The 66,721-nt window shown below is 40.9% G+C and overlaps 1 protein-coding gene across 3 annotated transcripts; it reads left to right on the top strand.

Moving 5' to 3' along the window:
* The first annotated feature begins 3,886 nt into the window (after positions 1 to 3,886).
* On the top strand, positions 3,887 to 59,464 carry PIGU (phosphatidylinositol glycan anchor biosynthesis class U). Of its 3 annotated transcripts, none has more exons than XM_061631625.1 (12): positions 3,887 to 4,100; positions 6,810 to 6,874; positions 12,729 to 12,788; positions 16,563 to 16,625; positions 18,124 to 18,233; positions 21,114 to 21,214; positions 23,511 to 23,608; positions 36,296 to 36,450; positions 46,546 to 46,689; positions 49,987 to 50,111; positions 52,677 to 52,819; positions 58,960 to 59,464. In XM_061631625.1, exons 1-12 carry the CDS (start codon positions 3,971 to 3,973, stop codon positions 59,071 to 59,073), a joined length of 1,308 nt encoding a protein of 435 aa, XP_061487609.1. In that variant the 5' UTR covers positions 3,887 to 3,970; the 3' UTR covers positions 59,074 to 59,464. The 3 variants fall into 3 exon arrangements, with proteins under 3 accessions (XP_061487609.1, XP_061487610.1, XP_061487611.1); XM_061631626.1 differs by lacking the exon at positions 3,887 to 4,100 and adding an exon at positions 4,124 to 4,252; XM_061631627.1 differs by lacking the exon at positions 3,887 to 4,100 and adding an exon at positions 4,445 to 4,636.
* Positions 59,465 to 66,721: the final 7,257 nt, after the last annotated feature.

Below are 66,721 nucleotides of genomic sequence, written 5' to 3' on the forward strand. Positions count from 1 at the left end.
CGTGTGTGGGTGATAAGATCCAACCAAGCAAGGCCTTAATAATGACAAAATAGAAATGTGTGTTTGATGCTTGCCTTGTTAGGTTATTAGGATTTCCTAGGAGCTCTTTGATCCTAAGACTGAAGATAAGTTATCCTTTTGTGGTCACAAGCGTAGTACAGCAGAAGCTGCCCAAACTGACATACACAATCCTGTGGCTTAGGCATGAGAAGCATGAAGCATTGCTAGGGGAAACCTTTCCAAGTCTATGCTTGACCCCCCCATGTATAGTTTGTACACATAATGAGTGTGGTGAGGTGAATGAGTGTGGTGTAGTAGTTACAGTGTCAGACTTGGGAGACAAAGGTTCAAATCCCCACTTGACCATGAAGCTTACTGAATGACCTTGGGCCAATCATTCTCTCTCAGCCTAGCCCAGCTCACAGAGTTGTTGTGAGGATAAAATGGGGAGGGGGGAGAACTGTGTTTGTATGCCACCTTGTGCTCCTGGGAGGAAAAGTGGGATGTAATAATAACAATAAAAATAACCTGCTTTGGTTTGGAGTATAAGCCTCTCCTCCTCCTTAGCACAAGATGAGATCAAATATGGTGCAATGAACAAAGTCTTGGACCTGGACTAGGCAGACCTAGGTTTAAATGTTTGCTGTGCCAAGAAACTTATTCGGTCAGTCATTATGTCACAATCTAGCCTACCTCAGGAGGTTGTTGTGAGAATAAAAATGGGCAGAGCTCTTTGAGGACAGGATTGACTATAAATTTGATCAATAAGTAAGCATATATATTGGGTGGGCTATGCCAATGGGTGTGATTAATAGAGTTAATCTCTATTTTTCCTAGGCTTCATTTTTTCTATAACTTTAACACATGCTGTAGAATTCCTTTTCTCTGTTTTTTGTTTGTTTGATCTGCTTGACCCAAGGCTCAGGTTCGGCTAAACACTGTCTGTCTGTGCCCCTGTCTTTGTTTGCCTTAAGTTATATTTGAGGAAGTTTACCTTTGTTTGTCACGTTTTAGGTACATTTCCACAATATGAGTAGCCTTGTTTCACACTACTCCCCCTACTGACTGATGATCAGATTGTTAGTCTTTTAATAAAACTCAGATGCAGTTTTAGACCAGGGAATTACACAGGAAATGTTTCTTTGGATCAGTAGCATCCTTTTCTTATTTTCAAGACAAAGTGATTCTGTCGTTCTTTGTTCAGGAAGGAGATGTTCCTAAGTTATGTCCTCTAGATATAAATTGCTAAATTAGCATTAAATGTGTTACATTCACGACAAAAAGACCAATTTCTTATCTGTAAAAATGTGTTGAGATTGAAATATTAAATCACATTGCATTGAGCTTTCTCCCCTCACACGAACTGCAGAACAACTAAATGTAGAAGCTTAGTTCAGTGCCAAAGCGACTGAGGTTCCTAAATTTACCAGAGGAAGTTTCTAGGAAAGGAATTAATAAAGTTCTGAATATTTAATTTTAATATTTTTCTGCAACAAGTTTACAGAAAAAGTAATCTTCCCAGATGGATGCAGCTTCTGTCTGTGGCCCTGCAGAATGAGAATATATCATGACGCCACCTGCAGTAAAAGCAGAAACACTACATTAGTCTCTGCTTGTTATTTCTAGTAGTATTTCTATTTATAGTAGTTGTTTTGTTTTAGTATACTTATGTCCCACCATTCATCCGTCATTAAACATAAGGGGACAAAAATGGGGTTTCCAGCAGGCAGTCTCCCATCCAGACCCTGACCAGACCCTGAATTGCTTAGCTTCCACAAGGTGCCTGTACCTGCTTTATGATGGCAGGTGTGTGTGGGGTGATGGCAGTGGCAAATGTGTAGGCATGCAACTCTCTCAGTCCCAAGGAAACACAACAAAAGCACCCTTTCCTTAGAATATCCACACTGTGTCTTATAGTTTGTTCTGAGCCATCCTTGCCCGCCATGTGGACTGACCACCCAGCCTTTCCCAAACTTTGGTTCCCCAGATGTTGCTGGACAACAGTTCCCATAATTCCTACTATTTGCCATGCTGGTTGGGGCTGATGGGAGTTGTAGTCCAGCAACATGAGGACCAAAAGCTTGGGAAAAGCTGACTACAGAGGTCAGAAGTGCAGCTTCTGATTCTCAGCTTTGGTGAAGCTGATACCAATTATATCAAGACTGAGAAGTTACTTTTCATATAGAACGCACACAGAGTCTGCAAACAAGTTATGGTTAAACATTCACTCCTTTTGAGACTCATGTAGTTTATCCCGAAACAAAGAAGTCAAGTGCAAAATTAGCTGATTGTAGTGTGTTTGTATATATTTATTCCTAGAGAGGTAGCTATGCTAATCTGTTGCAGGAAGTCTCAAGAAAGAGTCTTGTGGCACCTTAAAGGTTAACAAATTTTATTATACCATAAGCTTTCATTTCACTTAATGCATCTGATGAAATGGACTCTAGTTCACGAAAGCTTATTGCTGCTTGTGAATTACTTGCAGTTGTCTGTTCTGAGCTGTGGTTTAGCATTGTCTCCAGAGAAATGAAATGAAAGAACTCACGGAGGCATACATGTGGTTCCCAGGCAGTCTTCCATCCAGGTACTGACCAGACCCAGACCTGCTTTGCTTCAGCAAGGTGGTGGTGGCCTCATGTGCCTGCAGACCATAGCCTGGGACCATGGCTTAAGCTTCAATCCAAAACACAACCCCCAGGGAGCCTCACCCAAGAAGAGAAGCCCCGACAGAGCTCAGGACTGTGAGCAGTGCCTGCCCAGCTACCACTTCACCGCCCAGGAGCTCCACGCCGTCCTTTACAGGTCCATGCCAGGCGTGAGGCAGCAGCGCACCACCTGGGGAATCGGACATTCTCCCTGCAGCCTGGGCAGGTGGACCAGCTCACCACCAACAAGGGCCATGTAGAGGTGAAGAGAGACAACTTGGTCGATGACATTATGCACTTCCGAGAAAAGAAGGAATGTCTCTCCTAAGACCACATCTGTTGTGGTAACTATGTGCATCAGTGGAAAACAAAGAAAACATTGATTTTGATGCAATTTTTTTTTACTTTGTTCTTGTCGCATTGTATTTTTACTGGTATATTTTTTACTGGTTATTTCTTATGTAATTTCTTTTCTTTCTTTTTGTAGTATGTTTTAATGTGTTGTTCACTTTGGGGGCCTTTTGGCCCAAAACTAAACTTATACTGTAGTAAAATCAAGTTAGGCTGCAATACACGACTACCTGGAGTAAGTCCCATTGAACCCAGTGGAGCTTACTTCTGAGTAGACATGTATTGGATTGTAGCCTTAGTCTTTATGTCACAAAGCCTTTTACTGACTGGACTTGCAGGCCAATCCTTTGCATGTCTACTCAGGTAAGCCTCATCAAGTTCAATGTGGCTTACTTCCAGTTAACTGGTATAGGACTGTAGCCTGACAGGGCAATCTTATACATGTCTGCACAGAAGTAAGTCTCACACAGTTCAATGGAGCTTACTTGCAGTTAAATGTACATAACCCGGTACATTGGACTGCAGCATTAGGTATGAAGAAGTCTTATAATAAGAGTTCTTGAAAGGAACTGGAAATAGGAGGGCGAAAACTGCCCTGGGGAGGCGACATTAAAATAGAGTTACCAACGTATAATCTGCTTCATGAGACGACTGAAATAAAGAAGCATCCTGGTTCTGTAGAAATAGTCGGATCTGAAATTACAGGCTCTCATTATTACCAGGAGCTACAGTATTGGTATTACTACTGATTACAGCAACACCCTCTCCAAACAGAAACGCAACGCTTCCTGCGGTTAGCCTGGCTTTATTTTGTCCTTCTTCCCTCACCGTCATCCTCAGGAAGTAAAGGCAGCTTCAGCCGACGGGACTCTGGGAGTTGTAGTCTTCTTGCCCTAGACTGCACCGTAGACTCCCAGGTCTACAGACTAGCCTAGGAACTACTGCTGGCTTTAGGCCGGTGTCTTGCCGTTAAAATGGCGGCTCTCTTGGTACTGGTGCTTTTGGTGGCCGTGACAGTTCGGGCCGTGCTGTATCGCTCCAGCCTGGCCGGGCTCATCTCCGAGAGGGTAGAAGTGTCGTCCCCTTTAAATGCCTGGAAGCGAGGTAAGGCCTGCGGGAGCGAGCTAAGGTTAGAAGGGTTGGTGGGTGTTGCAGGAGTACACCGGCTAACTCCTGAAGGAGTCACCTCACCCACAGTCCTCTTTATAGGCTTGCCTCCGGTGGCTGGCCCTGGGACTTGTAGTAATCAGATTGGGGTCTGTTCTTACATTTGAATGATGCTTGAGCACGTTTCGGGTGTGAGGGAATGTTTCAGAAAATATAATCGTGGGAGAGAGGTTTATGTAAATTTTGGGATTGCCAAGTATTTCCCCCGGAAAGGGTTCCTGTGGTACTAACGGCTGCACGACTTTCACAAATTGAAAGGGTGAAACTTTTCTTGGCGTTCAGAAACTATAATGGGGGGGAAAACCTTACCTATTGAATATTTGCCTGTTATGCTAGTTTCAGAGGTGCAGGAGTTTTGCAAAAATAAATAAAAACACAGTCAAGCCTGATTTATATTTGAACAGTTATTGTCAGAAGAAAAGGGGCTGTGTGGTAAAAAGACTAATAGGAAGGGGTCCCTTTGGCAGCAGAAGGTAACTTTTAGCCGCTATGTACTGTTGTCAAGAGTTAACCATTACAGCAATAAAAACTTTTTATCTTATTTCTGCCCCATTGTCCCATTAACAAATTCCATTTAATCTGCATAGAATATTCAAGGAGTGTTTACCAGTTGCTATTATCAAAACAATTGATTGCTAAAAATATTTATTTTATTTATTTATTTGTTAAATTTTTATACCGCCCCACTAGCATAGCTCTCTGGGCGGTGTACAACAAATATGACTGTTCTTTGCAAAACTTTTGTTGTCAAAGAAATAATAATACCATTTCTGTGTAAAATTTTGTTGAAATGGAAATGGAAAACCTCTGGCAGGATTGGCATAGGAAGCATGTCATCGTAAACCTAGTACAGTATTGCATACCAATTATATGAAGTGTATATATAATTTTTTAAAAAAGTTATAATGTGCAAAAATTTCAAAGTATATAATAAAAGGGATATAGGTAAGATGAGCTAACTTATGTGGTTTTCTTCTTTTTTAACTTGGATCTCCATTTTTAACTTTACAAATCAAAGTGCGCATTCGGGATTTGTTCGCAGTTAAGGCATAATAACTGAACTGTGTTAAGTAATGCTGAATATACATTCTTGCTTAAGAACATAAGCAGTGCCTTTCTGTATCAATCCAACATTCTTTGAGGAAACCCAGCAAACAGAAGGTGCTATATAGTCCTTTGAAAATTGGCCAATGGACAGGGTTTATTTCTGCCTACTCACTTTGTGTCTGCCCCTAAATGCATCTTACTTGCTAGTAACATCCACAACTGTGTTTAGTTTTGGGTGCTGCACTTTAAGGAGGATGTAGGTAAATTGGTTCAAAGTACGGAAACAAAGATAACCAGGGCTATGGAAAATAAGTCCTATGAGAAAAGGTTAAAGGGACCGTGTGTACATAGCACGGGAAAAAAAGACTTTGGGGGGGGGATGATACCTGAAAGGATGTCAAACATAACAGGGCACAGATTTGTTCTGTGCTACCCTAGAGGACAGGATGTATGGGGAAGGGCTATGGCTCAGAGCAACTGTTTTTTGCATGCAGAAGGTCCCAACTTTAATCACTGGCATCTCTGGGTATGGCTGAGAGAGAACCCTATCTGAAACCCTGGAGAGCTGCTCCCAGTTAGCGCAGACTGTACTGAGCTAGATGGACCAGTGGTCTGACTTGGTATAAGGCAGCTTCCTATGACTAGATCTTAAGGGTTTAAGTTTTACAGGAGGGTAAGTTTTGGCTGAACATTAGGACAAATTTTCTTTTGGTCAAAGCAGTTTATCAGTGGAACCAACTATGTAGGCTAGTGGGCTGTTCCACACTGAAGATCTTCAAGAGGCTTGGCAGCTGTCTGTTGGGGATACCTCTGGACTTCCTGCACTGAGCAGTGGGTTGGAACAGATAGCCTACAAAATTCCCTTCAACTCTGCAATAATAAAAATTATTATTAAATTATTGGGGTCTAGCGATGTATTTGCACAAAACTCAGTGACCAATGTACAAATCTTAAATCTTACTCATGTTGCATACAGATTCTTGAAGTCAAGCCACTAATCACATCTGGTCCTGCTTAAAATATTCCATGATGCTGCCTTGGCGTTGGAACACAACTTCATATATGGGGCACAACACTGATCCTCATGATTTTGAGGCAGGCCCTATATATATATCATTCTTTAAAACAAATAACAATTATATGTAGATTATGTTGGATCAGAGACATTCTGATACAGAACACAAAAATCCAGGTCTTCCAAGATGAATTTGCTGAACCCATCCCAAATTACTCTGACACAGTTGTGTAAAAATAATGTGAAGATCATGAGTCTTTATGGGTCAGATACAGGTTTTATTGCCATTTTGACCCCACAAGCTGCTGGTTCTGTGATTTTTTTTAATACTATCAATTGATAAATTCAAAATGAAATGTGATATGCATGTAAAATCATCAGGATACATGAAAGTACCTACCCCAAATAGGGGGTTTTGTGCCAGTGTGGTACATTTGATTTTTTGTTGTTTAGTATAGTCATCAGGAGAAAATATAGGATAGCTATAAGGAGTGAATCTGTGTTTGAAAATAGAGAGGATTTACCCATGTAGATCCAGTCTTGGACGTTGTTATTTTGTCTGTTTTGCATATTTTCTCTTACAGTGGTCGAGGGGCTAGCCTTACTTGATTTGGGCGTGTCTCCATATTCTGGAGATGTCTTTCACGAAGTAAGTATGCAGTGTTTCACTTTTATAAAATATGTTTAATGCTGTTTACCTCTTTAAAATGCCTTTTACCTTGGATAGACAAGAGGGCACAATCATTTACCATTTGAGGGTGCAGAGTCTCATGTGTGAGGACTTCGTAACGCTCAAGAGAATCCTGTTACTCCTTTCTTACTTTTAGTATGTGCACAAAAATATTTGATGGAATGCAATTGGCTAATTTTACATATTCGCATCATGCTAACTGATTATTCCCATGATTTGTCATTCTGGGGAGTACTGGCTTAGTATCTTATGGATATTGCTCTTGTATTGTTTTTGTTTTTAGCTTTGGTATGTTTTAATTGCTGTAAAGAAGACTCCGTGGGACTTTTTTTTTTAGAAAAAGGTATCTAATAAATTTAATAAATCTATAATAAATCTAAAACCAGGGTGCTTTTTTGTGTGACAGTATTCACCCGTACAGAGTACCGGCACCTCTTTTTCTGCTGCCCATGGCAGCCATTTAGTGCTAACACCCACAACACTTTTATTCAGATATGAGTGCTGGCACCTCATTTTTTTACCAGAAAAGCACTGCCTAAACCTATAGGTGTGCATGCAGTCAGTGCAATAGGTTGGTGTAGGGAATGGGAGGTTGATATGCATCTTGCACATCCCCATCCAGTTCTTCCTTACTGTGTTGTGGAAGTTACACAGTCTCTGAATCTCAAGTAACTGATTCTCTTATTCTAGTTCTCAAGTAACTGATTTTTTTATTCTCTTGTTTTCCACTTTGTAAGTTTATTTTTAAATGAAAAAATCACTATAAAATATTCATGAAAATAAATGAATTGATACAATTCCACAGTGCGGTGAGGGAGGGTTGGATGGATAGATAGTGATACAGGAAGCTCACACAAACCTGTTCAGCATTGGCCCAAGACGTGGAGAACCAGTGTGGCGTAATGGTTAGAGTGCTGGAGACCAGGATTCAAATCCCCACTCAGCCATGAAGTTCCCTGGATGACCATGGGCCAGTCACTGTCTCTCAGCCTAACCTACCTCACAGGGTTGTTGTGAGGATAAAATGGAGAGAGAGGAAGAAGCGTGCATGCCACCTTGAGCTCCTTGGAGGATAGGTGGGATATAAAAGTAGTAGTAGTAATAAATAATAATAAGTAATAAATAGTACTGGTTTTCTTTCCCACCCTTCACCATAAAGTTACAACATAATAAAAATACAATATTTTGTGTGTTATGTGCCTTCAAGTCGATTACGACTTGTGGTGACCCTATTAATCAGCGACCGCCAATAACATCTGTTGTAAACCACCTGTTCAGATCTTATAAGTTCGGGTCTGTGGCTTCCTTTATGGAATCAATCCATCTCTTGTTTGGTCTTCCTCTTTTTTACTCCCTTCTGTTTTTCCCAGCATTATTGCCTTTTCTAGTGAATCATGTCTTCTCGTTATGTGTCCAAAGTATGATAACCTCAGTTTCATCCTTTTAGTTTCTAGTGATAGTTGTGGTTTAATTTGTTCTAACACCCAGTTATATGTCTTTTTCGAGGTCCATGGTATCCACAAAACTTTCCTCCAACAACACATTTCAATGAGTTGATTCTTTTCTTATTAACTTTTTTCACCTTCCAACTTTCACATCCATACATAGAGATTGGGAATACCATGGTCTGAATGATCCTGACTTTGGTGTTCAGTGATCCATCTTTGCATTTGAGGATTTTTTCTAGTTCTCTCATAGCTACCCTCGCCAGTCCTAGCCTTCTTCAGATTTCTTGACTATTGTCTCTATTTTGGTTAATGACTGTGCCAAGGTATTGATAATCCTTGACAAGTTCAATGTCCTCATTGTCATCTTTAAAGTTACATAAATCTTCTGTTGTCATTACTTTAGTCTTCTGGACGTTCAGCTGTAGTCCTGCTTTTGTGCTTTCCTCTTTAACTTTCATCAGCATTTGTTTCAGATCATTACTAGTTTCTGCTAGTAGTATGGTACCACCTGTATATCTTAAATTATTGATATTTTTCCTCCAATTTTGACACATCCTTCATCTTGATCCAAACCCGCTTTCCGTATGATGTGTTCTGCATATAGATTAAACAAGTAGGGTGATAACATATCCCCTGTCTCACACCTTTCCTATTGGGAACCAATTTCTCTGTTTCTGTCCTTATAGTAGCCTCTTGTCCAGAGTATAGGTTGCGCATCAGGACAATCAGATGCTGTGGCACCCCCATTTCTTTTAAAGCATTCCATAGTTTTTTGTGATCTACACCATTAAAGGCTTTGCTGTAATCTACAAAACACAGGTTGATTTTCTTCTGAAATTCCTTGGTCCATTACATTATCCAACGTATGTTTGCAATATGATCTCTGGTACCTCTTCCTTTTCCAAATCCAGCTTGGACATCTGGCATTTCTCGCTCCATATATGGTAAGAGCCTTTGCTGTAGAATCTTGAGCGTTACTTTACTTGCATGGGATATTAAGGCAATAATTTGATCATTACTGCATTCCCTGGGATCCCCTTTTTTTGGAATTGGGATGTATATTGAACGGTAGGGCCATTGTTTTCTTTTCCATATTTGTTGACAACTCTATTGGTATGCCATCTGTTCCTGGTGATTTGTTTCTTCCAAGTATTTTAAGAGCAGCTTCCAACTAGCATTCTAAAATTTCCGGTTCTTCTTCATACGATTCCTCTGTGACTGAATCTGTCATTCTTTTTATATAATTCTTCAGTGTATTGCTTCCATCTTCCTTTTATTTTATCTCGGTCACTCAGTGTGTTAATACAATATTAAAACAAGTTAAAGCAATTTACAGTCAGAAGAATAGGGTGGATCCTAAAGATTTAGCACAGGAAAAGTGGTATATAAATGTAATTAATAATAATAAAAAAATAAATTTGCTTCCTGAGACAAATATCAATATGGTGCCCCCTCCCATCCATTTGCTCAAATTGACCAGTCTGACAAATGAATCTTATTTCAACACTGGTGATGAGATGGTGTTTTCCACTGCACTCGAGGGCAGTAGTCTGGCTTAGGAGCGCAGGGCAGGCCATATGGCACATGTAGCTCTGTCCCCCTATGTCTTGTTGCTGCTCTTTCTCTCCCCCATCTTGTTTCCTGTGGCATCCGTCACACTCTGCCTAATGATAGGGCTGGCCCTGGTCCTGTCCCTCTGATTGCCTCAGTACAAGGAAGGAACATGCCCAGTTTTTTTAAAATGAACTGCTTTCCATGTTTATAAATGCTATATAAAGTTTTTTTTGGGGGGGGCAATCCTATATGTCCATTATAAACTTGTTGCTTATTAACTTGAAGAAGGCAATAGCTGGCCCAGCTGAACATAAGCTTTGGAACATGGCTGGAAACTTTAAAACCATTGATGTAATACTTGGTTGTTTTTATTTCATAAGGTAAAATTGAAATTAGGGTAGCAACTAAAGCACAATCTTATGCTTGATGGAGGGTGGGGGGGGAGAGCTTTCTAGCTTGGTCCCATTTGCCACTAAAACACATTACTCCCTGTGGAAATAGCTACTGTGCCTATTGGGAGGCAGGAGAGGTTCTCATCCCCAACACTTTCAGAGTGTGATGAATGCTTGCTTGCCCCTTCACTACACAAATCATCTTGCTTGTTTGTTGTGGAGTGAGGGGGGGACAAAAGAGGGGCACAGACATCAAAACAGTTTTTCCTCCTCCCCACCTTCCCAACCGCTTATAAGTCCAACTTGTACTATTAAATACAAATACATGCCACTTCACCAAAGAGCAGGCTGTGGGACTGTTCAAGGATCCTTAAGAACAGCAGGCCCCTTCCTTATCCTAATAAGTATGATGTATATACCCTTGTGGGGCACTAACAAAGCAAACAGGAATCCAGGAGCAATCATGAATGCCATCAGACCCAACATCACTTATGGGTGCTACAGCGAACTAGTTGGATTAGAGGCCTAGCACAGCTGTGTCCTTCTTGTGACCCATCATAATTGCACAGCTAATAGAATATGTATTGTATGGAAGCAGGGATGTAATCGTCCTGGGTCTCATAGGGGGTGTCTTAGGACCCTTACTTTTTTGGGAGCTGGGTCCCAGCAGCATCCTATGAGCCAATCAGTTTGAAAGGGAGATGTTTTGACCATTGAGAAGAGTCATCTAACATGTTTCCTTGTCCTTTCCTGATTATTGGAGCCAATCAGAGTGAAAGGAGGTGAGTCAGCCACTGAGAAGATTCTTCTCAGTAGCTAACAAACTCCCTTTTCCTGCTGTTTGGTTCCTAGGGATATCTGTTGTTGTGAAAGAAGGCATTAACAAGGATCTAATTCTCAACCCTGCCGCAAAAAGGGGGGGAGGGGGAAGATGTGTGGTTTTGTTTCAGTCCAAAGCCAGGAGTAAGGGAGGATAAAAAGAGAAAAAAATAAATGGGGGGGGGAGAGAAAGTGTGTGTGTGTGTGTGTGTGTGTGTGTGTGTGTATGTGATGGTGTTTCAGCTTTAATGATGTTATATATGTATGTGTCATGCATGGTAAGGTGAAATCAAATGAATATGCCTCAGAATGTGTGTGTGGTGCAGGCAACCCCATAGGTTAGAATTAGGAGTTTCCATGCTTACGTTTCCTCTTGAAACTCCTAAGGTCTGCCCAAATACAGTTATTCTGAGTCTTAGTATGGCAGCCAAGAAGGGCAACTGAGCAAATGAAGTTCTTACCTTACAGCATGATGATGAAAATCTGCCTAAATGAGCTTTTTCTAATAGTCTAGGAATGTGTGGAAGGAGGAGGGGTGTCACAGGCAGATAGGAGAAAGGGGTGGAAAAACCCTTCCTACTTTCTAGAAGGTGGCAAAGTTCAAAAGTTTACAAATTCCTGTGCAAAATGAGTGCCTGGGCTGCTTAAAGAGTTAGAAGGGAAAGTAGATAGGTAGAGCAGATAGGGGAAGCTTATGCACCCACTAGTTTTTTTAAAGTTTGTATTTTTCTTTATTGCTTTAGGGCTTTCTGAGTCAGTTATGCAGGCCCCAATGAGTGTCACTTGTAAGCAAGCATTTATTAGTTCCTTCTTTAAAAGGCCAAGGCAAGTTGTGGAGAGAGAGAATTCTGTAAGTGCAGAAGAGACAGTGATTCCTGATGATAGCATCCCATCTACATCATCAGACAATTTGGTAGCAGCAGGAGATAAACATCTAGACACTGAATTCAGTAATTCAGGCAATATTTCTGACAATGAGAAAGGACAGTCGAGTGGTGACAGTGATAGGGAAGCAGAAAGCAGTATTTAAGCCTGGCAGGATTATTTTATAATCTTAGAAGGTTTTATAATCTTAGAAGGGGCATAGTTGTGAGGAGTGTGGCTGTGAAGGGGCCCTGCACTTCTGAATTTGCCAGTACATTACTGTACAGAAGCAAGATTATTTTGTTTTCCCCTTGAAATTGAAGGCTTACTTAAAAGCACCCCTAACCCATTGAGTAGCTTGGTAAAAACTGGCTGTGAAAACATTCTGTTTGGCAAGCACATAAATACAGATCCTTGAGTACAGCAGCACACATTGAGCATATCAATCTGTGGACTGAGATCTTTGTCTTTTCCAGTAAAATAATTTCCTCCAGCTAGTACATCTGTCTTAGCTGAATTTAGTGAATGACAACTGAATTACTAGCTCTGATTTAGCAGTTGTACCATACTCTGAAAAGACAATGTAACACCATTACACAAAGCTAAAGTGTAGACTTTGTGTATGTCATCTAGGAATTATTATTTTTTTTAAAAAAAATCCATACTGTGAGTTGCTTTGATATGAAAGCAGTTTGCCTAGGTTAACTGTATTTCTCTCTCTGTTCTTTTCCTTAGACTCCACTAATAATATACCTCTTTCATTTCCTGATTGATTATGCTGAGCTGGTGTTTATGGTAAGTGTTGCTTTTATTTTAATCCACAACAGAATCACATCTCTCTTTCAGAGCTTATTCTTTGTTTTCTTGAGTATACAGAGGACATTTTCCTAAAAAATGTAGTGACAGGAGGTGATTATGTGATGTGATTTTTTTCAGGCACCCAGTATCTGCTGTAAAGCGTTTTGTTGCTCACAAACAAAAAGGCTTCCATTCATGGAATTTTCAGTTAGCAAATGGTGTACGTGAGCCATTTTCACAATACATTTTTTTGTCTGCATTCAGCATGAAAATTGCTTTCAGTGCCATTAGGAGGTAGATTCCTAAGAAATCTGTATTAGGTTACAATTCTAAGCTCGCTTATGAGTAAGTGTAACTTATTATCCCATTGTGAACATGTTTAGGATCACACTATTACTTTGTATGTGAATATTTTATAGAAAAGATAGAAACAAAATCCCTGGTTAATTGTGCAACATCAGCATTATTTATCCGCTTCAGAAGCACCTATCCATACTGAACCGTTTGGGTGGGCAGATAATTTTAGAGGACTCAATGCTGCTTTTGAGTACTCATTCAAGGAGTTTGTTTCAGAAACTGTGATGTAGTGTCATGACATTTCTTATAATTTTTTTCTCTAAAAAACCCTTGAGGCTTGTATTTAACGTAGCGCTAAGGTGAACTTTTCATCAGTGCAAGGATTTCTCTTCGTGCAAAGGAATGTTCTCCCTGTCTCCTCCCCTGTCCGTGCCCCTAAATCTGTTCTGGAGTTTTCCCTAACCCTCTGGAGCAGATTTCAGGATTGCACGGGGAAGGTAGGAATCCTGTTGCATTGAGTGCTAATCATAGCACTAGCGCAAGAATATAGTTGAATATCATTATCTTTACATGTAGCATATTTTGAAACATGTTAAATCTGTACGTATCATCTTTTTCCTTTTTTACAGTTTGATTATCATGGAATGCTTGCTTGCCAAGGAAAGTAGGGTCGTTAGTTTAAATGGAATATGAGATATTATAAATTCCAGTTTTATTTATTTTCCTGTTTTTGTTTAGTGACAGTGATGAATCCAAAAATTATAATTTCCTGTTACGGATTCCTTACCAAAAGCAACTGCAGAGTTCTCATGACTTCACTAGGAGCCTTCCAGTGCGAGAATACTGGAGTTAAAATAGTGATTGTGTGCCAAATAAAATAAGAGTGCATTTACACTAGTGTGACTAGGTTCAGTTCACTTTACGGCATCCTAATCTTGGCCCACTTTAGATTATACTTTCATTTACCTGTTTCCTATGCACACTGGCAGAGTAAGATCACACCTTCCTGTTCCACATCTGACATCTCTAGGACGTCCACATGTTGTTGTCATGTTTGAATACAATGTATATGCATAAAACTCAATGCATGGTTGATTTAGGAATGGACTCTGCGTACATGCATTACATTTTACATGTGTACACCTTATTCAAACATGTGAATGTTGGAGGAAGGGCAGACATGTCTCATGTGCTGAGCCGGAAGGCATAATTTTGTTCTTCCTTCGCAGGTAGGCAACAGATAAGGAACAGTATAGTGTCGGACTGGTCCTTTAAGAATGGGTAAACGTATGTTAAGACACAGAGATGACCTGGTTATGATTGTAATTAATATTTAATGTGGTTGTGTAAATTACTTAGCTGATGGCTACGTCTGAGTATATTGAACTTCCTTTTTGGACTTTGTGTATGGGACTTTTAACTAGTGCTGCAGAAGAAGCCCATAGTCAAATCAAAGTGCTAAAAGAAATAGCGAATGTCTGTCTTTACACAGAAAATTCAAAATCTGTATGATGCAATGTTGCATTCACAACTAGAATGCTTACTCATTATACAGCCATGAGAGTGGCTGTATACTATAGCCAGCATGGATTTTTTGCATTCCGCAATGTTAAATTGAAAATACACCCCATTTTATTCATTCATTTATTTATTTATTTAATTTCATTTCATTTATAAACCGCCCATAGCCAATGGTTCCCTGGGTTCCCTCTCCCCTCCCCCTCCTCCTCCCCCAGGTCAGCTTTACCTATCCTAAACATGATTGCATGGGAGTAAATCTCATTGGACACCATTAGCATGCAAATGATCAGACCTGCGTTTCCCTTCCATTCCCTTTCCTCTCCCTTCCTCCTCCCCTCCCCTTTTCCTTCTACCTCCTCCCCTGCCCACTCCAGCCCTTCCTCCCTCCCCCCCCCGCCGTCAGTTTTACCCTAAGCATGATTGCACGGGACTCAATAAGCATGGAAATGATCAATGCATTCTCAGCAAACTTGCACAGGATCCCATTTCTTACCTCCTGGAAAAGCAGAGAAATTCACTAATAGGCAAAAAACCTTGCGGTTTAAGAACATACCTACAGCCAGCAGATATTTCTATCAAATTTTAAAAAGCAGTGAAATTGGGCAGCTATAGTAAATGCACCAGGGGAGCAGGAGACCTCCTCTCTGAGATATTGTACTGCCCTACAAATTTGTCAAAATGCAAACCCAATATGGGTTAGTATTTCACAGTCCAATCCACTTCTTGTGTAGCTTGGAAGAATTTGGTAACATGTGCCTCTGAGCATATGGTGAGTGGTGGCAACACCTGTAATTAGCAGGGAGGAAACAGCAGTATTAAGATACAGTTGATATAGTTCAGATAGTTACTTTAAATATGTTTGATTTACTTTGCAATTTTAGTGAAGTTTCCTATAGTAAATCATTTTCTTTGGCTTCTGTTTCTGTGACTATGTGAAGTACAGCAACACTTATAGGCCCCTTCCAACTCTACTATTCTATGATTCTGTAATTCTGTGAAATGGCCTAGGGCAGGTTACTTAAAGGATCGCTTCCTTCCATATATACTTATCTGGATCTTAAGGTCCTTTTCTAACCCATCTTCAGGTCCTCTCATCAAATGAGGTTTGATGGATGGCTAGCAGAAAGAAGGCCTTTTCAGCTGTGACACCTTGGTCGTGGACTACCCTCTGTACCACCACCAGAGAGGTTCACCTGGTGCCTACATTGTGGTCTTTTTGACCCCACGCAAATACCTTTTTATTTTCCCAGGGTTTTCAACCTTTAATTTTGCAGTACTTTAAAGATCTTTCATGCTGTTGAAGTTCCCCATTGCTAGTTTTAAATCTGGATTTATTCTACTGCTGGTTTTTTTCTGTTTTAGATTTTATGCGTATGCTTTATCATATTTGTATACATTATTATCTTTTTATAGTGTAAGCCACCGAGGTCGTAGTGATAGTAGCCATGGGGCAGCGACGACGTATCCGGCTTCTGGACAGCAAGCATCGCTGTCACTTACAGAAAGGGGGAAGAGTGCAGAGCAGGCGTGGCAGCGGAGCAAATCTGATGCTCCTGCTGTGCCCGTACCACACTGCTTCCCAAAACTCCCCCTCCCCCTCGGTAAGCTGCAGCAATGCTTGCTGTCCAGAAGCCAGGTACACAGCTCCTTCCCTCCTTCACTCTCCCACCAACTGCTGCTGCACCTCAAGTACATTGGTTATTGGGTGGTGTATAAACACTGTAAAATAATTTTTTATTAAAAATCCAGTCAGCATAATGTAAAATTCACAGCTAGAAAAATACTCTTTTAAGAAGTTTTTGACCCATAATGTTTCCATTCCTGAATGATGCAAGTTGTCTCAGAAGTGGATATTAATTTGCAAAATAACATCCGTAAAGCACATTTTGTGTAGTTAAATTTTACATTTTCAACTGTTTTTCTCTTAATATTGGTGTTTTTTCTTTTTTTCAGATTACAGATATGCTGACTGCTGTAGCCCTTTATTTGGCCATTCAGGATTACAACAAAATTTTGGTAAGTAAACAGGTGCCATTTTTTTAGTTTTTGTTCCCATTGACAGTGCATTTGCTGTGTGCCGTCTTCTCTTTCCCTGTCTCCTTTTCTAATAACCCAACAAATAAAGAAAATTCTTATTGCACCTGTTGTAATTTGCTCACCTTTCACATATGAATATCTGCATCCCAATACTGAATTTTACTGTCATCGACCTTGACAATAATTAACATTATTTCGCAATCATCCAATAGTGAAACCACACACCATTGAGAGAGTGAGTGTAAGAGGAAGAAAACATTAATTAGGCAAGGGAGGGCAAAAGGCCACAATTGACTCTGCTCTTGGGCACCACTTTGCTTTGTTGCTTACATCCAAATGAAGTTTTGCAGCATGATGTTGGAATGGAAAAGTGGGCTCTCTTTGAATGGCAATACTTGCACCTAATTCTCTAGATTTTTCAATGTAGACAGCATGTCTTGGATCAGGATTCATGCGCAGTAAACAGGCAAACAGGTCATACAGCACACTGCTTTTCTTGCTGTAGCCTTTTGTCCTCTCTTTGCACAAGTCATGCTTAAATTAAATTAGATTAAATTAGGAAGCATGTAACTAACCTTAGTTTCCCATTTCATCCGAACTAGGAAAGTATGGTTGTTAAGGATGTTAAGTCAAGGGGTGAAGTTGGGTTATTATCCTGGTTTGTTTGGGAGCTGGAAACCATAGTTAGATGAAAGGGAAAACTATGGTTAATATAAGATTTTTGGGTTTTGCTAACACTGTAAAGGAAGGTGCAAAGGGGCTGTGGGCATGGGGAAAATTCTTGTTCATACCTTGGTTTATTAGATTAAGATATGATTGCCCAAACTCTGCTAGGACTGATTAATCCTTACCAATTCCTTTGAGATATAATTGCATAAAATATGAAACCTAAAAGCATCTCTAGAAGACAGGAAGCAGAAGAAATTGCTTCATTTATGTTTCAACAGAAGGTTCTGATAGAGCAAGTAGATTGATATGCCTGTTATACTGATGAATCATTTTCCAGTACAAATAGAGAAGCAGAGATGTAGCAGTTTCAACATGCTGTGCATTTTCATCCAATACATCTCAGTTTAAATTGTGACTTGACCTTATCCTTGTTAACTCATGAAGACTGAAAAAAACTACTGCAAATTTCATGTTTATAATTTAGGCTGTATTGATGCGCTCTTGTGAAAGGTCAATATTGATTTATTATGGGAGTGACAATATCTTTTTATAATTACATCAATGTATTTCTAAAATTGTCTTCAAAAAATCATTCGCCAAGATGAAGAAAACTTAACTGGTTTGCAGATCTGCATGTCAGACAAGATGGTTTTGCCTATGAAAAGGTAGTAAGAAGAAGTCTAAGTACTGGATTTATAAGCTTGAGTGATAGTCAAAAAAGACTTTTCTACAGGCAGCACAATGATGAGGCTGGGCAGCTGATACAAATACAATGTTTTTTGACAGCTCATTTTTCTCTCATACCTAGTTTAAAAAGCAAAAACTACTAATAGAACTGGATAAATATGCACCTGATGCGACTGAGCTTATCCAGACCCCCATGGAAATGTACTATGTCCCACTCAAGGTTGCGCTGTTGTAAGTATTGCCTTCAGTGGAGGTAAATCTTGCTAATACAAGAGAGTGGCTTTATACTATAACCAGCATGGATTTTTCACATTCCACAATATTAAATTGAAAATACCCCCATGCCATTCTGCTGCTTTCCATAAGGTCATTTCAAAACAAAACCTTACAAAACTTACAGTCCTGAAATCAGAAATGCTTGCTTAACATCCCTCTAAGTTTTCATGGCAATTCACAAAACACTCAGAGAGAATCTAGAGCTCAAAGCGTAAAACAAGAGGAAAAAAATTCCTGTTGGACTTTTTTCTGTCAGTGTTCTCATAATTTGTTGAAATTAATTAAAAATCAGCCATGTTCACAGAATACCTGCAATCCTATTCCTGACCTTGCCCCAAATTCTGACCTTCATCGTCTGCAGTTTAAAAGTTAAAAAAATGTATGGCTGATTTTTAATTAATTTAAGAAATTTAACATTGGACTCTATGATAGCTCAGGGCATGCTCAGTAAGAACCAACTGTCAGCGTTCTAAAAGCCAGAATCACAGCTGTTTGGCTTGGCTAATCAGGGGGCCACACCCACACCTGACATATATTCCACTTTAAGCAGGCATGGCTTCTCCCAATTAATCCTGGAAAGTGTAGTTTGTGAAGGGTGCTGAGAGGAGACTCCTATTCCCCTGACAGAGCTCCAGTGGTCAGAGTGGTTTAACAGTCATCCCCTCTTCTGGGAATTGTAGCTCTGTGAGGGGAATAGGGTGTCTCCTAGCAACTCTCAACACCCTTCATTAACTACACTTCCCAGGATTCTTTGCGGGACACCATGATTGTTTAAAGTGGAATAAAGGTCTGGTGTGGATGTGGTCAGGGACAGCTTTGGTTTAAATTTGGGTGGGAAACTACATGTGCCTGCTGTGGAATAAAAAGGTGGGGAAAATGCTGAAAAGCAATGATACTGTTCAGAATGTTTTCCTTTTGGAAAGGAAAGGGGCTTTCCCTTTCCCCTCTATCTTCCTCCCTACCCATTCTCCCCTTTTCCCCCTCCCCGCCTCTCCCCCAGGTCACTTTTACCTGTCCTACGGATGATTGTACAGGAGATGATTGAGTTCCCACTGAACTCAAAAAGCATGCAAATGATCAAATCTGCCCTGCCCTTCTCCTCCCTCCTATCCTCTCCCTCTTGCCCCTTCCCAACCCTTCCTTCTCCCTTGCCCTCCCCTTCCAGTCTCATCACTGTCCTTCCCTTCCCTCTCCTTCTCCCCTTTTCCCTCCCCCTCTCTCTTCCCTTCCCTCTCGCCTTCCCCCCTTCTCCTTCTCCCCCATCGTCAGTTTTACCTATCCTAATTATGATTGCATGGGAGTAAATCCCACTGAATTCAATAAGCATGCTAACAATCAGACCTGCCTTTCCCCTCCCCTCACCCTCCTTCCTCTCCCTTCCTTCTTCCTTCTTTCTTTTACTTATTAGTGAATATTGGCTGGGATCCAGAGATATACAAGTGGAGTCATACAGCAAGGCTTTCCTGTCTCCTCCCTGTGCTAAGCATACCCTCTCCCCAAAAGCTGTGTGTGGGTTGGTAGACCCTCTAGAATAGGAGTGGGATGTGGCTTAGGGGACTGCAGCTGGAGGTAGAATTTTGTGGGAATTTGGGGTACTTTTAGAAAGATGTGAGTACCAGCACCTCTTTTTATACCAAAAAAGCACTGCATGAGACCTTTAGGGTTGGTATTTCCTTCCCTTTCCCCCACTAAATAGGTTTGTGCCATTTCCCCCTCTCCTCTCCCTCCAACAAGAGGGAAAAAGTAGAGCTTCATGAACCCAGTGGCTGGTGTACTACTTTTCAGAAACAGAGGATCTCCCGCTCTCCCTTCCCTGATCCCTTTTCTTGAAACAGCCTCCTGGGGACTACCTAGGATAACAGCCAATGCTGTGTCATGGCAGCTATCCAAATAATGAAATAATTTTTCATGCACATATTGCCTCTGGCTGGATCGTTATTCCTAATAGTTTTATTATAATGGTGGTGATTCATCTATAATCACTCCTGCTGAGAAAAATGTCTTTGCTTTTTTCATCCTAGTGGGGAAAAAAGTTACAATGTTAAATTTTTGTTTAAGGAGTTGTATCTTAAAATATTTCATGTATATATATAAAAATAGAACCTCTGGAATGTTTTTTTTTTCATCTTGTCATGCCTCAATCACGCCAGGCTTGCAACAACCCCCACTTCTACTCCCCTCCTTCTCCACCCATCCTAATCTTACCTTCTGCCAAGTCCATTTCCCATACAAAAGGGCATTTTCCCTTATAACATCATCATTCTTCAGAATAAGATTGAATTTTAAATGTACTCATTCTCCTGTCCTTGGTAGACTCTTGTAATTATCTTGTCCTGTGCTGGAAAATAAAGAGGTTTGTTTGCAAAGGAAGTTCTTAACTTGGCAGAGTACCAAAGGTACCATTGCAGTTCAGGGTCTTGAATGACAAAGCATGCACATCCCAGAAATAAAAATGAGATGGCAGAATCCTTATTGCCTGGCATTCTTTTTCACTCCTTTTTGCAGCTGCTACTGCTGCTGATTTTAAATGATGTACATGGTGCTTTACAGAGTAACAAGCAAAAAAGACAAATCTCTGCCCTCAGCGGCTTGTAACCTAATCTTGATGGATGGGAAGGAAAGGAGGGGCTAGGTTAGGGTAGCAAAGGATGGATGTGAGCAAATACAATTACACATTCTAAAGGTTTGTATTAGCTGGGGGTGAGAATTAAAGGGTTGGGCCAAAGGTTTCATAGACAAGATAGACCAGAGGAGAGATGTGGAGGAAGAGGGAGTGAGAGTTGGTACCATGTAGATGTTCAGGGACCTTGACTTTGCATGTTTGTTCTTTTTCAGTTATCTCTTAAATCCATACACTGTGATGTCTTGTGTCGCAAAGTCCACTTGTGCCATCAACAACACTGTAATTGCTTTCTTCATTTTGGCAACAATTAAAGGTAATGCACTTGGGAAAAATGCATACATTTCTGCTTTACTTTTTAGAACAATGGAAAGATGTGTCTCTTTAAATGCTGCAAATATGTGTAGGATCAGATAGGCTTGTGATTCTGAAATCACAGTCTTTCAGATCACAACTTAAATCGGATGGGGAACCTTTTTCAGCCTGAGGGCAGTCTGGACAGCCTTCTGAGGGCCCTGTACCAGTTGTGGGCAGGGCCAGAGGCAAAAGTGGGCAGAGTAAAAATATAAATTTTACCTTCGTACCATAGGGTAGTTTTTATATGTACTCACATACCCCTCTCTATTCTCCATCCAGGCAAGCAACAGTTGAAGTCAGACGTTTCAGCCAGGCGAAACCACTTTGGCTGCAAGTCAGGGGCAGATAAAGAGGCTTATAGGGCCACATTTTGACCCTGAGTTCTTCACTCCAGACTTAATAATGGGAAATGTTGATGGCCTTTTTCAGACCTAACAATGTTTCTTCTTTCCACATTAGCATGTGTTAATTACAGTTGCATAGAAATTCGGTCACAGCATAAGGGGGGAAAACAACTTACAGCATACCGAAAATAAGGAAATCAAACAATTGTCCACAATTTAACAAAATGATATGTCTGCATAAGGTCGTTACATCTAATGCACCTCTGATCTCAGAATATTGGATAAACCTGAAGCCTATGTCATTTTAAGTGTTTATCCTGTTACAACCATTTCCTGTATAAGCAAGAATATCTGATGTGTGTGTTCACATGGATATAGTCAGTATCGCATGCGGGGTATATCAACAATTTTAATTATCTCCTTCGAAGTAATTCAATCTTTTGAGTGTTAATGGTATGACTCAGAAGCCAACTGAGCATTTTAAAAACAGAAATTGTGCTGACGCTTGTTATTTGCTAGAAGAGGGAGCAAAGAGCTGTTTTTCTTCTTAATTATTGTTATTAATAACAATATTGTTATGAAATGACCTTTCTGTTTGTCACATGTTCACCTGCTCTTGCTGTGAAACTCTTTGTGCTATTATAGTTCCATTGAAGCCTTATTGCCAGGCCCGGTGCCGGCATTGGCCGAGGACCCAGGACCTCACAGGGATCCCTCACCACCAGCAGCACTGGTCACCTCTTCCTATCACCTATCATTGTTGCTGTGGAGCCCTGCTGCTGCTGCCTGGTGTGACTTGAGTGAGTGAGTGATGCGAGGTGAAGGGGATGGGTGCTTGCTCATTCCCAGCAGAAAGCGGGAGCAGCAGCAGCACTTCTTCCTTCTCTTGCAGGAGTTGCTGGCAGGTGAGAGGGAAAGGATGGGTAGGAAGCAGGGAGGTTTTTGCTTGAACACCTGAGGAGAAGGAAGAGGCGCAGCTCTTGCTGCTTTACACGATGTGAGCGAATCCTCACTCCCTTCACCTCGCGTCACGCATTCACTCACTGGAGTTGTGCCAGGCAGCAGCGGCGCCTCCTCCTTTAGTGTTCAATGAAAGCCTCTATCCTTCCTACCACTCTTTTCCCTCCTCAGAGACCTGCCTCACTCTGGCAACTCCTGCAGATCAGCAAGAGCAGTGGCGACGGCAGCCCCCACCAGGGAGAGGCATGCAGTGAAGGGGAGCCATAGAGGGGTGTTGGGAGAGAATAGGGCAGAAAAGAGAGAGGTGTGTGTGGGAACTAGGAACAGGAGGGCGAGGGGATAGTAGGAGGGGTTGGAGAAAGAAAGAGGGAGGGGGGAGAGGGAGAGAGGGAGATATGAGGGGTATGAGTATGTGGGTGAAAGGTACAAAATAAATGGAGAACAATGGTAGGGAAAGGGGGGCATAAGGTGTTAAGGCAGTGGTGGCCGCCACATGGCAACACCTGGGTGCCTTGGGGACAAGGGGCCACTGATAGCCTGTGCTCAATGACCCCAGAAACCTGGAGCTGGCCCTGCTTATTGCTGTTCATGGTGCTGCACGGCCTGTATTGCAGACAGAAGTGCCAAAGTATGTGAAATGGGAGGTTTAAGTGTGCAGTGATTTCACAGTGTCCCTGCTTAAAACCCTGGTCCAGCCACACATAGTTTATGTGTGTCCACCCTAGCAGTATGCCTGGAGATAATATCACCCTATATTGGCTCAAAGCTTCCATTTTAAAAGTCTATTTGCATATGGAAAGTCTTGTGATTATTAATAATTTTGCTTATTTTGTATGTCGCCCAGAGTGACTGGTTGGCCAGCCAGATGGGAGACTAAGAAATCAAACAAATAAACAAACAAACAAACAAATGTATGTATGTTCTAATGATTTTGTTTTTCCTGTTTTTCAGGTAGTGCCTTCCTTAGTGCTGTATTTCTGGCCTTAGCAACATATCAGTCCCTGTACCCTCTCACCTTGTTTGCCCCAGCCGTTCTGTTTTTATTACAGGTAAATATTCTACAGGAGCAAGAGCCACCTTTTTGATGTGGCTTGCTCCTTTCAACCATTAGTAAATAGAAAGACTAGTAAGCTTGAACTGACAGATGTCAAAATGTTAGGGTTGTTAATAGTTTTTAAGACTTGCTTGTGGGCAGATGGCTAGAACTGGGAAGCATCCTGCAAATTGCTTGCAGGTTGCTTTGGCTGAAACTCCTCACTCTTTGAGTCTCTTCTGACCAGTGTTATTGAGCAAATTGTGAAACGCCAGATTTTTGCCTGTGTTGATCTTTCTCAAGCGAGTAGAGTTTTGATTAGTGTCTTTTCTCCAGAATCACCTAAGCCTAGGAAAACACTGCAGTTGGCAATGATTCTGTCTTGCTTGCCCTTCTGTAGACAAAGACAAGTTGGGGTCGCTGAAATCATCTGGTTTCTCCTTTTCTGAATGTTGATCTAAGTCCTTCAGGGAGTCAGATGCTGACTGAATCTTTAAATATTTGTGTATACACACAGCCATGTAAGACAGAGTGAATGCGGTTCTCAGGAGGGTGCCAGATACTTTTTGAAGATCTGGGGATTGATATTAAAAATGAGACAGCCTTTTTTTTGTTTCCTGAAGGAGACTGGCCCATTCCATTGTTACTCTATCATTCCCAGATATTTAGGATTTTACACTATTGAAATATAAGTGCCTTCTGTGTTATAAGCCCTCTTCCATACAGATGCTGGGCTGGAAAGGTAGCTTCATTTTATTTATCTATTTTGAGGTCAGTTGATTTTGGAATCCAGGGGATAAAATGGGAAGAGGGGAGAACCTTGCCCACAACCCTGAACTCCTTCAAGAAGGGGTGGGATAAAAATGTAATAATAATATAACAAATACCCAGGGAAACTAGAAAAGTATCATGGGGTATTCCTGGCTTAACAGGAAAGTCTGGGGTGTCTATAGTTTCCCGGCTGACCCAGGAAACTACTTCTATCCCACTTGTGAATCCCAAGAGGACAGAAATAAATGTGGTTTATAGGCTTTTAGTATAAAGAGGCTAATGTGTCCTCTTTCCAGCCACTGTGAGACTCTTGCAGAGCAGAATGCAAAAAGGGAATGTTGGTGCAAGGCAAGAAAGAGAAGTATAGACACTCCAAGCTGCTTTCAGTGGTTTCAGGCTCCCAACAAACTGAGTGGTAACTATTCATTGCTCAGTAAAGCCCCCCAAAAACACGATGTGGGAAATCCATAATGGAAGCTCCCAGCATTTCCTGTTTCCTTTTAAGCAGCAGCAGTGGGGCTCTAATTCTGTCGGGCTTGTTTGTTATATTTTTTTAATCCTGCCTTTCCTCCAAGGAGCTCAAGGTGGCATACGTGATCACCCCTCCCCCATTTTATTCCTTTTTTTTTTTTATATAGTTTTTATTCAAATTTTTCCAAAAAACAAACAAAACAAAGTAAGAAAAAACATAACAATACTACAACAAAAAATAAAAATAAAATGGTTGACTTCCGATTTGTCACAGATCAGCTATAAGTATATAATATACATCAAACCTGTCCCTTAATATGTACATACAGAATCCCTTTTCTCCATAAGCTGTCTTAATTAATCATCAAATCCCAGTATCATCATTTTATTTTGATCTTTCGACAAAAAGTCTAAGAGAGGCTTCCAATCCTTAAGGAATGTATCTGTCGATTTTTCTCTAAGTAAACACGTCAATTTATCCATTTCTACTAAGTCCATTAATTTCAGTAGCCATTCTTCCATTGTTGGTATTGATTCCATTTTCCACTTTTGTGCATATAATAATCTTGCTGCCGTAATCATATATAATAATATTCTTCCATATTTCTTTTCTATTTGTTTATCCATAAAACCCAGTAAAAAAAATTCTGGTTTTGACTGAATATTTATCTTTAAAATTTTTTGCATCTTCCTACCTATCTGTGCCCAGAATAATTTCGCCTTTTTACATGACCACCACATATGATAAAAAGATCCTTCTTGTTGTTTACATTTCCAACAAACATTAGAGACATTACTATACATTTTTGACAGCTTTTCTGGAGTCATGTACCAACGGTACATCATTTTATAAAAATTTTCTTTAAGATTATAACATAATGTAAATTTCAAGCCTTTTTTCCACATATTTTCCCATTGATCCATTTGTATGTTATGACCAAAATTTTTTGCCCACTTTACCATGCACTCTTTTACTTGTTCTTCCTCCATATCCATTTTCAATAAAAGTTTATACATTTTTGCAATTATGTTTTCATCATTTGTATACAAACCTATTTCAAAATCAGATTTACTTATTTCAAACCCATACATTTTCTTGTCCATTTTATATCTTTCTAACAATTGTAAATAGGCAAACCAATGAAAACTATATCCTTCCTTTATCAATTGTTCTCTCTCTTTCATTGTGTATTCTCCATGTACATTTTCTAATAGTTCTTGATAAGTTAACCATTTCTCTTTTCCAGACATTTCTCTTCTATAAAACGCTTCTTGACTTGAGACACATAATGGTATTTTCGAATAAAACCTTGGTTTGTATCTATTCCATATTTTCAACAGAGAACGTCTTATAAAATGATTGTTAAAGTCTACGTTTACTTTTACTTTGTCATACCATAGATATCCATGCCATCCCCACTTCAGATTGTGGCCCTCCAAATCCAATAGTCTTTTATTCCTCAATAAGATCCATTCCTTTATCCAGACTAAACAGCAGGCAGCAAAATAAAGTCTCAAATTTGGTAATCCCAGTCCTCCTCTTTCTTTAGCGTCTTGAAGTAATTTAAATTTAACTCTTGGTTTTTTTCCTTGCCATACAAATTTAGAAATATCTTTTTGCCATTGTTTAAAAGGTAAATCAGAGGATATTACAGGTATTGTTTGAAACAAAAACATCATTCTCGGTAATACATTCATTTTTATCACAGATATTCTACCCATTAATGACAGTTGTAGTTTATCCCATCTTAGCAAGTCTTTCTTAATCTCTGTCCATAATTTTTCGTAATTATTATGAAACAGCTTTGAGTTTTTATTTGTCATGATGATGCCTAGATATTTCAACTTTTTTTCTATTGTAAAATCTGTCTTGTCCATTAACTCTTTCTGTTCCCTTAAAGTTAAATTTTTCACCAACATCTTTGTTTTTTGATTGTTGATCTTAAATCCTGCTAACGGTCCAAATTCTTTTAATTTGTCCATCAATATATGAATTCCTTCCAAAGGGTTTTCTAGTACAATTATCAAATCATCAGCAAATGCTCTCAATTTATATTCTTCTTTTTTTATTTTTAATCCCGAAATCCTTTTATCTTGCCTTATATCTCTAAGCAGCACTTCTAAAACCAGAATAAATAAAAGGGGAGATAATGGACATCCCTGTCTTGTACCCTTTTGTATTTCACATGAATCCGTTAAGTCTCCATTAACAATTATCTGGGCCTTCTGTGATGTATAAATCGATCTAATCCATTTTATGAAGTTGTCTCCAAAATCCATTTGCTCCAAAACCTGGAACATAAATTTCCAATTCAAATTATCAAATGCTTTTTCAGCATCTAAAAAAATCAAAGCTGCTTGTTTATCATTTCGTTGTTCTAAATATTCCAACACATTCAAAACATTCCTGACGTTGTCACGTAATTGTCTTTTAGGTAAAAACCCTGATTGATCTTCCTGAATAAATTGTTGCAATATTATTTTCAATCTTTCAGCCAAAATCATTGTAAAAATTTTATAGTCATTATTCAGTAGAGATATTGGCCGATAATTTTTTGTTTTAGTTAAATCTTGGTCCTCTTTAGGTATTAATGTTATATTAGCATTTTTCCAACTATCCGGTATCTTTCCCTCTTGCAAAATAGAATTCATTGTAGACTGTAAGGGTAGCAAGAGTTCTTCCTCCAAACATTTATAATACATTGCAGATAGCCCATCTGGTCCTGGCGCCTTTCCTAATTTAATTTTATTTATAGCTTCAGATATCTCTCTTGACGTAATAGGGCCATTAATAACTTGTCTCTGAAAATCTGTAATTTTCGGCAAATTCTGTTTAGATAAATACTCTTCTATTTTTTCAGATGGAATTTCTTGACACTTATACAATGTTGAGTAATATTGATGAAAAATCTTTTTGATTTTTAAATTATCTGTCAGCGTCTCATCTCCTTCTTGTATCTTTAAAATAATATTTTTTTGACGTTCTTTTCTTAATTTATATGCTAACCATTTCCCAGGTTTATTTGCAAATTCAAAAGTCCTTTGTTTAGCAAAATTTAATTTCCTTTCAATTTCTCTAACTGTCAACATTGATACTTGCTTCTGTAACATTTTAATTTGATTTACAATAGAAACTTTAGCTGGATTCTTTTTCAATTCTTCCTCTTTTTGTTTTATTTCTTCCAAAATTAATTGCATTTTCTGTTGTTTCTTTTTTTTTAATTCAGAATTACATTTAATAAAGTATCCCCTCATAAATGCCTTACTAGTATCCCAAACAATATTTTCACTTGTTCCTTTATATAAATTATATTCAAAGAACTCCTTTAATTTCTTCTTACATTCTTGTACTACTTTATCATTCTGTAATAAAGATTCATTTAGTCTCCATCTAAATCCAAGATTTTTTTTTTTTAAAGTTAATATCACAGGATTGTGGTCCGAAAAAGTTTTTGGTAATATATCCATTTTAAAAATATCCTTCGCTAAAATTTTTGACATCCAAATCATATCAATCCTCGAAAATGTTTTATGTCTTTCTGAAAAATAAGTAAATTCCTTTGCATTATCATTTATATATCTCCAGGTATCCACCAATTCTAAATGTTCCATGAGTTCAAAACAAATCTTCGGTAATTTACCTTGTGTCTCTTTGATATTTTTTTCAGAAAGCCTATCAATTTTTGGTGAGATTACCCCATTCCAGTCACCCATGACACACCAATGCTCATATGAAAACTCTGACAATTTTTCCATAAGTCCTGTATAAAACCTTGTTTTATCTTCATTGGGGGCATAAATACCCACTATCAAAATGTTTGTACCTTGTAAAGTAATTTCAACCCCCACAAATCTACCACTATCGTCCAATAATACCAATTTAGGAAGCAATTGTGGGTTAATATAGAGAACAACTCCATTTTTTTTTTTTGGTCCAGCTGAAATAAATTCTTCACCCAAATTTTTACAAATCAAATATTTGGAATCTTTCTTCTGAATATGAGTTTCTTGTAGACAAATTATATCCAATTTTAATTTTTTCAAATAATGAAACACTTTCTTTCTCTTCTGCGCCGTGTTGGCTCCATTTATATTCCAAGTTAGGTATTTGTAATCCATCATTAAGCGTGTATTTTAAAATTTGCCTGATGCTCCTTTTGATCCATCATCTTCCTTCCCCTCCTCTGCATATCCTTGTTGACTTTGTTTCCCAGGAACTATATCCATATCTTTGAGTTTATCTTCTTCCATATCTTTTGAAGCTTTTCTCAAGAAGTCCCTTGCTTTTTGAACAGTATTCAGTCTGTATTTCTGTTGTCTGAATGTAAAAATCACTCCTTCTGGAACGTCCCACCTAAATTGAATTTTGCATTGCTTAAGTTTTTCTGTAAGGAAAGCATATTCTTTTCTCTTACGTAAAAGTCTAATAGGAATTTCCTTCATCACCAGTATTTCCTTACCATCAATTTTAAAGGTATATTTAAAGTGTTGCTGTAAAACCATATCTCTGGTCATCTTCTTTACGAAATGAACAAGCACATCTCTTGGAATTTTTTTCATTGTTGCATATCTGGAGTTAATTCTATAAACTTTGTCTATTTCAAATTCCATCCTATCTTCATTCAAGTCCAGAAATTTTACTAAAGCATTAACAATTTTATCTCTAATGTCTTCACCTGTTTCCTCAGGGATTGCACGGAATCTCAAACAATGCTCTTTATTTCTCATTTCAGTCACAGCTAAATAGTCCAAATTTTTTTCTAGTTCCAGATTTAGTATATCTGTTCTATTCTCCAAGGTTTGTACCTTTTCTTTAGTATTTTTTGCATCTTCCTTTATTTGCCCAATTGTCCCTTTAATCTCATCCACTTGTGTTTTAATATAGTCTTTTATATCTGTCAATTCAGTTTTCATTTCCTGTTTCATTTCCTGTTTTATAGCATTAATCCCTTCCATTATTTTTTGAAACATTTCTGGGGGTATATCCTCTTCCTGTGTATCAATAGAACCTCTTCGCCCCTGGGCCTTGGTTGTTTTTTTAGTTGTCATTTTCAAAAAGAGGCCTTTAATTTCTAATATTAATCACTGTTTCAGAACCTAAGGGCAGTCTGTTTCTTTTCTTTTTTTCCCTCCACCAAAAAGAAGAGTTAATATTCCAGGCCTATTATTGAAATCCAGCCAGCACAACACAGTCCTTATCTGCTTCCAAGAATGCAAAACAATTCTGGTTGCCAAGACTAAACAATTAGTAGCATATACGAGCAGCGGATTCATCCAACAAGAAATAGTCCAAAGAGAAAAATAGTCCAAAATATAATAATTACCTCTCATCCGTTTTTAAACTTTAAAAGTCCAAATTCAAGCCAGCTTTTTGTCGTAAAAAAAGTATATAAGTTGTTTATATTTTCTTTCTTCCTTAATTATATTTAAAAGAGAAAAAGTATGACTCACCCAGGTTTCTCAATTGCTGATTCATAAACAAATCCCTTTTATTGCAGTAATTTAAGCCGAATGATAAGGTTTAGGCAGAAGTGGGCTCGCTGGTTAAGAACGTTTTTTTTTGAGAGAAGAAAAAACGCTTCGCTTTATTCCAGTTCAGCTTGCGTGGAATTCCTGACTCCGTCTTCAGCCGATCGGCTTGCCTTCTTATCTCAGGAATTTCCTGATCAATTCCAGCCGCCGACAGCTCAACGAAGTCTTGTGGAAGATCTGATCGGTTCTCCTATACCTTGGAGAACATTTAAGCCAGTCCAAGATTCCTCTTGGCTGGCTTTTAACCTGAAAAAAGCTTCCTCTGAGGCAGAGCTCCCTCAGAGACAACCACCAGCCAGCACCACTTCCCGGAAGTCACCCCTCCCCCATTTTATTCCCATAATAACAATGTAAGGTAGATTAGGAACTAATAGCTTCAGGAGTGGTTTTGATGATGAAAACACAGGAGGAAAAGTTTAAACACCCCCTTCTCTAGGGCCACTAATCTGACCGGGGCCCTTTGCTGATATCAGGACAAATACAAATCTTCCATTCATATGGTTTCAAGCAAGTTGATTCTTGTCCTGATATTAATCAAAATTGATAGCCCTAAGAAAGGGTTAAAGGTAGGTAGGTGTACCCTTATTTGTGGGTTTCTCTGATAAAAAGGAGCACTAAAGAAAATACATTTATCTGCTGAGATAGGAAGTGACCACTTTCAGATTGCGAGGGGATTCGACCCCAATCGGTGGTTTCTGTTATTTGGATGTAGGTTTTTGTGGCTGTTTTTGTTCTACATTTTAATAGTAATGTTTTGTTCTGATTGTATTCTGTGTTGCCCATTCTCAAGCGTTCCATATTGAATAATAATTGTATTGAAACAAATTGTCTATAATAAATCTTCACTTTTCCTGAAAATGCACCAATGTACTTGGAGGTTTCCAGCTGCAGGTCTAAGCATATTTTCCCCATTGATTTCAGTGGGACTGACTTCCTTAATAAGCATGGCTAGGATCAAACTATTTGCAATTTTCCTACCAAAATGGTTTTGGGATGGCAGTGGTGTGTGTGTGTGTGTGCATATTATACAGCCACAAGAGCGGCTGTATACTATAGTCAGCATGGATTTTTTCACATTCTGCAATGTTAAATTGAAAATACCCCCCATGCCATTCTGATGTTTCCAGTAAGCTCATTTCAAAACAAAACCTTACAAAACTTACAGTCCTGAACTCAGAAACGCTTGCTTAACAACCCTCTAAATTTTCATGGTGATACACAAAACAGTCAGAGAGAATCGAGAGTTCAAAGTGTAAAAAGAGAGAGAGAAAACCCAGACTGCTTGTGGACTTTTTTCTGTCAGAGTTCTCATTATTTGGTGAAATTAATTACAAATCAGCCATGTTCACAGAGTACCTGTAATCCTATTACTGACCTTGCCCCATACTCTGACCTTCATCTTCTGCAGACTAAAAGTTAAAAAAAATGCCTGGCTGATTTTTAATTAAAGAAATTTAGCTTTAATTATTATTAATTTTCTAGGTTAGATTCTCTGTAGAAACCGTAATAACATAGAAAAGAAGCAAAGTAAGAACACCAACAAACATACAAAAATGTAATTTTCCATCTTTGGAGATGGCAGGTGTTGCCACCACTCACCATATGCTCAGAGGAACATGTTACCAAATCATTCCAAGCTACACAGGAAGTGGATTTGATTGTGAAAGACCAACCCAAGTGGTGTTTGCATTTTGACAAATTTGTAGGGCAGTACAATATCTCAGAGAGGAGGTCAGGTCTCCTGCTTCCCTGGTGCATTCACTATAGCTACCCAAATTCCCTGCTTTTTAAAGTTTGATAGAAATGTCTGTTGACTGTAGGTACGTTCTTAGCCCTCAAGGTTTTTTGCCTGTTAATATATATATGTTTGTGTGTGTGTGTATATATATATATATATATATATATAATACACACACACAGCTTTAGCCTTTTATTTTTAAGCATGCACAGTGTCTGCAGCCGTGTGTGATAACGTGGAATGTCTTTGGGTTAATAACAAGAATTTAAAAAAGATTTATCTTCTAATTGCACTGGAACATTGGGTGGGTGGGTGGGAAGGGGTGCGGAGTTCTCATAGATTTTAAACAAATGTTCCTGTGTATTGTCAAATTACTCCTCTTAGATTTTGAGTTCAAATGGTTGTCAGATGATTCAGAAAATGTTCTTATGTTAACAGATTTATTGCAATGAATTAGTTTTTTTTGTGAATATTGGTTATATATATATATATCTCAACATTTAGTAAATTCTTAATAAAAATGTGGGAAGTGCACACTTTCATAGGATAGTATCTAGCTATCATGAGTAATTTCTGCTTGGTTCCATGTGTATTTCCCACATATTGAATATATTACCATTCATTTATTTTTTAGCTTTTACAAAGAAATTATTCCATTGTCATTGCCTTAAATGCCACTTCCTCAACTGTCACACACTGCTGGTGATCTCAGGCCTTACATACGGGCTCTTATAGTTCTAAGAACAAATGTCAGCCACCAGCACCATTGTACCCATTCACTGCCCTGCAAAACCCAGACTTTGATTTGCCTACAATTTATATGCTCATCTGCCCACATATAGACCTGCTCTTCAGGCAGGCTTTTGGGGTGGGTTAGGTTTTGTTATTATTGTTGAGATTTTTAATGTTTTAATGTATTTGTATGTTTTTATTTTGTACGTCGCCCAGAGTGGCTGGACAGCCAGCCAGATGGGTGACTAATTAATAAATATATATATATATGCGCCCACTTGGCCACGAACTGGCACTGTTACAAGTGCCACATAATATTCATTTCACACTTGTAAGAAATAAATCTTTTAGCACGGCAGCAGCCGCACTTTGGAACTCCCTCCCTGTTGATATTAGGCAGGTGCCTTTGCCTCTACCCTTTTTGGTGCCTGCCAAAAACATTTTTGTTCAGGCAAGCCTGTCCAGGCGTGTAGAAGTTGACATGTGTTTTAATCAGTGTTTAGCTTAATTGTTGATTTTAGTTACTTAATTATATTTTCAATTTTTTAAATACCTGTTTTTACATTTGTCTTTCATTGACAGTTTTAATGTTTGCTTAATGTTTTTGAAACCTGTTGAAGGTTTTATATGCAGTCAAGCAGTATATAAATTTTGTAAAATAAATGAACTTCCTTTGATGGGCTCCCTTACCTATATACAGATAAAGTCTTCTGTAGCATTCTTGCTTCTGCAGCAAGCCATACTCTCTCTAGTTGTTGCTGCCTAGCTTCCCTGTTCAGTTCAATTCTTCTTCTGTGAAGTAGGTTTCTGATCAGTGTCTCTGCTTTTGATTTCTGTTTCTTGTCTAAAGCTTGTCCCTTGACCTCTCTTCTCTCAGCAGTGCTTCTGCATAGAATTCTTCCTGTTTAGCCTGCCATCATTTTCTCTGTGCAGCTTCCTTGCATTTGATCCTCTAGCTTGAGTGTCTTATATCTACAGTTCTACTTCTACAGCTCAGCATTTAAGGTTCTCTCCTGCTGTTGCCAATACTTTACCAGCCCTCTTTTTTAGTACAACTTGCTCCTGTTTTTTTGTCTTAACACTCGCAGTGAAAATACTTGTTGAAATATTGTTATTAAATTTGAAGCCCAGAAGTGCAATATAACATATCTGCAAAATGCTGCTTTTATCCAGGTATCCTGGCTGGAAAATCATCATCATCATTTCATTTATGAATTTCCTATTAAAACAACTCTAAATACTTTAAAACAAGGGCCACCGACCTTTTTGGACGAGTAGGCTGTGATGCGTCCTTCTCTGGCTCTCCCTGTCAGGTTCCTACCTGCACGTGGCTACTGCCTGTCACTAGGCACCACCAGGGACTCCACCAGTCCGGACCGCTCTCTCTTATGGTTTCTCTCCCCGCTCTAGCACAGATCTCAACAGATCCCCCTGCTAGGCAACCACCAGTAACGTCCCAATACTAGTATTCCCAGAGACTCTGAATACTGGTATTGTTATTCTCTTCACCGCTGCCACCATTTGTTACAGTTCCCCTTCAGCCTTGGTCATTACCTTACCCTCCCTTCTGGTCTGTGAAACCCCAGCCAAGGATCAGGCCTTTGGTAAACCAAATTAAGTATTTATTACAGATAACAAAGCTAACAAGATTAACAAGATTTCTTCTTAAGGCACATAAGCATATGGTTTTACTCAATACTAATCTGAACTCCACCTCCCTCCTGGTAAACAACTCTCTAAACCCCACCAAGCAATCCACTCTTTCTCTTCTCCCCCCAGATTCCACAATTTACCACCTCACATTCACCCAGATTTACCTGTCATCCTTTCATTTATACTGTCAGCCATTTTAAACATTCAGCCAATCATCAAGCATTCTATTGCCCATTCACTCCCCCTCCTCTTTCACTACTTACCATGTATACTCTAAACAACCAGCATTTACCATATATACACTAATATATAGGAACATCACATAGGCACATTTCAAATTTTGAGAGTGTGCCAAGGGCCCCAATCACAAAATGGCTGCCATGGGGGCATGACATAATACATGACCATCATGGGGTGTGTGCCACAACACAAAATTAGAAATAGTACAGTCATTGCTACTTCTCCCCCCCATCCCCGACAACCTCATGTTTTCCATGAGAGGTGAGCTATGCCCTGCTGGTCTTGGTTGTGGAGAAATAGATGTTAAAGGCACAGGAACCCTGTTTTCCCCAATGGCAATCCTAAACCAAATCCTACAGTGGCATCCTGTACTCATTTACCTGGGAATAAGCCCCATTAAACAACAACAACAAAAAAGACTTCCTTCTGAAATAGACATGTATACAATTGTACTGTAAGTTAACTGTACAGTAAATTCTTAATAAGTGCGTAGATATCCTGCATAGCAGGAGAAATGCCCAAGCCTCTTTGCAAAATTTTCACATTTTGCATTTGCCATTTGGGGAGATGATTATTTAATATCCACCCGCATTTATTATGTAGTAGTGTTTGCAAAAAATAACTTCAAGGGAGTACCTGATCTCAGATGAACCCACACAGAAAAGATCCATCCTGGTTGCTATGAAAAACAAGAAGGACAAACTGTGGAGATTCCAAGGACCACTGGAAAATAAGACAGAAGCAGCATAAGTGCACTAAAGGAGAGGGGGAAACAGAAGCTCTTTAGAAGCCCAGGGATTCCTGGTGTCTGATGTCCAAACAACTCATTTATCAGTCATAGCTCTGACTTCTCTCATTGGCTAAAAACACTGATAGGCAGGAGCAACCAGGCTGTCTCATCTCACAGAAATCATTTAGAAGTGTACTTGTACATTTTGCTTCATAAAGTTCTTTCTAGAAGAGATAGGAACTTACTTTTTATTTTTAAATGAAAGCTTAGAGTGTAGGGGTGCCAGTGAAGGCCTTTGTGTGTGCCGTGGCACCTGCAAGCGCTGGGTTGGAGACTCCTGCTTTAAAGTATTCAGACTGCATCAAATACATTATCTGTAAATGTAGTCCCTACAATGTAGGTCAGTATGATTGTTTCCACATTGCACACGGGAGCTGAGGCTGAGAGAGAGCAGCTTAGCTGGGATCACAGGTAAGATCTGACCTGGCCGCTTCTCTCTTGTCCACTGTACTGTACTAGCTCCCAGTGGCAGCTGGTGGCTCCATGTCAGTGGGGCAGTGGAATCCACTCCAGGTTTCAGTCTGAACTTTCAAGGAGCTGATGCCCCACTGACACGGAGCCACCAGCCTCCACTGCTAGCTCCCAGCTTCTCAAAATAACCCTAAAGGCTATTCTTCCTATCAGAGAGTTAAGATAGCATTCTTTGCTTTCTTTCAGTGATATTGGGACTAAAGGGGTTAGATCACAAAATGGAAAGTGTATCATTTTTTTGCTTGCCAATGAAATTGTATGTTACCATTTAAAAAAGCTTACTTTGTGATATCTCTCCCCCATAGCGTCAATTCATACCAGTGAAAATGAAAAGCAAAGGCTTCTGGCTTTACACCATGCAGTATGCAGGGCTGTATTTGGGAAGTTTGACAGTGATTGTTTGCCTCTCATTCTTCCTCCTGAACTCTTGGGATTTTATTCCATCCGTGTATGGTTTCATGTAAGTAGAACTTGTTTCTGTGCACTGGATCTGTCTGCACATAAAGCAATTGCCCTTTTTGCCAAATAGCTTTTTGTAGTTGTTTCTTAATACAAAACCAAAGAACAATTAAAATATTGAATTAAACCCTTTATTGTTAATGTGTACCTGTGTTTGTTTGGTGCCTTGTTAATTAGGAGGAATTCATTGATGCAACTTATAGCACAACTTCATTTATCTGAATGGCTTGGAGAATGTTTAAAGAATTCTGATAAGCAGCAGCTCAAATAAATTGGTGTAATAAGTATGTAAGGCTGTTTTGGCATTTTACATGAGGAGGAGCATACAGTGATGTTTGGTTAACAAAGAGGTTCTTAAGGCTGAGATTTGTATAATGGAGATACTGTGAAGGGAGAGAAGCTGCATTCATTGACTCTGTGAAAGCAATTTAGGTAAGAGGGGTTAGACTGGCACCTGTTAGGGTTGTTCAAATTATGGGATATTTTGCTTAGAGCAGAGGTTTAGACTACATGATCCTTTTGGTTCCTTTGAATTTTCAGGGTGCTTCCAGATATTGGCTGTCCCAGCAATGCTACTGTTGAACCAGGAGATTTATGCTGGAAATTTTGAGTTACCGTCACTAGTTTTGCATAATTGCTGCTTTAACAGCTGGCATAGTTGACACCTGGCTTGCAGACAGACACAATTCTTGGACAATGCCAATATCTAAGATAGCCTTAGATTAATGTGTACGTAGGTTAAACATGTCGAAACATACGTAATGCTAACAAGAAAGGTAAAACAACAAGCAATTCCAGATGTTGGTCTGTTTGTTGCTTCTTTTATGTAAAAATAAATAGCACTGTCCCAGAGACACCAGTTCTTTCTTTCTGTTGGACAGGACAATAAAGAATGTGCTGTCACTCTGTGGAAAGATATATTGCAGATGAGAGGAGCAGTGGCTGGCCAGGCTGTTTGTTTTGGTGTAATTAGTGCTAGTTCTACTTCAGGGTGGGCAAAAGGTAGATCCAGATCTGCTGATTTGCAATAGATTACCAAGCAGTTCTTACTTCCAACAATGGCAACAACAAAATGACTCCCTGCCCCCAAAATAATACAGTCACAAGAGTGGCTATATACTATACCCAGCGTGGATTTTTCGCATTCTGCAATATTAAATTGAAAATACCCCCATGCCATTCTGCTGCTTCCCATAAGCTCATTTCAAAACAAAATCTTACAAAATGTATAGTCCTGGACTCAGAAATGCTTGCTTAACAACTCTGTAAATTGTTATGGCAATACACAAAACAGTCAGAGAGAATCGAGAATTCAAAGTCTAAAAAGAGAGGAGAAAAACCCCAGAGCCCTTTTGGACTTTTTTCTGTCAGAGTTCTCATAATCTGTTGAAATTCATTAAAAATCAACCATGTTCACAGAGTACTTGTAATCCTGTTCATGACCTTGCCCCACACTCTGACATTCACCTTCTGCAATTTAAAAGTTAAAAAAAATGCCTGACTGATTAATTAATTTAAGAAATTTAACATTGAACTCAATGATAGTGTTAGGCATGCTCAGTAAGTACCAACTGTCAGTGTTCTAAAACCAAGACTCACAGCTGCTGGGCTTGCCTAATCGGGGCCACATCCACGCTAGACCTTTATTTCACTTGAGACAGTCATGGCTTCCCCCAAAGAATCTTGGGAAGTATAGTTTGTGAAGGGTGCTGAGAGGAGACTCCTATTCCCCAGACAGAGCTGCAGTGGCCAGAGTGGTTTAACAGCCAGCCACTCTGACTGAAGCTCTGTGAGGGGAACAGGGCATCTCCTAGCAACTCTCAGGACCCTTCACTAACTACACTTCCCAGGATTTTTTGAGAGAAGCCATGACTGTCTAAAGTGAAATAAAGGTCTGGTGTGGATGTGGCCAGAGACAGCTTTGGTTTAAATTTGGATAGGAGGCTACATGTGCCTGCTGTAGAATAAAAAGGCGGGAGAAATGCTGAAAAGCAATGATACTGTTCCCAATGTTTTCCTTTTGGAAAGGAAAGGGGCTTCCCCTTTGCCCAGTGCCCACCCACCCAATCTCCTCCCCTCCTCCTCCCCTCCCTGCCCCCCCCAGGTCTGTTTCACCTATCCTAAACATGATTGCACAGAAATAAATCCCATTGAACTCAAAAAGTATGCATATGTTCAAACCCATCCTCCCTTGTCCCCCCTCCTTTCCCCCCCCTCTTGGCCCTTCCCTCCCCCTTCCTTTGCTCCTTCCTCCCCCTCCCTTTCCAATCCCCTCCTTCCCCCTCCTCCTCCTCCTCTCCCCCCCGTCCTCCCCATGATCAGTTTTACTTATCTTAAGCATGATAGCATGGGAGTAAATACCATTGAACTCAATAAGCATGCAAATGATCAAACCTGCCCTCCTGTCCCCTTCCTTTGTCCCTCCCTCATTCCCTCCTTCCCCCTCCCACTCCTCCCCTCCTCCTCCCCCATGGTCAATTTTACCTATCCTAACCATGGTTGCATAGGAGTAAATCCCATTGAACTCAATAAGCATGCAAATGATCAGACCTGCCTTTCCCTCCTTCCCCTCCCCTCTTCCTTCTTCCTCCTCCCCTGCCCACTCCAGCCCTCTCTCCATCCACCCCCGGTCCGCATGATTGCACGGGAGTAAATCCAACTGAATTCAATAAACATGCAAATGATCAAACCTGCCCTTCTCCTCCCCTCCTCCCCTCTGCCCTTCCTTCCCTCTGCCCTTCCTCCACTCCCTCCTTCTGCTCTCCCTCCCCCCTCCCCATCCCCTGTGGTCAGTTTCACCTATCCTAACCATGATTGCAGGGGAGTAATCCCACTGAATTCAATAAGCATGCAAATGATCAATCCATTATCAGCAAACTTGCACAGGATCCCATTTCTTACCTCCTAGATTAAAAAGCAGGCAAAAAACCTTGCGGTTTAAGAACATACCTATAGCCCACAGATATTTCTATCAAACTTTAAAAAGCTACACAGGAAGTGTGAAAGACCAACCCAAATTGTGTTTGCATTTTGACAAATTTGTAGGGCAGTACAATATCTCAGAGAGGAGGTCAGGTCTCCTGCTCCCCTGGTGCATTCACTATAGCTGCCCAATTTCCTTTCTCTTTAAGGTTGGATAGAAATATCTGTGGGCTATAGGTGCGTTCTTAAACCACAAGGTTTTTTGCCTGTTAGTGTATTATACTTCTAAAATGATGACGCTTGGGGTGGATTTTTGTGTGTGGAAGGACTATGAGCTCTATTCAATTCTGCTACTCAGGACAAATTCCTGGACTCATTTTTAATTCAGGGATTCCCAGACTGTGGTCCGTGGACCACCAGTGGTCCACAAGCTGCATTCAGGTGGTCCACAACATATTTGTGAATTTGTGGTTGAAGATGGGGAAACAGCACTTTCCCCCAGAGAACATACCATCAGGTGGGTAGTAGCGCCACCTCATGTCCAAAGATAGGCATGCACGAGAATCAAGACTTAGGTTGCTCCTTCCAGCTTGACCCCATTCCATTCCTGCCTTTGTCCTAGGGGGATCTTTCAGTTCCTTGTTGTTCCTGTATCATTTCTTTCTTTAGTTCAGTGTTTGTCTTTTCTTTTTTATATGTTATATATAGTTTTTTAAAAAACTCTTTTTGGTAAAGGCCCGTTCTTTTGATCCTTTTACAGGGGCTGAGGTTTTTCCCATCCCTGCCTGTTTCTCGGAGCTCGTGCCTGCGGCTCCAAATATCCCTGGCCTTGCCTTTCCCCATCTATTGGAGCTTGCGGCTGCAGCTCTGATAGTCTCTGGCCCATTGACTGTTCGTGGCCTTACCTTCCCATCCGTCAGAGCTTGCAGCTGTGGCTCCAACTGTCACTGGAGGTTGCAGCGGTGGCTCCTTCTCTCCTGCCCCCTGCCTTTGGCGGCAGCGACTCTGACTGTCCCTGGAGCTCATGGTGGTGGCTCCCTCTTTCCTGCCCACCTGCCTTACGTGGCGGCGGCTCCTGCCTGCCTTCGGAGCTCCGGCTCCCACCTCTCATGCCTTGCCTGCTGCGTGGCAGCGGCTCCACTTCTTTGGCTTTCCTGTATCTGCCTCTCCTGCCCCACCTGCTTCCTGGAGCCCACAGAGGCCTTAAAAGCTCATGGCTGCAGCCCACCTTTCTACTCTGCCTCAGGCAGACCTGTTAGTTGGCCACGTCACTCCATAGCTGCGCTGCTGAGGGGGTTCCTGCCATAGGCACTATAGAACCGCCATTTTGTGTTGCTGATTTCCCACTCTTTTCCTCCACCCACCATTTTGGCTGTCATTTTCCCACTCTTTTTCTTCTCCTTAGTCACCAGTGCCTATCTATCCCTGGTCTCCTCCTGTTTACTCCCCACCTTGTACAAGGAATGAGCACAGAAAGGAGGCAACAGAGAAGAAAGGGAAGAAGTAATAGGGAACTTATATAAAAAAGTTGCTTTGAGGTCATACCACTCCCCTCTACTGTGTGTGGTTACTACTGGCCTCCCTCAGTCCACCACACCCCTTTACTGTGCTTGTGTTGATTGGCTTTCCACTGCACCCTGCAGTCTGTGCATGTGTGACTGGACTTCCTTACTGCCTGTTACCACTCCCTTCTACCATGTGCGTGCTTACCATGGCTGGGCTGTCTTCTGCTGCACCTATGGAATTGATTACAGAGCTGCAGCCACTCATCAGTGATGTGCAGCCGCTAGTCCCTCCGTAGCCACAGACAACTCGGGCCGTGTCTAAAGCCAAGTCATCTAAGCATTGGCCTTCCAAGCATTTTTCCTCCAAATGTGCTAAGAAGGTCACTTCTCTCTGCTAAACAGGTGGTTAACAGACGAGTTCATTATATCAGTCTTCCCTCTTCACGTGGTGCTTCTGTTGAGGGTCAACAGAGGCTGGAAGCCCTTTTCCACCTGCTGATTCTTGGGAGGAGGCATTTGAGGGTTTCTCAGACCAGCCCCCAGTGGGCCCCCTCACCAGGGGGTTCCCCCAACCCCTGCACCTTTACCTTCCAGCTGAGCAACCTGGGCCATCCACTTCACCACAGCCTCAGTTGCCCTTGGATCCTCTCACATATACTGCTGCCTTGCAGGGTCTTCTTCTAAACCAAACCTTTCTCTCTCAATTCAGAGATGCGCTTCTGGGTTCCATCTTCTCCGAGATTTAAGGGCCTGCCCTCACCTGTGCACATTGGGCGTGACCCTCTCCATCTGCGGAATGTCCAGAACAACAATGGGCCTCATCTCCTAACCCCTTTGACTTCTCCAGAGGTAGGGTCCAACATGCCCTAGAGGCTGAGGCAGATCCACTCAATCCCTTCATCACCCCTGAGAGGGAGGAAGCAGAGTGGAGTGGGGAGTTGGATGGAGAGGAGGATTGCTTGCATCATCTGTTGAGTCTTCAGATTATCTTGCCTTATTCCACAAATCCTTAAATACATTGGGTCTTGATGGGCCAGTGTCTGAACACTCATCGGCCCCAGTCAAGAGGGCAAAAGTGCTAAAAGCTTTCAAGTCTTCGGTTCATTCCTTCCCAGTGCCTGACTCTCTCAACAAAATGGTGGAAGAGGAATGGGGCCATCCTCTTCAGGCACATTGTGTGACAGCATTCGCTAACAAGTTTTATTCTCTGGATCCTGACTTCATGAATTTTCTGAAGGTTCCTGCAGTGGATGGGCCCATTTCCACTCTTGTTTCCAGATCTCTCCTTCCCAAGAAAGGCAATTCTCAATTCAAAGATCCATTTGAGCGGAGACTGGACTTTTCTCTTCAAAGGATATGATGCTTCTAGCCAAGGCCCTGGGACTCTTAATATCCTCCATTCACATTGTCTCTTGGGCTCACCACCATATTCAGCCACTCCAGTGGACTCTATAGCCCTTTCAGCAGGACATCGCCAATTCCAGACACAGGAGAGTGCATTTCTCCCCTTGTCTGAGGGCGTTGTTTCGTTGGTGGATAGGGACCAAGAATCTACAGAAAGGAACTCCCTTCAGAGAACCCTAGAGGACTCTGATTACAACCGATGCCAGTCTCCTGGGATGGGGTGTCCATTGTAATTTCCTCTTTGTTCAGGGCCAGTGGACAGCTACCAAGCAACATCTCAGCATAAACTTACTGGAGTTGCGAGCAGTGCGTCTGGCTCTCCTCAACTTTCATCAAAAGCTGCATCTGACTGACGTTCTCATTCGGACCAACAATGTCAGTGTGAAAGTGCATTTAAACCATCAGGGGGTCACATGGTCCAGGGCCCTCCAGGTGGAGTTGACTCACATCTTCAATTGGGCTGAACGTCACTGTCATTCCTTGAGAGTGGAGAATCTCAGCTGCAACCTCAATATCGCAGCCGACTGGCTCAGCAGACAACAGGTTCTTTCTTGGGAGTGGAAACTACATCCCAGGGTATTGCTAGAACTGCACTGTCTATTCGGTCTCTATACAATAGATCACCTCCACTCAGAATACTCAACTTCCAAGGTTCTTCGTGCAATATCATAAACATTGTGCTGAAACAATTGATGTGTTGTCAACTCCATGGCCAAGAGTGATGCACTGTGCCTTCCCCCCAGTTTCTCTGCTGGAACACGTGATCAGGAAGATTAATCAGGAGTGTGCTTGAATTGTTCTCCTGGCTCCCTACTGGCTATGCAGGCCATGGTTTTCGGATCTACTGGCTCTGTCTACCATCGTGGCCAGACCTGCTATTGCAGGGTCCACTGTCATCTGGACCCCGAATGGCTGAGTCTGACAGCCTGGGTGTTGAGCGGAATCACTTGAGGCATTTAGAGTTTTCTAAGGACATTATAGCTACCATCTTGGCCTTGAGAAGGCCTCCCATGGTCCGTATATATCAAGCCATGTGGTCAGCCTTTGCCGCATGGTGGTTTAAATGGCAAATCCATCCCTCCAGGGCCAAAGTTAGTCACCTTTTTGATTTTCTCCATTCAGTTCTCTCAATGGGCTTGAAGCCTAACACTCTATGCGGGCAGGCTTTGGCTGTCTCATCCATTTTGTGTGCACGATCGGACCAACCTTCTCTTGGAACACACCCCTTGGTCAAATGATTCCTGAAGGGGGCTTCTCTCCTGTCATCACCTGTAGCCCATCATTTTCCCTGTTGAAGCCTTCCAAAGGTCCTCCAGGCCTTGCAGCATCCTCCCTTTGAGCCTCCCAAGTCTACATCATTATGTTTACTCTCATACAAAGTCCTGTTTCTCGTGGCAGTTACTTCGACCTGGAGGGTATCAAATCTGGCAGCTTTATCCATCACCCATCATCTCTGTGTCTTCCACAAGAACTCTCTGATGTTGCATCCAGATCCTACCTAACGTCTCTTCTGTCTTCCACTGTAATCAGGACATCGTCTTTCCCTCCTTTTTCTCTCAGCCGACTCATACCCTCGAGAAGGTCTGACACTCCCTGGATGTATGTTGAACCCTAAAGGTCTACCTGGCTAGGACCTGGGACATTCATCTTATCTGAGTCTCTGTTCGTCTCGTTTCATGCGAGGACCTTGGGGAAGAAGGTCACCAGCTCAACTCTTTCTCGTTGGCTGTGTCCTGTACCCTGGCCTATGAGTCTCTGCGGATACCGATGCCTCCCAACATCACAGCCCATTCTACAAGGTCGGCTGCCACTATGGCTGCCTTTGCAACGAACGCATCCATTGTAGATATTTGTAAGGCAGCTGTGTGGTCCACACCAACTTCCTTTGTTAGACACTATAAAGTAGATTGTTATGCCTCGGCAGATGCCTCATTGGGTACGCGAGTTCTACAGCAGATATTGTCTTCCTCTTAGGCAGGCTGGGCCCACCCTACTGGGAGTGCTTTATTACATTCCACCTGATGGTTTGCTACCAGGGGAAAACGGACCGTTGGTCTCACCTGAAAGATGGTTCGCCCAGCTATCATACCATCAGGGCCCTACTTGTTGAAGGGGGTGCTGCCTAGCTCTTCTGGAGATAGTTTTCGCGATTGTTTAATAACTCTTCCACTTGCTCAGTTCAATACAGCTCATTGTACATTATGTTACATTTACTGCTTGAGTTACAGTACTGCTAAGGCTGTACTTACTGTTCTTACTGTTATTTACTGTTTGGAGTCAAGACATGTATTACTATATTTGCCGCTCCTTATATTATTGTCTGGCGGAGAGTGTTTTGTCTGAAGAGAGATGTCCGGATCCAGTCTACAGTTCATCCGGAATGGAATGGGGTCAATCCAGAAGGAGCAGCCAAAGACTTGACTCTTATGCATTCCTGCCTTTGGACACTAGGTGGCGCTGCTACCCACCTGATGGTATGATACCTGGGAAAATTTCAGGTGAGACCAATGGTCCGATCCATTGCATTAAATATCCATATAGATTTTTAGTTGTATTTTTATTGCTCCTTTTATTTCTTATTGTGTGTTATTCTATTACAATTTGAATTCTATGGGTTATCTTATATAAGAAATAAAAGAAGCCGTAAAAATACAATAAAAATCATAGCATCCACTACTATAATTGCTACAAGAGGCTGAAAAATAATTAAGTGGTCTGCTGAGATCCTCAGCAATTTGCAAGTGTTGCATGGGGGGGGGAAGTGTGGGAACCGCTGCTTTAGTTCTAAATCTGTGCTAAATCTGGTTAGTGGATCTTGGTGATTTAGCAAAAAAATTAATAAAAAAATCCTAGATCCTACAACTTGAAGTTTGCCCATTCCTTTTCTATTTTGTCTCTCTGCCCGCAAATAAGTTTTGAATTCTGTTGCGTCCCTTCTTCAGATATTTGGAGTCACAGTGACCTAATTGTTGTGCTCATGCTGATTGCCTTTCTGAGCATTTTCTAAGGTCTGCATCAGTATTATACAAAAACAAGACCATGGTCATCTTGTCTTTTGGGATGTTGCTGTCAGCTGCAGTAAATAAACTGAAAATGCCTTTAAAACTCAAATCCCTGTGGCCGCTCCTTGGATGCTAGTTTTACCTTGCTAAGCTTCTAAAATTTGGTCAAATTGTAACTAAGCTCTTTCTACCTGCCATTTAAAATATTATGAGTGCCAAATATGCTAGAAGAAGCTCCACAGCCCCCACCAGTATTTTAACTTGAAATGTTAGAAATGCAAAGTATGAACGTGGAACCAAATAAATGTTTGGCCCAAAATGCAGGGTTTTGTTTCTTGATGGTTTTTAAGGTTAGCTTTTGACCACTTTGTTTGATCTATCTATTGTGGTCATTGCTTACCTATCACAAGACAATGGTCTTCCTTGAATTGGCTGTTATGACCAATAGGTGTCACTATTTTTCCACAAAAATAAAATTTGCAATTGAAATTTAATTCTAAATGCTGTGGTGAAACAGTTGAAAGAAGAATTAGCTTAGGGGAAGGGACATAGTTTATTTAAACATCTATGGACTGCTTTTCAGACAAAATATTTCCTAAAGCAGTTTACAAAAATATACACAAATTAATAAACCATAATGCAATTTCAAAATGGGATGAAGAACAGACACAACATTTTATACAGATCAAAGTACTGCTAAAATCAGAATGAACTTACATGAGTATTACCAAAACCTAGACACGGATGCAGACTAGCTGCTAAAAGCAGGCGTTTAAAAAAGGTCTTTAGGGGGTGTTTAAAGATGCTAAAGGATGAAGCATGACTAACTTCACATAGAATTGAGTTCTTCAACTCTGGAGCCATTGTTGAGAAGGCCCTGTTCCATGTGCACACCAACTTTTGTAGGTGGTCACCTAAACAGGGCCTCTGAAGCAGGTTTTAAGGCTGGGACAGGTCATCTTTTAAGTATAATCTGGTTCTCAAGCCATTCAGGACTTCAAATGTCATCACCAGCACTTTCAGATATGCACTGGTACACCTAGAATATAGGTAATATGCCCCAGCCAGTAGCTGGATGATTGTATTTTGTACCAGTTGAAGTTTCTGAACCATCTTTCAAGGTAGCCCATGTGGAGTGCAATGTATAAGTTAACTTATTTTTTTTACTATATGTTCTCTGTCAATGGTTTGTGAATCTTCTGTTATATATGCGTTGTATATAGAGATCACTCTATAACTGTGATATTGTGCTGTCCATTCCAGCCTTTCTGTTCCAGACCTGACGCCCAACATTGGCCTCTTCTGGTACTTCTTTGCCGAAATGTTTGAGCACTTCAGCCTCTTTTTTGTGTGCGTCTTTCAGATCAACGTCTTCTTTTACACTATTCCCTTGTCAGTAAAACTAAAGTAAGTAGACTCTCTTATTCTTCCTTTGCTTCTGGGAACCAGCTGCCTATCTGCTTGCTGCTGCTGTTGCTGCTTTAGTTTCTCTGGCTGGGAGTGTTAATTTTTAATATTGCTGAAAAAAGCCTTTGCTGTGCACGGGAATGAAAAACCATCACCAGAAGTAGTCCATGTTCTCCTTTGTAGGGGTGAATGGGTTCTCATTGCTTACTTTAGCTTGTCTGATCCTTGCTGAACATAACTCTTACTTTTTAAACTGAGGCCTAATTTAAACATAACTAGATATGTAAGAAAAACCTGTGCAGTGTTCTGCATAGCTGGCTTCATATTTCAACCAGATCTTCTCATCTGCTATCCATGGTGGTCACTTGGATCATGGCATGCTTACCCTGGCAAGGCAAGGCAATTTAAATGATATCCTAGCCACACAGAGCCAACACAGGTGAGTTTTTCTTACCTGCCTGGTGTCACACTTAAATTGAGCTTTATTTGTGGAACAATAGGAATTCTGTATCCCTTTTCTTACAGCAAATGTATTCAGTGTTGAATTTGATTAAGTCAGAATTTAACATCAGAATATCTCCTGAGGAATAAAGGTCTTATTAGGGTTGATAGTGCTGTGTAGTTCAAAATATGACTGCCTTCAGATGGTAAAGTCAAATTAAACAATATTTTGCAATATTTATTCTCATTACAATTTGCAATATTTTATTAGTGACTGGGGTTATAGAGAACAAAAAATAAATAAATAAGTATGGACCAGGTTACCATAAAAGTACAGACAGACTGTTGCATCACTGAACATTATTTTTACTGTTATTTAGTTAGGTATTTGTACGCTGCCTCTCAGGTCTACACTGCCCTCGCAAGGTGGTGGTTTACACTGAAAAACAAATTAAAGAATAAAATGCAACTTTCACAATAACAATTCAGTCTAAAAACCGGGTATGAAAATGGCAGCAGTTATACTGCACTTAAAAGCCTGGACTATTCAGAGTTGCTCAATGTCTGAATGTGCCACTTTCTCAACCCATTTCATATAGATTAGGAAGTAGCTTCCTGACAAAATAAGCAAGCTAGACTCTGAGATGCCACTATACTGCAGTGTTGCTGTTTATTGTCTGTCTTGAAGTATATGGCTACTCTTCTGGAATTCTTTTTGAATTGTATCATATCTGAATATGAAAGCTATAGGAACAAACTTGAGAAATCAATATACATACATAGTTGTGCAGATCACAAAAAAACTCAGTGTGATATAGTGATGGAAATTTGGACTTTTACTGGGAAGACCTGGGTGAAAATCTCCCCTCAACCATGAAGGTAACTGGGTGGCCTTGTTACCCAAACCTCACAGGGTTGTTTTGAGGATAAAATGCAGCAAGGCCTAGGAAATACATGGGAGCCTGGAATCTTCCAGCATGTTCCCTTCCCTATTGGCCTATTAAGATGCAGTTTTAGAAGATCCATTTTGCCATTCTTCTCAGTTGGAGTCATGCCACACTATCCATTCCATATGCTTGGAAAGCTAAGAATAGCATGGAAGGGACTCATGTGACCCTGTGCTGTCCCTGCGGTGGAATACCACCTTAATATCTTTCAGTTTGAAGGTATCATCCTACATTTTTTTCATGCCACATTTTCACCTCTCAGCCTGAGGTGAACAGTATGTAATCAGCCTGACCTTGCCAGGATATTTCAAACAGGGTTGTTTTCACCTCCAACCTCTTCCTCTTTTCAATTGTAACCCTAATTAGGCTCTGTGTCATATGAAGTTATGTTAAAAGGGGATGTGGCTGCTTATTCAGATTGTAGGCATCATCTTTGCCCTGTCACAATCAGAGGTCAGCCATGCTTCAGCCTACACTTTGCACAAGGACTCCTGCTGTAGTGTGTAGTGGATAGAGAGCTGGACCTGGGCCATGAATCTCAGTGGGCAACCTTGGGCAAATCTCTCAGCCTAGCCTGTAAGATTGAATTAGGGCAGCCACATGTACACCTCTCCTGAATTCCTTCCTGTAAAGGTGTATTTATTCATTTATTATATGTATATCCCATCTTTCCTCCAAGGAGCTCAAGGTGGCATGCATGGTTTCTCCCCCTTCCCATTTTATTCTCACCACAGCCCTATGAGGTAGGTGAAGCTGAGGGACAATGACTGGCCCAAGGTCACCAAGTGAGCTTCATGGCTGAGTGCAGATTTGAACACTGGTTTCCCAGATCCTAGTCCAACACTCGTAACTACTGCACTTAACTGGCATAGACATTAGAGCTTCCTGTATTGGAGGGATAGAGTGTCCTTTTCCCAAATGGTATTGCTAGACTCTTAAGTTGTGGTGTAGGTCTTTCTAACCTGCCATCCCAGGAACCCATGTACTCTGCTGCTTGCTGTGGTTGTCTACACCCAGTTCTAGCCACCAGGTTTCCATGTGATACTCAACCTGTATACATGGTGTGTCCATGTGTGGTAATCTAAAAGAAATATGGTGACTGTGGCTGCAGTACAAGCAACAGAGAAAGGTGTGATGACAATAAGGCGCTTAGAGCGGGAGTGTATATCGCAGGAAAGACTATACTATGCCTGAATGCTGGGAGAAGGAGGGGAAAGGATTGTGTATTTGAATTACTCCTGTGTGTATTGGGGGAGGGCTTTCCACAGGCAAAGGATTTTGACATGGGGAATTTTGATGTGGGGAAAATCAAAACATTTGATTTTCACCCCAGTGCAAAATGGTACAGTCCTTGTCTAAAGGTTTTAATTTTGCTCTTAGAAGGCCAATTGGTTACCCAGGATGTGACCCATGGGCTTTCAACACTAATATTTCTCTAGAAATTGGGCTTTCTGCTACAAGCAACAAACCAGTATGTGACCTGGAGGGGTGCTTTGTTTTCAGTAAAGGCTGCTAAATTCAGGGAAACGTTTTTGGATTCAATTTCTATAAATTGTCGTGGAGATATGAAAGAATGATAATACTAAATGCATCCTGACATAATCTCCTAATGTCACCTCCATGCATATATTCCTTTTTCAGTAATGTTTATTTGTCTTATAAGCAAAGGCCTGTTTATCTCAGGGATGTGTATATATTTTATGTATTTTAGTTGTGACTATTGTACTTTTAATGAAAGTTTGGGTAACCTGTTTTATTTTGCCCTGGTCTACAGACTAACACAATAAATGCTATTCTATTCACTGATATTTCTCAAGAAGGTATTCAGAATGATAGAATGTCAGCCTCTGCCACTCCTGCAGCTCTGTGTCCTCCAGTTATTTTATAGTCTTTTCTTTTTCTTTTCTAGGGAGCACCCCATCTTCTTCATGTTTGTTCAGCTTGCCATCATTTCCATCTTTAAGTCATACCCAACTGTGGGAGACATTGCCCTCTACATGGCCTTCCTTCCACTCTGGAGCCACCTATACCCATGTAAGTTCTTCACAATTATCCTTTTCACTCTGCCAGTCCTAATCCAGCAATTTTCAATCCACAACAGCTTTCTGGGTTTTAGTTCTGTTGCAAGGTCCTTCTTTACATTCCCATGATAGAAAGTGTCAAAGAAACTTACTGAGTAAAGTTCTTGCCATGAAAATGAAACCAAGAAAACTGGCAAATTCTTTGCAGGCTACCAGATTATCTATATGCTAAGTTCGTTAAAAGTCTTTGGGTCCTAGGCATTTTGTGGGACTCTGTATTTGGGAGCTCCCAGAATGGAAGGTAGCACTCATTTTGATCCCAATAACTTTAGATTTCTCAGTATGCTTGATTAAAAGCAGATTGTAGAATCATAGAATAGTAAAGTTGGAAGGGGCCCATAAGGCCATTGATTCCAGCCCCCTGCTCAATACAGGAATCCAAATTAAAGCATTCCTGACAGGTGGCTGTCCAGCTGCCTCTTGAATGCCTCCAGTGTTGGAGAGCCCACCACCTCCCTAGGTAATTGGTTCCATTGTCATACAGCTCTAACAGTTAGGAAGTTTTTCCTGATGTTCAGCTGAAATCTGGCTTCCTGCAACTTGAGCCCATTATTCCATGTCATGCACTCTGGGACGATCAAGAAGAGATTCTGGCCCTCCTGTGTGTGGCAACCTTTCAAGTACTTTAAGAGTGGTATCAGTCTTCTCTTCTGAAGGCTAATCATGCCCATTCTTTCAATCTTTCTTCATAGCGCTTTGTTTCTAGTCCATTTTGTTTCCAGCCCCTGATCATCTTTGTTCCCTCCTCTGAACCTGTTGCAGTTTGTCTGCACCCTTCTTAAAGTGCAGTGCCCAGAATTAGACTCAGTATTCAAGATGAGGCCTAACCAGTGTCGAATACAGGGGAACTAATATTTTACGCAATTGGGAAACTATACTTCTGTTAATGTAGCCTAAAATAGCACTTGCCTTTTTTTGCAACCACATCACACAGTTGGCTCATACTCAGCTCATACTCAACAATAATTCCAAGATCATTCTCACATGTAGTATTACTGTGCCAAGCATCCCCAATTTTATAACTCTGCATTTAGCTTCTTTTTCCTAGGTGTAGAACTTTGTACTTATCCCTATTGAATTTCATTCTGTTGTTGTCAGCCCAATGCTCCAGCCTATCAAGATCCCTTTGAATTTTGTTTCTGTCCTCCAGGGTATTAACTATCCCTCCCAATTTTGTATCATGTGCAGATTTGATAAGTGTTCCCTGCACTTCCTCATCCAAGTCATGTGATATGGCAAACAGTTGTTCATTTCATTATACACTGGAAGTGTAATGGTCACACTGCCAACTAATTGGGCAAATTTCTCATATGCTCAGAGAAATGGCGAAAGAAGTGTGAGGAACACTTGATGTCTTACCACGGAGAACATCTGTGAATTCCATTCCACACCTTACAGCAGAGGTGCATAAAGAAAAGGCATGAGCTGCCCTGGCCTCTTTCACTGTTTTGTTGAATACATGAATGAGATCTTCAGTTAGAAATGGAATCTAGAACAAACAACCCATATCACAAAGAAAAGTTTCTTATGAGTTTAGAAAACTGTGTTGTATGTTTTTGTCCACCTCAGAAAAGTCAGTGTGTAAAACTGCCTTGTTGGAAAGTGAGCATAACGCAGTGTTAAAATGACTACACACTGATCCAGTCAAAGTTCCAAGTCCTGTAGATTTCAATAGGAGAAAACTAAGTGCATGCTTAACTTTCTCAGTGAAATCAATGGGATTTTAAAAAATGCTTAGTTTGCTTGGGGGCAGCTTTTGTAATTGGAATTAGCCAGCTGTGGCTGACTATGCTTTGGATTATGTTAGCCTGTTTCATTTTAGTTCACTTTTGAGTTCATCCTGGGTATGCAAGGATTTTGGGTAGGACCAGGTGTCTTGAAATCTAGTAATTAGTTTCATTAGATAGCAAAACCAATAAAAAGGTGTTAACATTTTTATATTTACTTGTTTTACTTTAAAATGTTTAAACTGGTTTTGTCTGTGAATTGTGTCCGAAATATTTTTGTTAAAAAGTGGTATATCAATCCTGGAAATAAGTAAATAAATGTATATGCTTCACCAGCAACCAGTAATTGTTATGTGAGTAGTCATCTGCAAGCATGACTAGCGTGGCCTAAAAAGGAAAACAGAAAATACCCTGCATAAGCTACACAAAATGTTTCTTTATAGCTTAGAACAGGAAAATTTCGTTCCAAATTTAGTTTCCCATTCAGGCCCTATCCTTATTTATCTACCAGTGTTATTGCTTATGCTGTTTGTATTTTGCACCTGCTTAAATCAACGAAGTGGAAGTGGTGGCTATAAAGTTGGGAAATGTGTGCAGAATAAACCTGTCAAAGCTTTCATCTCTCACATGAATTACAGTTAATTATTGATTCTAACCAGAGGGATTTCTATAGCAGCTGTCTCTGGAACCACCCTCTAAATTAGTATCTGCCACCCCATTGTAGCTAATATGGTATAACGCCAAGGACTCATTAGTATATCAGTTAATGACGCCTCTGCTTTTTGTTTCAGTCCTCCGGAATGTCTTCATCCTTTCCTGTGTACTCATTGTCTGCTCCCTGCTCTTCCCGGTTTTGTGGCATCTCTGGATTTATGCAGGAAGTGCCAACTCCAATTTTTATTACGCCATCACTTTGACATTCAACATAGGACAGGTTAGTAAAATGAGGTGGTGGGTGAGGGTTAGGTAGCCTTCTTACCTTCCTTGTGACTTGAGCACAGAGCCGTATGTGTTCTGTGATGCAAAAAGAAAAAGAGTAATAAATTTGGTTCTGGGCACAGAAATCAACATCATAGGAATCTCAGATTTCTGTCTACAAAAATAGACTGGAAAGTGTTTGTGGGCATGTGCAATATCTGCTGAAATCTCCAGAGTCTGAAGGGGTAAGTAAGATTTTCATAGCTAAGGTGCCCCATATGGATCGTTGCCCTTTCCATGAGTCAGAGCTTAGTGGAAGAGCATCTGCCTTGCTTGCAGAAAGTCCCAGATTTTGTCCTTGGCATCTTCAGCTTGGGCTAGGACTGCCTGAAATCCTGAGCGCTACTGCCAGTGTAAGATTTGACAGTACTGAGCTAGATGGATCAGTGGTACACTTCCTATGTAATGACTAATAATAATAATAATATAGTCAAGTATGCTTAGTTTGCACAACTTATTCAGGTTACAGACTCTAGCTTCTCTTGATACAGACTTTTTATGATTAGTGCAGATGGCCCTGCCTGAATAGTATCCCTCTTGGAAGAGGAATGTGACAAAATGTGTGCATGTTGTGCATTTTATCTTGGATCGCATGTCTCTCTTTTGGTCCCAAATGCAAATGGCAAAAGATTTGCTTGGAGAACAAAAAACCACAGGATCTTGTTATCTGAATACTATTCTTGTAAATACGGATTTGGAGCTGCTTTAACAAAGCAGCAGCTTTCTCTTGTTATAGATGGATTTTCCTATCTGCCTTTCTAGCTTCCTAGACCCATCTGCTCTTATCTGGCTCACTGCATTTCAGTGTGCAGCCCATAGTGCTCCACTATTTCTAAATGGTGGATCGTCAAGAATGGGAAGTGGCACTGCAGCAGTCTTGCAATTGCTGCAAATCTCTTTAGCGGCATAGCTCATTGTTTTGGGGTGTGCTGTATCATAGGATCAGAATTTCCTTTGCGTTAAGTAGATTGTACCATGAACCAGTAGGGAGCTGGGAATTACAGATGTGACACTGAGCCTGATATGCATCCCTGTTGTGTGTAAGCTAATGCCAAAGAGGTGTCAGATAGTCTTCTTTTGTTCCCATTACACTCAGTACTTCAATATAATAATCCACTTAACTTCAGTGGAAAGTTTGGCTTCTAGACTAGGTCTCCTGTGCATAGCTATTCCATCTGTCTTCTTTAATTGTAGATTTCATCATACGAAGCAACAGCTCTCTCCAAATTTCATCTTCGCATCTATTTCTGTCTTGTAGCAACAGCAATTACCTCTCCTTGTTGCTGATCTCATTAGTTTCAAGATAATTTCTTGCAAAACAGTTTGGTTGTGTTTTCTCCTGAAAAGAACTGAATGCTGTTTTTATTTTATTTTATTTATAAAAATATTTGTATACCACTATATCATTTTAAAAAATCAAAGCAATGTACAACAACCATTTGTACAATAAAAGCCATGCAAACATTATACAGCCACGATAGTGGCTGTATATTATAGCCAGCGTGGATTTTTCACATTCCGCAATGTTAAATTGAAAATACTCCCCATGCCATTCTGATGCTTCCCATAAACTCATTTAAAAACAAAACCTTACAAATCTTATAGTCCTGAACTCAGAAACAATTGCTTAACAACCCTCTCAATTTTCATGGCGATACACAAAACAGTCAGAGAGAATCGAGAGTTCAAAGTGTATAGAGAAAAAAACCCCACAGCCCTTTTGGACTTTTTTCTGTCAGAGTTCTCATAATCTGTTGAAATTCATTAAAAATCAACCATGTTCACAGAGTACTTGTAATCCTGTTCATGACCTTGCCCCACACTCTGACATTCACCTTCTGCAATTTAAAAGTTAAAAAAAAAAAGCCTGGCTGATTAATTAATTTAAGAAATTTAACATTGAACTCAATGATAGTGTCAGGCATGCTCAGTAAGAACCAACTGTCAGTGTTCTAAAAGCCAGACTCACAGCTGCTGGGCTTGCCTAATCAGGGGGCCACACCCACACTAGACTTTTATTTCACTTGAGACAGTCATTCCCCCAAAGAATATGCTCAGAGGCACATGTTACCAAATTCTTCCAAGCTACACAGCAAGTGGATTGGACTGTGAAAGACCAACCCAAATGGTGTTTGCATTTTGACTAATTTGTAGGGCAGTACAATATCTCAGAGAGGAGTTCAGGTCTCCTGCTCCCCTGGTGCATTCACTATAGCTGCCCAATTTCCCTGCTTTTTAAAGTTTGATAGAAATATCTGTGGGCTATAGGTATGTTCTTAAACCACAAGGTTTTTTGCCTATTAGTGAATTTAAAATCAGCTATCATCAACTAATTGTGTTTAAAAAGGACACAATTGCTTTGCCTCTGAGTTTGGGAAGTTTTATATCAAAAAGGGAGGCATGCTTTGAGGTGAAGTGGGCCATTTGCACTGAGCATTTTTGGGCTTGTTTAGAAAAAAATCTGTTATGTTAAAGAAATTAGAAAAGGAATTGCTATGAGTGTTCTGTACAAATGTGAAAAGATAGTTACAAATATATCACTTTGAGTAACCTCCATGGAAGACAATAGGTCCTGAGGCACTTATGCAAATTGAACCTTTAAATATGTGGATTACTTAGTGAAACAGTCATTTCCTATAGTCCATATCCGAAATATAAATACATGGATAGTTCTATGGATCAACCTGATGGCATGTTAATTAAATTTAAATGACCTGCATATCATGTGCATGAACCTTATCCATGCCAATATTTGTGCATATGTGGAACTTATTATATGATATCTCTTACTCTAGAATTACTAACTTGAAAAGACAAAAATAAATACATTCCCCTTTCCCTAATCTTCCAAAGAAAAAGGCTTAGACATAGCAAGATTTGCAAAGCGTAATGAGTGTAGGGTTTGTTTGCTCACTTTTCATTTGCTTTTTGATGTTTTTGATTTTAGCATTTATTATCTTTGTAACTGATTTGTTGGTCTCTAGTGATTTTCACTTTGGAGTCCCTGGGTTTGAATCCTAGATAGCGCCTTACATTGGGTGAAAGAGGTACTACACTTCTAGAATTTGGGAAAGGGCTGTAGAGCACAAACTTCGCATGCAAAAGGTCCCATGCTCAATCTCTGGCACCTCCAGCTGGGTTGCAAAAGCCTTCTGCCTGGAACCCCAGAGAGCATGTTGCCAGTCACAGGAGATGATACTGAGCTAGATGGCCTAGTGGTCTACATGGTATAAGGCAGCTCCCCATGATCGTTATAAGGAAGGTTAGTAGCTTCCTTTACAGTTTTAAAGTAGAAACACTCTGATGGCCAAAACGAGCCTACAGGATGGACAGAAGTATTTGGGGAGCTGCATATTCCTAGATCTTACCTCAAGAACTACAGGTTGTTCTTGCCACTGTTCTTCACCAGCAGCCCAGCCTGATCCTATGCCTGTTTCTCAGTTCAGTGGGGGCATATTCCAAGGAAAGTGTACATTACAGTACATTTCAGCCTAAGTTGCAGTTCTTCACTCTGTCCAGTACTTCTGAGGAATTAGAAATGATGTTTACAAAGTAGAATATATTGGCACTGGCCTGTACAAATTCACAGTAGAGAAATATTGTGACAACAGCAAAGCTGTATGAAATTTCATGCTTTTTATGCATCTGGCTGAGGGGGATAACACTCATCTGCCAGGTAACAGCAGTCAAGAAAGAGCACATCTGTGTCTATGCTTTGTCCAAGTCCACAAGACATGTAGCGCTGCTTGCTTATTGCTCAGTTTAGGTAGCTGCACATTTTCCCTTTTTTTATCTTTTCATGGTATCACATGTTGCCCACTAGGTAGAAAACCTGTTGTGTTGCAATGTCAGCAGAAGAATCTTTGTAGGGTAGACTTCCTTATTGTTGCTTGCATCGGCACTGCGTGACCAGGGGAAAACTAGAACCAAAGCAGACCACTTTGTTTCTTTGATCTCACATCTGTACTCTGTGGAGGAGAAATTTCAGTCAGAACTGGCTATACCTTGTGGAAGAGGGGGTGACCAAACCCCCTCAAATGAACAGGTTTGATTCATCTAAAGTATGACAGTAATAGAAAACCAGTTTGTGTCTAGTTCTCCAAACAGCAGATGTGGTGGTAAACTTGTGTCTTGATGGTGCCACTTCAGAATGTCAATGGGGGTTTACATGCTGTAATGCTCCGCTGGGAGATTACATGAAGAACTACAGGACAGGCAGAAGGGTAGCCTGGAAGCTTTTCTCCTTAACATGCTAATGGTTTATGTATACAGGTTTTTATTTCATTGTTTTGGTTGAAGGAGCATTTGATTTTTGTGAGTCTTCAGCTGCAGTCCAGAGTAATACAGTCCATACTGGTTTACTATCTCATCTGCTATTTATGTGAACTAGGCCAAAGTGTAAGTTTGTGAATTCGGAAAGTTGAGTTCAAATTCCCATTCAGAGTCACTCCATACTATATGTGGCACTGTTTGACTGGCATCCCCTTTATTTGTTTCTCTTTATGTATAAAAATATTTACATACCTCCCTCTCATAAAATCTCACCGATGCAAACACATTAAAAACATTAAAAGCAATATGGAACAATCATTTCCTGGCTACTTTAGCTCTCTGATACATGTCCACTACTTGTCCCTCAAGTGTTTGCGAATGCACTTTTCCTCTTGTATCTTTTGAGTTTAATCATGGAAGGTCTGTGGTACTGCATATCATATAAGTATGAAGTGACTCTGAGATGGATTTCTTTAGGTCAGGGATGGGGAATCTCTGACCCTATAGATGGCCCAACTTCCATCAGCCCCAGCTAGCATAGCTTATGGTGAGGGATGATGGCATTTGTAGTCCAAAAACATCTAGAGCAGCGTTTCCCAACCTTTGGGTCCCCAGATGGTGCTGGACTGCAGTTCCCATAATTTCTGGCCATTGGCCATGTTGGTTGAGGCTAATGGGAGTTGTTGTTCAGCAACATCTGGAGACCCAAACGTTGGGAAAGGCTGCTCTAGAGGGTTGCAGATTCCACACTCCTGGCCTATTTTTATGTTTAAAAATGTATCTTAAAAATTGTAAACTCTTTAGGTCCTTTGACTTCTTTTCTGCAATCAGATGGGTACCTTCATTCTCCTTCATTCACAGTGACAAGTGTGCCATCCTTTTGAACATTAATTATAAGCGGAAGAATTGTGTCAAAATGCAAAGTTCTAGGGCTCAAATGCAACACACTGGAAGCCATTAAAACATTTCCTGCACTGTTGGAAAAATATACGGTGCCTATATTCTACATGCACATAAATGAGGGCATGCAGTGATGTTTCCTGTTCAGCCTTCAGGCATCTTTTCCTGGGTGTGCACAGTAGCTGCCAATTGCAGCAGAAAGGGTTAGTGAATAGGTGCTGGGAAAAGCAATCACTGTATATGTCGACTGAATACATATGTGCTCTGTATTAGACCCTGCAGTCTTGCAAATGGAGATGTGACAATATTTTTATTACCCCCTCCACACTTTGATTTGTGTCAGATTTCTCAATGATTTCTAAAAAGAAAATACATTCAGGAAGCATTATATGCCTGTTCATGGTGCTTCTGAAAACATTAACCTTCCTAGGAAACCAGGACATCTAATAGCTTGTAGGTCAGGGTTTGCTAACCTTTTTTGGGCTGAGGGCCACGTTGATGGTCAGTCACAACTCTGAGGGCCCCTATAGTAGCCCCTTTATGGACTGAGCATTTCAGGATAAATTGTATAATAATATAATGTAACATGCCTTTTTTCTTGCTGCTACAACACATTAACTTGGCTATTCTCAGCTTTATCACAGTTTATTGATATTGTTTTTGTGGTTTAAAAGCCTTACTGATCTGCATGTTGTTTTGTGGCAGTTGAGTAAATAGAAAACAAACTTTTGACAATGTCTGTTAATACTTAATGGATGAATTGCCTTCAAGTCGATTCCGACTTATGGTGACCCTATGAATAAGGTTTTCATGGTAATCATATGCTAAAAAGTACATGTGAGCAGTCTCTCTTGGTCTGCAAATGTAGCCATTTTGTTGAATCAGGTGTCAATCTTGCTTGTTTGTCTCTTTTCTCTTCTGCAGATCTTATTCATCTCTGACTATTTCTATGCCTTCCTGCAGAGGGAGTACTACCTCACTCATGGAATCTACCTAATTAGAAAAGACAGGACAGACCCCATGCTGGTTCTCAAATAAAGCTGGCATCTGCTGCAGCTCTGGTCAGAACAGACTTCTATGAGAAACAGACAACATTTGGGGTGGGTGGGGAATCTGCAGTTTGGAAATAACCAATTTAGTGCTGGTACAGAGTTGGATGCAAAGAGCTTGCAGACAGGTTGAGAAGTCTGCCTGTGCGACCCACAGCCCCATCTGAACCTTCTTCCTCCAACCATGTCATCACTGTGAATACCGGCCATCAGTTCTGGGGCTGAATCATCAGGACTTGGTGAAATGCCTTTGGACTGATTCCAAGGTGGACAGTGACAAGACCATGGGTGGTGGTGATTATAATTTCTGGGGAAACTGCTGGGAATTTTCTGTTACAGGAAAGGAATAACTTCGATAAGCATTTATTTGGTTTCTCTTGCCACTCTGCTTCCATTGCTTGAGTTGGCAGCTCACATGCCAGATGTACAAGGGATCCTTGTGCCCTTGGAAAGAATGGGCAACTACTCTTTGGCAGTTTTTCTCCTTGCACTGACGCTTCAAATTGGGAGACCCAAAACATTATGTGTACAGTTTTTGTGCTTGAGACAAATGGTCAGTGGTCAAGTCAGGGTGGAGCTGCTGACAGAATCACCCTAGGAGACATGGAGAGTTAAGTTCTGTGGTTTGTATCCAAGAATTCAGAGGATGCATGGAGGAATCACCAGGTGGATCAAACTTGCAAGGGGTAACACTATGGATATGCAATTGAGTCATTTGCTTGTGATGTTAGAGAAGAGAAATGACAGTGAGAGTGATGGAGAACCCGAAGGAAATGCATATTGACCAGAGAGGTTATGGTTGGACTACGAACTTTTAAGATTCATAGGAAATTTCTTTCTTCAACCCCCCCATCTTCTGCTCCTTTGTTTTGGAGCATGATATGCATCCTCAGATCTCTAGGATTTGGGGCCAGAAAGCACAAAAGTGGGAGCACCATTTTTAATGGAATGTTTGAGCCCTATGGTAGTTATACCATTACAAATTCTACCCAAAGTGTTACTGTTTTAGTCGGAGAAGCAGTAAATTGTATTAGAAAAGTGGCTATGCAGAAAGTAGCTATCCTATCCCACCCACTTTCAGTGCTTGTGTGTTCAGTCAGATTACCTCCCTTGAGTAACCAAGATACAGATATTTTTGTTTGTTAGATGATTGCTGCTATTTTTAGCTCTTCTACCCAACAGAGCTATAGCTAATTTTTTTCTTGGATGTTTTGATTTTACCAACAGCGTGGTTCCCTCCCAGGGCAGCCAAATGGGACCCAGCCAGACTCCTCAAAGCCCAGAAGAGGCCCAGTTACAAAACACTCCTCTTTTTTTTTGAAAGCAGAAGAGATTAGTTTTAGACCCACTGAATCTGCAATTTAACATATCCTCTGTCATCTTTTTTGCAAAACAACTCTTCAGGGCATAGCCTCCTTTCTCTTACAATGTGTTTCTTATTAGGCAATCTTTCAAAAAGAATTTTAAAAAAATAAAGAAAAATCTCACCTAATGGAATGGCCCTTAGTGATTTGTCTAGAACGGGTGGGGAACCTCAGACTCAGAGCCTGAATATGGGCCCCCAGGCCTCTCTATTTGGCCCTCAGGCCATATCTCTCACTGGTCCTGCTTTGCCTCCAAGTGTTCTTGCCCGGTTGAAATCTGATAATATCTCTTACTTGTCTGAATGCAGGATGGGAGGTGTGTAGAAACTAGCCTACTGTACAACTGTAAAATGTATATTCACTGCTTTGTCCACTTTTGCCTCTGACCCTGCCTGCCACTAACATGTGCTCTCCAAAAGAGAATGGGGCCCTCGGGCTCAAAAAGATTCCTACCCCTGGTCTAGAAAACCTCCATGAAGGAGTGGCTTTTCCCTAGGCAAGGCTTCCAGGAGCACCTAATTCCATCTCATGGACACGCATGAAGACTGTCGTACCCGAGACTGAGCTGAAGGGCTGCCAGAGGGAGACTTCCTCTTAACTGAAGTGCATTGGACGGCACAGTATAACTTTAGCATTATTTGGACAACTCATCACCATAGGAAGGGAGCATGATTGCAGCAGCAGTTTCCATTTACTGTACGCCTGTTAGGGCTGCTCTTGTTTTGTTCCTGTTTCAGGGCTCATCTGAATTTAGGGGAGTAGTTTGGGTTAATCAAATAGGGAGAAGGGGGCAGCACAAAGTGATTCATGTTGCTTTGGAGGATGGGCTTACAATGGTGGGGGGAATTTCACCTTAATTTGCCTTTTTTTCTCCCCCCCCCAATTATTATTTTTTAGCTGCCTGCTCTGTCAGCAGCAAAAGGGCAGAAGAGCTCTGACTGCTGCCATCCTCCCTAGAGTGCCTCTGGAAAGGACCCTAGCATGCATGGACGTGTGCATGATGTTGAAAGGGGGGAAAGGTAAGAAGTCCCTTCCCCCTGCTGCCATTGTAAGCCCTCTCCCCTCTAAACGGCCACTTCCCAATTGGCCACCTGTAAATGGGCCTTTTGAATTGGAGGGGGGCTGTTTCAGCCCTCCCCGACCATCTCTATAGTTTATGTTTGTAAACTCTGTACATGTGGCTGGGAACCAGCATAGTGAATGTTCCTAGGTTGGGGGGGGCGGGACTTGTCATGATCCTGATCTTCCTCCTCCTACACATGCATTGACTGTATGCACATTCAGTTGTGTGAGCAGCGACTCTGTAGCTAAAATGTCTGCCTTTTTCAGCATTCTGTCACTGTGCAAAGTCTAAAAATCCTATTCATCGTAAAATGAAGAGATCTTGTCCTATCATGAAATTTTGGTATAGAGAATCTACCTGGTCAAGGATGTAACCTGACCAAAGTTCAGAAAATTCTGTTGAGAAATGACTGAGCAAATAGCAGCTTAAACACTGTGCACTGCAAGGCAGGCATTTTATTGTTATCCATGTTTGTGTCCTACCAAGGCATATTTTAAATTTCTCCTTTTGGTAGCTGATGCCAAAAAAATCTAGGATATTGCAAGGATGTGCCTTTTTCCAGTTTGGAGAAAATTGGGGGTTTCCATTTTTAATCAGTCATTAACTGAGGGCACTTTTGGTGACACAAGACTGGTGAACTGAAGCAGAGCCTGCTTCCTGAAAGAAAAATAGCCATTTACAGAGGCCAATAGCAGTGGAACTAGCTTCTGGTTTGATCGACTAGCTTTGATTCTACTACATCTTTTAGGCCATGACCGGGTGGGCTTTATCAGGGGTTGCCGTATAGCAGATCCTATCATAAGGATACGTAATGTTTTGCATTATGGGTAAGAAAGCACCATTGGCTACAACAGCAGTGGAAGACAAGAAATGGGGGAAGGGGAGCCTCTGTGTCTGTGAGTGTTACGAGTGTATATGAAGGAAGTATTGAATATGTTTGCACGTGACATGCTACTATACATCTGTGTCTGTGAACAGTGGACTACATAACAAGGTTGTAATAAGCCATATCTCAGTTTGGCCATCACCCTTTGGGGGCAATTTGGGAATAATAACAATAGATGACACTGTGTGCCTAGTATATTGTTTGAACCAAAGCTTATTAAACATAGGGGATAATGATAAAAATGGCTTACCTTACAAGGGAAGTAAAGATTGCTGGGATGTGTGGTGTGCTTTCAACGACTTAAAAGTGCTGCATAAATAGTATTGAGCTTTGATTACATTTTGCACTTCACTATCCCAGAGAGCTTGGGCAATTTAGTGAATTCTGTTTTCAAAGAGCAGGAAAACTCTCCGATCAAAACACTTCAGTTTAAGAGAAGAATTAAAGCATGGATGAGGAAACTTTTGGGTTTGATGGACTAGATCTTATCTCACTACCTCCACCCTGCGGGCCAATTTGACAGGCGGGTGGGGCCACCCATCAGTCATCTGACATGATGATGATGTCAGGTGACTGGTAGGTGGGTGGTCCCACCCACCTGCCACAAGTTGACTCGTGGGATGGGGGTCTGTTTTGCCAGTGCAGTCCCTGCAGGAAGCATGCTGACAAAGCAGTAGCCAACCATGGCTGATGAGCAGAGACTTCAATCCTGCTCCCTGCAGGGGGTCTGCTTGGCCAGCAGATTCCCCCCAAAAAACACACTGGTGCAACAGCACCCAGCAAAAGCTGAATTCTGTGGTCATCAGATGAGCGGAGGGTTCAGCTGCTCTCTGTGAGGGTCTGCTTTGCCATCACAGGGCATTTCTTTCAGGGAATGTGCTGGCAAAGCAGCATGCAGCAGGATTGAACCCTGCCTCTGACTGATGGCTCTTCAAGGGAAAGACTGGAGGAGCAAAACATAGGGCTGCTGTTTTGGATAGCAGCTCTGTGCTTGTCACAGCATCTGCTTCTGCCCAGCCGTAAATTTGAGCTCCAGTCGAGATCCCTAATTGTAATATATTGTCCAGGATATTGCAGTCCATCAAACATATGGATGTCCTTCATTCAAGATTTTAAGGGAAAACGTCCTGGCAGAGCAGTCTGGGCCAAGCTTCAGCATGACCTGATGATTTCTTGGTTTGCAAAATGGCTGCCTGATCTGAAGAATGAGCTCATGGTTGCAACAGAAATTGGTATATTGATAGACGGATTACCCTGGCCTGTTGCCCTCTCAACAGGCCTCCCTTTCACTTGTGGTGTTTTCACAGATTTATGCTCTTTTTGTAAACTGGAAAGAGTTGATTTTATGTTTTTTGCTTTTGCACGCTGGTTGGAGCAGATAGAGCAGTTCTGCTCCCCAAATGTCCATTACATCAGGTGTATTATTCTGTGTATAATAGTGGGAGTGGGGGGAAATGTTAGGTGTTCATATTTTTGGTGCATTTGCTGGGCATAGACATAATTGGAAACTGGCATTGGAAGTGTGCACGTGTAATGTTTAGTTGAGTGTCCCTGATCCATTCTTACTCAAGTGCTATAAAATCTTTTAGCTAAATGTAATTAACATAACACAATCTCTTCCCTGCTTTAACTCAGCTGTGTCCCAATTCTAGTATTTCTCTCCCCCACCCCACCCTCTCATTTTCATCCTCTTAAATCCTAATCTGAGCTGGCATACAGCCGCCCTGGAGCTGCTGTGACATCCTGGCACTGAGTGGTTGCCATGGCATTGGTTTTTTTATTTTCCATGTGATGTGAAGGGCATTCATGTGTAGGATAACAGAGGCTTCAGCTTGTCCTTTTCCAATGTAGGTGGCTGGTTTTGCTGTGGGATACACAATCCAATCACTTGCTAGTCTGTGATGGGGAAATGAAAAAGCAAAGGTTATTCCTCCCCCCCAAAAAAAAATTGAGAAGGGGTTGTTGGGGAGAGGGGTATGTGCAGGGCAGCCCAGAAGCAGAAGAAGATCTGGTATGGAAACCCAGTGCACGGAACAGGTTTTTAGGCCCAGATGCACATTGAACCTTTATGTGTCTGGGCCTGTTGTCTATCAACTGGATTGCAGCCAACATCCCCTTGCAAGGAAAGATGGATGGCAAGTGGCAGGCAATCTTCCTTGTAGGGTATGTTATTAGTGATCTCGTGGAGGAACCTTTGCACTTCCAAGGAACCTTAGGGCTTCCCACAACACAGGTTGAAGGGCAGGCAGGTGTTAAACCTAGATTCCAAACTACTACACTAGCTCTCAGTACAGAGCAATTGTGGTCTAGTGGTTAGAGTGTGGTTAGGTTAGACTAGGATCTGGGAGACCAGAGCTCAAATCCCCACTTGGCCATGAAGCTCACTGGATGACCTTGGCTCAGTCACTGCCTCACAGGCTTGTTGTAGGGATTGAATGAGGGGAAGAACCATTTGTGGCACCTTGAGTTTCTTGGAGAAAATAAATGTTTGGGTCCATATATACTCAGGACAGGACCAATACAGCCTTCCAAGGGGGTGGGGAGGGAGAGGAGGAATATGGAGTGGTAGCAATTTATCAGAATTACTTTAACAGGAAAGGGGTTGTTTGAATATGAAATTATTTTCCTACACATGGCAGGATCTGCACAACAGGCTGTCAAGCTGGCAGGCTGTAAAAGGCATGAATAAATCTCTGCCAGCAGCCATGAGGAAGTGGCTTCTGCCTGTGTTAAGGAGGATCAAAGTGCTGCTGAGCTGTTCTCCCCAAACAGAAAGCCTGATTGCACAGGAGAACAGGGGAGCTGGTGCGTTCAGAGGCTCTCATCCAAATATTAACTACATTGCTTCCCTGTAGTACAATCCCATTCTCTTCAATGTTTTAATTGTAATTGTGTTGCTGGTTGAAATGCTTTTAGTCGTTTTTCTTCCCTTGTGGGTGTGTGATTTTGGGGCTGTGTATATTCTGCGAGTCTATTCAAGGAAAGGATTTGGTATTTGGCAAAGAATTCAGTCTTAATTTTTATAAACAAGTTTCCAGCCCTTATAGCTGTACATATAGGCTTCATAGAGTGTGAGCAATGCCTGGGGAATTCTAAAAAGCCAGTAAGATTTCCAGGGGGGGGGCAGGGCTCTCTGCATTGCTCACTGGCCCTATGAGAAGCAAAAGCAGAATAAATTGTGCAAATTGACAACAGATGTGTAACACTGCATAATTTATATGCTGCCTTATTTTGCGTTTTAATTTTGTTTTTTAGCATGGCAGACCTTTGAGTCTATGCAAACAGTGTAACAGTTGTGTTGCTGACAGGAGTTAGGCAGAACATATAATCTGGCTCTTATGGATTGTCCAGCAGCAGCAACTGTGATCTTGAAGGTGATTTTCAAAGATACTGGAAACATATGTGAGACCTATGAAGGCGTGTGTCATACATTACATAGTTCTTCTGAGAAGATCACTTTTGGGAGCTTTCTATATTCACTGGAGCAATGCCTAGTTGCATTTCTCTCCCTACAAAGAACAGAAGATCAGCATTTCTCCTTTGCCATTCTCTGTGGTCCCTATACAAAATAACAAACAGTAGTGATGCATCTTTGCTCCTGTGCAAATAGAATAAAATAGTTAGTGGTGTGAAGCTGCTTCACTGAATGTTGTGTATGTGAACTTTCTGGACACCACAAAGCCTGATAGACAGAGAAGCCACTAAGTTTTTACCTGTTCAAAGTGGCCAGTGAGCATCATCTGTTCCTGCGCTGCAATTGAACAGAATGCACTGACTGTGCAACTGATTGCTATTGAAATAGCTCCTGATCCAAGTGCACAGGAGCAACTATGGTCCACACCATCAACAAGCAATAAAGTCCTCTGCTATCGGACACCTTTTCACATTGCAAAGACATTTGTCCTAAAAATTTGAAACTTTTGAAGTCTTTGGGTAAGAACTGGTAATTACGATCTCTACCAAAAGACAAGAGTAAGGGACTGTTTCCATGTGAATTTTTTGCTTCTGCAGTTGTTCTTCAAGCAGCTCTGCCCAGTACAATGGAGTTGCTCTCTTATTTCCACCACCCACTGATCATGTGTTTCCATTACAATTCCTATGACATTTCTGTGAAAATTAGGATGCTGGAGCACAGAGGCCAACAGCCACATACTTGCTTGTCATCTATAGTATTTAGCACTATGGAATATAGCTTTGATTCAGTTTACTTCAAACTAGACTAACAAGTCTGCTGCCAATTTTCCATAGGAAGTGGGCCATCACTGTGGGTAACAGTTCCACCTATCGTGCGAAGGCAAGAATGTTTTTGAAGTCAAGACTAGGG

Source organism: Rhineura floridana, chromosome 6 (genome assembly GCF_030035675.1).
Source record: "Rhineura floridana isolate rRhiFlo1 chromosome 6, rRhiFlo1.hap2, whole genome shotgun sequence".
Lineage (NCBI taxonomy): Eukaryota > Metazoa > Chordata > Lepidosauria > Squamata > Rhineuridae > Rhineura > Rhineura floridana.

Excerpts from the sequence above, each read along its gene's own strand:
- PIGU (XM_061631625.1), top strand. The coding sequence starts at position 3,971 with ATGGCGGCTCTCTTGGTACTGGTGCTTTTGGTGGCCGTGACAGTTCGG. Across the intron at positions 18,234-21,113 it reads CCACTCAAGGTTGCGCTGTT|TTATCTCTTAAATCCATACA; the intron begins GTAAGTATTGCC and ends GTTCTTTTTCAG. Across the intron at positions 36,451-46,545 it reads CCATCCGTGTATGGTTTCAT|CCTTTCTGTTCCAGACCTGA; the intron begins GTAAGTAGAACT and ends TGTCCATTCCAG.